This window comes from Staurois parvus, unplaced genomic scaffold, assembly GCF_062004578.1.
Source record: "Staurois parvus isolate SC_StPar_1 unplaced genomic scaffold, SC_StPar_1.0 ptg000335l, whole genome shotgun sequence".
Lineage (NCBI taxonomy): Eukaryota > Metazoa > Chordata > Amphibia > Anura > Ranidae > Staurois > Staurois parvus.
The window spans coordinates 1,368,033-1,440,121 of record NW_028318131.1 but is presented as its reverse complement, the minus strand read 5'-3'; the positions used below and the strand labels follow the sequence as shown (position 1 = coordinate 1,440,121).

At 45.0% G+C, this 72,089-nt stretch overlaps 1 protein-coding gene across 1 annotated transcript; it reads right to left on the bottom strand.

Moving 5' to 3' along the window:
* Positions 1-32,447: 32,447 nt before the first annotated feature.
* On the bottom strand, positions 32,448-65,097 carry UQCRC1 (ubiquinol-cytochrome c reductase core protein 1). The gene is made up of 13 exons (XM_089684076.1): positions 64,965-65,097; positions 62,132-62,272; positions 58,342-58,428; positions 55,071-55,200; positions 52,875-53,073; positions 50,994-51,073; positions 49,349-49,464; positions 46,373-46,516; positions 42,922-43,082; positions 39,231-39,316; positions 39,062-39,150; positions 36,966-37,041; positions 32,448-32,712 (listed from the first exon to the last, which is right to left on the bottom strand). The coding sequence occupies exons 1-13, from the start codon at positions 65,028-65,030 to the stop codon at positions 32,648-32,650; spliced, it is 1,440 nt and encodes a 479-aa protein (XP_089540202.1). The 5' UTR covers positions 65,031-65,097; the 3' UTR covers positions 32,448-32,647.
* Positions 65,098-72,089: the final 6,992 nt, after the last annotated feature.

The following is a 72,089-nucleotide window of genomic DNA, read 5'->3' as shown; positions in this document are numbered from 1 at the left end:
ACAAAGAATATTACATCACAGGCACAATCTGTATTAGGATGACATCTACTCAATACAATAAACCACAACTGAATGAGATGCAGCCACAGTACAACTGTTCTGTTTCATAAGTCTGAGTAGTCAGAGTCAGTACAACCTCCGAAGACAGTTACATGAAACATCTTCCCAACCGCTGATGAAAGCCGGCTGAATGGTAATAGCTTGTGGCGAAGACACCAGGGTGAGCCGCTAATGTCATGGCTTTGTTGATGCCGTGTGTGGCGGAAAAGCCTCTGGACATTAAATAGATGGACAAGACCCAGCTCGTCCAGGATCCAGCGGATATCCCAGTGCAGAATTACATCCAGGAAAAAAAGAATGTATATTCAGTCTCCCATTTCACATCTCAGGGTAGATTTACTGAAGCAGCAGAGAATGCAGACTTAGAAAAATTGAAACTTTTGAAATGACAATTAACATGTTTAAAAGTTGTTACGAGCATTTTGTGATTGGGTTTACGTCTACTTTAACATTTGGAAAGGTCATGATGCTGCTCAGAGGAACATTTTGCTTAGTGGTGAGTCTACCTTGTATTGGTTACATGGTGGAAATATAAAGTATTCCAGAATAATAAACTTTCTCACAGTTGCATTAAAAAATGTTCACATGACAAAATGTAAAGGGCAGTCATGTGGTTAGTATGGGTTCTGGAGAGGTGATCACTCCCATATGGAAGAAAAATATATTTGAAATATATTTTAAAAACATTCTTCCCAAATATATTACCATTAATTTGAAATGCTACAAATTTGGCCATATTCAATATATTTTAAAAAAAAAAGTATGAGAGGTCTCCACTGTCGGTCCAGCCCACATGGAAGAAAAATATATTTGAAGTATATTTTAAAAATATTCTTCCCAAATATATTGCCATATATTTGAAATGCCGTTTGAAATTTTGCCCATATTCAATTTATTTCAAAATATAGTTCAATAAATATATATATATATATATATATATATATATATATATATACTGCATGTTGAAATGCATTTTTATTACAAAATATATGAAAAAATATTTTTAAAAATATAGTTCAATAAATATATATAAATATAAATAAATAAATAAAAAAAAAATAAAATAAAATAAAAAAAAAAATATATATATATATATATATACACTGTATATATATATGTATATATATATATATATATGTGTATATATATGTATATGTATATATATATATATATATATACTGCATGTTGAAATGCATTTTTAATACAAAAAAATATATTGTATGTCTTTAAAAATACAAATCTACATTTTTGGAGTGCATTTACAAATATATGAAGAAATATATGTTTAAATGACTTTTTTATATGTTAAAAAAAATCTGAAGAATTTATTTAAAAAAATATATTTTTAAAAATATATTTTTTTAAAAATATATTCTTCAGGGTTTTTTTAACATATAAAAAAAAGTCATTTTAACATATATTTGTTAAAAAAAATATGAAGAATATATTTTAAAAAAAGTATTTTTAAAAATATAGATTTTTTTAAAATATATTCTTCAGGGTTTTTTTTTAACATATAAAAAAGTAATTTTAACATATAGTTTTACATATATTTGTAAATGAATTCCAAAAATGTAGATTTGTATTTTTAAAGACAAACAGTATATTTGAAATGTATTTTTAAAAATATTTTTCATATATTTTGTTACAAAAACACATTTTCACATGCAGTATATATATACTTGTATGTATACATTCCTTCTGTACTGAAATGTATTGTAATTGTATTGTCTCCCTTATATTGTAAAGCGCTGTGCAAACTGTTGGCACTATATAAATCCTGTATAATTATATATATATATATATATATATATATATTTTTTTTTTATTGAACTATATTTTGAAATATATTGAATATGGCCAAAATTGTAGCATTTCAAATATATGGCAATATATTTGGGAGGAATATTTTTTAAATATATTTCGAATATATTTTTCTTCCATGTGGGCTGGACCGACAGTGGAGATCTCTCATTCTTCGATAGACGCCGGACCCGATGGAACTTGTATGGAGCTCTGCAGATGTGTTAGGCTCGGCTTGTCCAGTCTTGTCTAGAAGAAGCTTCACTCCTGTCCCTATGACTCTTATCGCCTCTAACGGTCTCATTTATTAACTCTTACATAATGTGATAAAACCTCAAAGCATATGGAAAGTCAATCACTAAACCTTTATAAATCTAAATCTTTAACATTGTTTCAACTTCTTTTTTAAATTGTTATTAAAAGAATCCCTGGGCAATCAAATGTTTACATAGTCTTAACAATGTGCTTTAAAACAAGCCTGCACTGACCTCTCTAGCTGCAGGTAATATGGAGCACTTCACAAGAAAAGCAATGAAGTTGTTCAAGTCAGGACTCGCTGCTCTCTCCAATCTTCCTGTGCTCTGTGTTTACAAACGAGACCTTAGCTGTGTTGCCCACCCCACAGCTGCACATATATAAGGGGCTCATTTCTTATATTCCATAAGAGATTAAAGTGTTACTAAACCCACAACAGTACAATCAGTCTGTAGATGCAGTAAAGCATGCTTGTTATACTCACTGTGGAACCTAAGGGGTTAATCCTCTGCATTGTGTAAAAAGGCTGTTTCGTCCTGTCTTCTCTGTTCCTCCCCTTCTTCCAGCAACCATCTCTTATCTTCTGATAGGGCAGACTGAACAGTAGGCATTTGCACATGCTTAGTTTGGTGTGTATTGCTAGAGAGGTTTTTTTTTTTCTCGGGAGAGTGCATGTGATCAGCACAGGGCCAATCAGCACTGTCCAGACAGAGGGTCAGGGGTTTTGCATCTTGCTAGAGCAGAAAGAAAACTTCCTGCAAGCTTTGGTCCGTGCTCTGCGGGGCACTGATAGAACTCACAAGACTGCTATATACTGCTGATGAGAAAAGGTATTTAGCAGTTTATATTTACTAAAATAATTGCATTTCCATGTTGTGTGTACTATGGGAGACCAGATAATAATATACCAGACAATCTAGGGTGTAGGGTCCTGGGAGACCAGATATAGTGAATGCGGGGTCCGGGGAGACCAGATATAGTGAATGCAGGGTCCGGGGAGACCGGATATAGTGGATGCAGGGTCCTGGGAGACCAGATATAGTGAATGCAGGGTCCGGGGAGAACAGATATAGTGACTGCAGGGTCCTGGGAGACCAGATATAGTGAATGCATGGTCTGGGGAGAACGGATATAGTGAATGCAAGGTCCGGGGAGACCAGATATAGTGAATGCAGGGTCCGGAGAGACCAGATATAGTGAATGCAGGGTCCGGGGAGACCGGATATAGTGAATGCAGGGTCCGGGGAGACCGGATATAGTGAATGCAGGGTCCGGGGAGAGCGGATATAGTGAATGCAGGGTCCGGGGAGATCGGATATAGTGAATGCAGGGTTCGGGGAGATCGGATATAGTGAATGCAGGGTCCGGGGAGACCAGATATAGTGAATGAAGGGTCTGGGGAGACAGGATATAGTGAATGCAGGGTCCGGGGAGACCAGATATAGTGAATGCAGGGTCTGGGGAGAACGGATATAGTGAATGCAGGGTCCGGAAACACCAGATACAGTGAATGCAGGGTCCAGAGAGAGCGGATATAGTGAATACGGGGTCCGGGGAGAACAGATATAGTGAATGCAGGGTCCTGGGAGACCAGATATAGTGAATGCAGGGTCCGGGGAGACAGGATATAGTGAATGCGGGGTCCGGGGAGATCAGATATAGTGAATCCAGGGTCCGGGGAGACCGGATATAGTGAATGCAGGGTCCGGAGAGAGCGGATATAGTGAATGCAGGGTCCGGGGAGACCGGATATAGTGAATGCAGGGTCCGGGGAGACAGGATATAGTGAATGCAGGGTCCGGGGAGACCAGATATAGTGAATGCAGGGTCCGGGGAGACCGGATATAGTGAATGCAGGGTCCGGGGAGACCAGATATAGTGAATGCAGGGTACAGGGTTTAGTAACACTTTAAGTTGACAGACTAACATGTCACTACTGGGAGAGTGGAGTAAAAGGTGCTGCTGAGGGCAAATGAGAGTGAAAGTGTTTTTTCTGCATACTTTTAGGATGAATTACTCCACAGTACTTGCAGCTACATAGGTCGATAAAGGTCTGTTCTAACGCACTGGAACTGCAAGCACTGACGTTAACTATGACATTGACAATCATATCACCTACTTTCTGTGCGTTTTTGATGCAGAAAGAAAGCAACTGAAATGCATGTAGTGTGAACTGGCCCGAAATCTTCAAACGGCTGAAGGACTGCCAAGTGCACTTGTCACGATTTTTGTCATTTCTGCCTTTTCTTCAGAAATAACTGAAAACTCATCAAGAAATAGTGAGCAGAAAGACTTAGATCTTTGTGGCTTGTTGCGTCTTGTCAAACAGATGGGAGATGATTCCTTTAATGGGCACTGTAGATGTCTACATGGAACCTTCAACATTTTACGTAACCCTTGAAGACAGCTGTCATCATCCAGGCAAGTGATGTATCCTCTCCGTTGCCTTTGAAGAGCGGTACTGATCTGTTATGTCTGTAAAAAGACATAGCTAAAAGAGTGTAGGATCATTTACTAATGTGTCTACCTGAATAGCTCCAGGGGATTCACTATTACCTAAAATTAGAGGTGATTTCAAGGCCGGGATATCCCCCACTACACAAAACCCATCCCCTTAAATAATCTCACCTAAATGTGGACACATACTGGTAGGTTAACTGGGTCAAATGATTGTTCCCGAAATGGCTGCCTCACCTAAGCGCTTTGAACCCCAGGAATAAAATAGCTTTAGAAATACAAATTATTATTATTATTATTATTATTATTATTATACAGTATTTATAAAGCGCCAATAGTTCGCTCAGCGCTGTACATTACAAAGGGAGACAGAACATGTGACAGAACAATACCAATACAATGCAAAACATGAGGGGATCGAGGGACCTGCTCCTTCGAGCTTACAATCTAGGAGGGAGGGGATGGTGGCACAGGAGGAGATAGCTGTGGGGGATGGGGTGGTAGGCAGAGTGGAGGAGGTCGACAAGTTAGCAGGGGGTGGGGTAAGCTTCCCTGAAGAGATGGGTTTTCAGGGTGCACCTAAAGGAGAGGAGAGTAGGTGATAATCTGATGGGTTGGGGCAGGGAGTTCCAGAGGATGGGTGACACCCTGGAGAAGTCCTGGAGGCGGGCATGGGAGGAGGAGACCAGGGAACTAGAGAGAAGGAGGTCTTGTGAGGAGCGGAGTGTGTGTGCTGGGTGGTACTTGGATATTAGGTCAGTGATGTAGTTCGGGGCAGTATGGTGGACGGCTTTGTACGTCAGTGTTAGGATTTTGAATTTGATCAGTTGCGCAATCGAAAGCCAGTGGAGGGATTGGCAGAGGGGGGTGGCAGAAACGGAGCGGTTGGTAAGGTGAATGAGTCTGGCAGCCGTATTCAGGATGGACTGAAGCGGGGATAGCCAGCGGCGAGGCAGGCCAGTGAGGAGGGAGTTGCAGTAGTCGAGTCGTGATATGATGAGGGAGTGGATGAGCTGTTTAGTGGTTTCTGGAGTTAGGAACGTGCGGATTTTGGAGATGTTGTGGAGGTGGAGTCTGCACGAGTTTGTGTGTCAAATTAAATTCAATTAAAAAATAACACACCATGTTTCAACTCTGCTTTCTTCTGCACTGCAGAAAATGAGAGTACTTCTTCAAATGCCCACATACCTACAAAATGGCAATGTCACTTTCTATTGGCTGGAAAGTCCATCAGTGGGGTTTTCATAGGGTTCTGAAGAGTCCATTGATAGTGTGATGATATGTGACACCCCGACTACCAAATTCCCATTTCCCTACACAGTGGCAAGGTTGCTTTCCATTGATTAAAGGAAAAGTAAAAACAGTAGGGTTCTCACAGGGTTCTGAAGGCTCCATTGGCGGTGAGATTTGACACTTGAAACACAAAGTCCTGAATCTCCTTTCTTCTGCGCTACAGAGAAGGAAGGCACATATTCAAATGCCCTCATCCCTACACATTGGCAAGGACGCTTCTCATTGGATGAAGAAAAAGTCCATCAGTGGTGTTCTTACTCCTTCAAATGCCACTGTCCCTACACAGTGGCAAGATCAATTCCTTTTGGCTGAAGGAAAAGGCCATCAGTGGGGTTTTCATAGGTTCTAAAGACTCCATTGGTGGCTTGATGATATGTGACATACTGACTCTCATTTCTTCTGCACTCCTTTCTTCTTTAATTTTCTACGTATGTCCCTACTCAGTGGCAAGGTTTATTTCTGCTGACTAAAGGAAAAGTATATCAGTAAGGTTCCCACAGGGTTCTGAAGACTCCATTAGCGGTGAGCTTTACCACTTGACACACAAAGTCCTGAATTTCCTTTCTTCTGCGCTACAGAGAAGGAAGGCACATCTTCAAACACCCTCATCCCTGCTAACTTGCCGACCTCCTCCACTCTTCCTACCACTCCATCCCCCACAGCTATCTCCTCCTGTGCCACTATCCCCTCCCTCCTAGATTGTAAGCTCAAAAGAGCAGGGCCCTCGATCCCCTCATGTTTTGCATTGTATTGGCATTGTTCTGTCACATGTTCTGTCCCCCTTTGTAATGTACAGCGCTGAGCGAACCATTGGCGCTTTATAAATACTGTATAATAATAATAATCCCTATACATTGGCAAGGACGCTTCTCACTGGATGAAGAACAATTCCATCAGTGGGGTTCTTACAGGGTATTCCTTCAAATGCCACTATCCCTACACAGTGGCAAGACCACTTCCTTTTGGCTGAAGGAAAAGGCCATCAGTGGGTTTTTCATAGGGTCCTGAAGACTCCATTAGTGGTTTGATGATATGTGACATACGGATTCTCATATCTTCTGCACTCTTTTCTTCTTTAATTTTCTATGTCCCTACACAGTGACAAGGTTGATTTCCACTGACTAAAGTAAAGTATATCAGTAGGGTTCTCAAAGGGTTCTGAAGGCTTCATTGACGGTGTGATTTGACACACCAAGTCCCTAGTCTTCTTTCTTCTGTACTGCAGAGAAGGGTACTTCTTCAAATATCCACACCCCTACATAATTGAAAGGTCGCTTCCCATTGGCTGAAGGAAAAGTCCATCAGTAGGGTGCTCATAGGGTTCTGAAGACTCCATTGATAGTGTGATGATATGTGAGACCCGACTCCCAAATTCCCATTTCCCTACACAGTGGCAAGGTTGCTTTCCATTGATTAAAGGAAAAGTTCATACAGTAGGGTTCTCACAGGGTTCTGAAGGCTCCATTGGCGGTGAGATTTGACACTTGAAACACAAAGTCCTGAATCTCCTTTCTTCTGCGCTACAGAGAAGGAAGGCACATATTCAAATGCCCTCATCCCTACACATTGGCAAGGACGCTTCTCATTGGATGAAGAAAAAGTCCATCAGTGGTGTTCTTACTCCTTCAAATGCCACTGTCCCTACACAGTGGCAAGATCAATTCCTTTTGGCTGAAGGAAAAGGCCATCAGTGGGGTTTTCATAGGTTCTAAAGACTCCATTGGTGGCTTGATGATATGTGACATACTGACTCTCATTTCTTCTGCACTCCTTTCTTCTTTAATTTTCTACGTATGTCCCTACTCAGTGGCAAGGTTTATTTCTGCTGACTAAAGGAAAAGTATATCAGTAGGGTTCTCACAGGGTTCTGAAGGCTCCATTAGCAGTGAGCTTTGCCACTTGACACACAAAGTCCTGAATCTCCTTTCTTATGCGCTACAGAGAAGGAAGGCACATCTTCAAACGCCCTCATCCCTACACATTGGCAAGGACGCTTCTCACTGGATGAAGAAAAAGTCCATCAGTGGGGTTCTTACAGGGTATTCCTTCAAATGCCACTGTCCCTACACAGTGGCAAGACCACTTCCTTTTGGCTGAAGGAAAAGGCCATCAGTGGGGTTTTCATAGGGTCCTGAAGACTCCATTAGTGGCTTGATGATATGTGACATACTGATTCTAATTTCTTCTGCACTCTTTTGTTCTTTAATTTTCTATGTCCCTACACAATGACAAGGTTGATTTCCACTGACTAAAGTAAAAGTATATCTGTAGGGTTCTCACAGGGTTCTGAAGGCTTCATTGACAGTGTGATTTGACACACCAAGTCCCTTGTCTTCTTTCTTCTGTACTGCAGAGAAGGGTACTTCTTCAAATATCCACACCCCTACATAATTGAAAGGTCGCTTCCCATTGGCTAAAGGAAAAGTCCATCAGTAGAGTGCTCATAGGGTTCTGAAGTCTCCATTGGTGATGTGATGATGCACTGAAAAGAAGGAAGGTCCTTCTTCAAATACCCACATCCCTGCACAGTGGCAAGGATGCTTTCCATTGGCTGAAGAAAAAGTCCTTTAGTGTATTGCTCACGTGGTCCTGAAGGCCCCATTGATGACGTTCTGACTCTCCTTTCTTCTCACTGCAGATAAGAATCCTTCTTCAAATGCAAACATCCCTACAGAGTGCCAAGGATGCTTCCCATAAGCCAGGTTCCAAAGATTCTATTGGCGGCATGATGACATGTGACACATCGTGTCCCAAGACTCCTTTTTTTCTGTGCTGCGGATAAAGAGGGTCTTTCTTCAAATGTCCATGGCCCTACACAGTGGGGTGCTCAAAGGGTTCTGAAGACTCCATAGGTGCTGTGATGACATATGAGACATCGAGTCCCAAGTCTCCTTTCTTCTGAACTGCAGAGAAGTAAGCTACTTTTTCAAATGGCCACATCCCTACTAAGTGGTAAGGATGCTTCCCATTGCCTAAGAAAGTCCATCAGTTGGGTCTTCACAGGGTTCTAAAGACTTCATTGGGGGGAATGATGATTTTGTGACAAATGACAACAAGACCGATGGGTGGGGCCTTTGGGGATCACCAGTCTTCACTCACTTCACATCAGAGAAGGTCATGGGACAGCAGGTCAGGTGAGTTAAAAAATGATATTAGAAGGTTTAAAAAAGTGAGGATGGGTGGAAGGGATTGGGATGGGGGATATTTATGCCCAGAAAAGGCATAAAACCTATATGTAGGCTGCCACATCTGACCGCTCCTCCTGGAAATACCAGTCCCCTGGATGTCATCCTAATCGAACGGCTTCAGTACAGGGGCGGACTGACCATTCGAGCACTTGGGCACTGCCCGAGGGCCTGGGGTCAGTAGGGGGCCCCATGAAATGCCCCTGGTACCTATTATGGGTTTTTTTGGGTGTGCTTTGAGTGTGGGCAAGGACACAGGGGCTCCATGATCCCCTATTGCTCGGGGGCCCCATGAGTTGTCAGTCCACCCCTGCTCCAGTACATTCTGAGTCACTAAACTGGAAAATGTTCTGATATCCATGTTTATACAGCTTTTCTTTAAAATAATATTTTGACAGGTTGATCCTTAAACCAACATCTCAAGTCTTAAAGTAGATGTAATCTAATTGAACGACATTCAGTTTGCTAACTATTTTTAACAAAATACTTGTCTCTATTTTTTCCATCCTTTGTTGCATCTCAGTTTTGCTGATCTCCAGCAGCCTCTTTACAGTCACTTTCTATCTATAGCCACTCCAGTGATGGCTATGGGGCATTTCTAGTGTCTAATTTGTGGATGGGGTGATGGTGTGAATCATGCCTGTGTTGAAATGGCCACTTGCAGTCTCCATCAGAAGCCCATGTTAAAGGGTGACAACGCACAGGTGCAATTGGGAGATAGAGACAAAGGGTTGTCACCTTCTAAAAAAAAGTGACTGAAGAAGGACCGTAATGGCAGGATCACCAGGGGTTGTTTTAAAGAAAGCTACAGATTGAAAACAGCTAAAATCACGTTAGCAAGTTAAATTTTATATGAGATTTTAGTGAGTGTGTTTACATCTAATTCTAAACCTGAACTCTGGGATAGCCAAATATTGCCTGTCTGCATTCTTCATGTGTATTTTATCTTCACTGTTAGGCAGGCCATAGACGGGCCATTTATCGGCCAAATTGTCAGCCAATAAACGAAAAATCGGTTGGCGCCGTGCGGACGAAAAATCGCCCAATAAATGACCCGTCTATGGCCTGCATTAGTGTGCTTTGTGTAATTCTTCCAGATCTGTGCAGTAGTGTGAGACTTTGACTTCCTGTAATAAAGACCGCTCACTGCTGCTCTCTCTCCTTGTGCGGGGGGACTAGTCTTGTCTCCGCCCCCCACCTGTAGTATTCTGTAGTGGGTGGGGCCTGCTGGGCCCCTCTAACAGCTCCGCTCTCTCTCCTGGTGCGGGGGGAACTAGTCTTTTCTCCACCCCCTCCTGTAGTATTCTGTAGTGGGTGGGGCCTGCTGGGCCCCTCCAACAGCTCTGCTCTCTCTCTCCTTGTGCGGGGGGACTAGTCTTGTCTCCGCCCCCTCCTGTAGTATTCTGTAGTGGGTGGGTCCTGCTGGGCCCCTGCAACAGCTCCGCTCTCTCTCCTTGTGCGGGGGGACCAGTCTTGTCTCCGCCCCCTCCTGTAGCATTCTGTAGTGGGTGGGTCCTGCTGGGCCCCTTCAACAGCTCCGCTCTCTCTCCTGGTGCGGGGGGGCTAGTCTTGTCTCCGCCCCCTCCTGTAGTATTCTGTAGTGGGTGGGTCCTGCTGGGCCCCTCCAACAGCTCCGCTCTCTCTCCTGGTGCGGGGGGACTAGTCTTGTCTCCGCCCCCTCCTGTAGTATTCTGTAGTGGGTGGGTCCTGCTGGGCCCCTCCAACAGCTCAGCTCTCTCTCCTGGTGCGGGGGGACTAGTCTTGTCTCCGCCCCCTCCTGTAGCATTCTGTAGTGGGTGGGTCCTGCTGGGCCCCTCCAACAGCTCCGCTCTCTCTCCTGGTGCGGGGGGACTAGTCTTGTCTCTGCCCCCTCCTGTAGTATTCTGTAGTGGGTGGGTCCTGCTGGGCCCCTCCAACAGCTCAGCTCTCTCCTTTTGGGGGGTGGACTAGTCTTGTCTCCACCCCCCCTGTAGTATTCTGTAGTGCGTGGGGCCTGCTGGGCCCCTCTAACAGCTCCGCTCTCTCTCCTGGTGCGGGGGGACTAGTCTTGTCTCCGCCCCCTCCTGTAGCATTCTGTAGTGGGTGGGTCCTGCTGGGCCCCTCCAACAGCTCCGCTCTCTCTCCTGGTGCGGGGGGACTAGTCTTGTCTCCGCCCCCTCCTGTAGCATTCTGTAGTGGGTGGGTCCTGCTGGGCCCCTCCAACAGCTCTGCGCTCTCTCTCCTGGTGCGGGGGGACTAGTCTTGTCTCCGCCCCCTCCTGTAGCATTCTGTAGTGGGTGGGTCCTGCTGGGCCCCTCCAACAGCTCTGCGCTCTCTCTCCTGGTGCGGGGGGACTAGTCTTGTCTCCGCCCCCTCCTGTAGCATTCTGTAGTGGGTGGGTCCTGCTGGGCCCCTGCAACAGCTCCGCTCTCTCTCCTGATGCGGGGGGACTAGTCTTGTCTCCGCCCCCTTCTGTAGTATTCTGTAGTGGGTGGGTCCTGCTGGGCCCCTCCAACAGCTCTGCTCTTTCTCTCCTTGTGCGGGGGGCTAGTCTTGTCTCCGCCCCCCTCCTGTAGTTTTCTGCAGGCAGACTTTAGTGGGTGGAGTCTGCTTGGGCCCTCCCACAGTGCAGCGTTCTGCACAGGCTGTGTACTGTGATGTATGTACAGTAATATCACTGCTGCTTTTACAAGGTAATATCTGGGTTTGCTAAGGCTTTTGGTGCACACAAAGTGGATTCCCATCCTTTTGCGGAATATATTTAAATACAATTCTTGTACTTTAAAGAGAAAAAAGTCTCCCCATTTGCAAAAGGGCTTCATTCCGCCTTCGGGGCTGTAATCAGTTGTAGAAACAATCCCGCATTTCACATCCATTCTCCATAATGACCTTCTTGATGGTTTTCACGCCAATTACACTTACGGCTGAATCCTGTTGATCCTCTGCCGCTTCCACAGAGCCCCCCGGAGTGGATGGATTCCGTCCGATGATTGGGGGATCTGTAGGAGAATATTTCTGGCATCTGATGGAGAAAGCAGCTGGACGTTTGGCCTCATTTTGCTGACATTCCTGGAGGTTGGAAGTCGAAGGAAAAGGCAGCAAAAATGTTCCGTTTTGGGGATATCTGGCGGGATTAGTTCTAAATATTTATTTGTGGAGGTTTCCTCCTCTGTTCCTGTGTGCTGAGTCACGGATCTGCTTCCATAGTCAGCACTGGGAGATGCTGCACCCCGCAGGGTTCCAGGAAGGGGGTCAGTCACCACTGTGCAGCTGATTGATTAAACAAACTTACAATCGGTGTTATGGCCAAGATCGACCAACTAGAACTTCTATTACAGTTTTTCAGGAATGGTGATATCCAGGGCTTTTTTTTTTCAGCAGGATGCATGTAGTGGTGAGGGCTGCTAGGGTGTACTGGAAGGTCTATTGTTGCTGGCTGCTGGGGGATCTACTGTTGTTGCTGGGGGTCTTATGTTGCTGGGAGATCTACTGTTGTTCCTGGGGAGTCTTATGTTGCTGGGGAGCAGTTGTTGCTTGGAGGGATCTACTGTTGAGGGAGAGATCTATTGTTGCTTGCCGCTGGAGGTTCTGTTGATGCTGACTGCTGGGAGATCTATTGTTGTTGCTGGGAGGTCTTATGTTGCTGGGGAGCAGTTGTTGCTTGGAGGGATCTACTGTTGAGGGTGAGATCTATTGTTGCTCGCCGCTGGAGGGTCTGTTGATGCTGGCTGCTGGGAGATCTATTGTTGTTGCTGGGGGGTTTTATGTTGCTGGGGAGCCGTTGTTGATTGGAGGGATCTACTGTTGAGGGTGAGATCTATTGTTGCTCGCCACTGGAGGGTCTGTTGATGCTGGCTGCTGGGAGATCTATTGTTGTTGCTGGGAGGTCTTATGTTGCTGGGGGTGGGGAATTGTTGCTTGGAGGGATCTACTGTTGAGGGTGAGGTCTATTGTTGCTTGCCGCCGGAGGGTCTTTTGATGCTGGCTGCTGGGAGATCTATTGTTGCTGATTGGGAGTCTATTGTTATTGTTGGGGGTATTTTGTTTAGAGGAGGGTCTATTGTTGCTGGGGGGATCTATTGTTACTAGCTGCAAGGGATCTATTTTACTGCTTTTCCTTTTTAGCAAATTCCATACACATTATTTAGCACCACAACATGATACTTGGCTCTGTATTCTCTGAAAGGGGCGGTGCTGGGAGGTGGGTAGGGGGTGGAACCAAAGGACGGTGCTTGGAGGTGGGTAGGGGGTGGAACCAAAGGATGGTGCTCGGAGGTGGGTAGGGGGTGGAACCAAAGGACGGTGCTCGGAGGTGGGTAGGGGGTGGAACCAAAGGACGATGGTCGGAGGTGGGTAGGGGTGGAACCAAAGGACGGTGCTCGGAGGTGGGTAGGGGGTGAAACCAAAGGACGGTGCTCAGAGGTGGAACCAAAGGATGGTGCTCGGAGGTGGGTAGGGGGTGGAACCAAAGGACGGTGCTCGGAGGTGGGTAGGGGGTGGAACCAAAGGACAGTGCTCGGAGGTGGGTAGGGGGTGGAACCAAAAGACGGTGCTCGGAGGTGGGTGGGGGTGTTACCAAAGGACGGTGCTCAGAGGTGGGTAGGAGGTGGAACCAAAGGATGGTGCTCAGAGGTGGGTAGGGGGTGGAACCAAAGGACGGTGCTCGGAGGTGGGTAGGGGGTGGAACCAAAGGACGGTGCTCGGAGGTGGAACCAAAGGATGGTGCTCGGAGGTGGGTAGGGGGTGGAACCAAAGGACGGTGCTCGGAGGTGGGTAGGGGGTGGAACCAAAAGACGGTGCTCGGAGGTGGGTGGGGGTGTTACCAAAGGACGGTGCTCAGAGGTGGGTAGGGGGTGGAACCAAAGGACGGTGCTTGGAGGTGGGTAGGGGGTGGAACCAAAGGACGGTGCTCGGAGGTGGGTAGGGGGTGGAACCAAAGGATGGTGCTCGGAGGTGGGTAGGGGGTGGAACCAAAGGACGGTGCACGGAGGTGGGTGGGGGTGGAACCAAAGGACGGTGCTCAGAGGTGGGTGGGGGTGGCACCAAAGGACGGTTCTCGGAGGTGGGTGGGGGTGGAACCAAAGGACGGTGCTCGGAGGTGGGTAGGGGGTGATTTGCATTCTCAGGGTTAAACTCCAGGAAAATATAAAACACACAAATGAATGCAGCTCTGTAATCAGTAAATGTATGTTGTAAATGCCAGCACTGTATGTTCCAGAAATAGACCTGGTGTCCGCCCCTAGCAGTCCCTGAACAGTGGAGCTCAGACTGAGGGAAAGAGAAGGCAAGTACAGGGAGCCATTCAGATGAGCTCATTGGCTGACAAGCAGCATCCTGATAGGAGAAGAAAGGTGAGCCACTATTAGAAATCATAGGACTCTGTACAGCATACCCAACAGGGACCTCCACAGGGGTATACACATTAGGAGACACCTTTGGGCACCAGGAGGAAAAATATGAGGCAAACTGTGGATGTGGCTATATTGCAGTAACAGTAGGAAGGTCTTAAAACGTAAGCCCAGAGTCCAGGAGTCAGACATATGTAATGCATAGAGTACAGGGGTCAGGAGTATGTAATCTACAGAGTGCAGGGGTCAGAAGTATTTAATGTACAGCGTGCAGGGTCAGAATTATGTACTGTTCAGTGTGCAGGGGTCAGGATTATGTGCTGTTCAGCATACAGGGGTCAGTAATATGTAAGGTACAGAGTACAGGGATCAGGAGTATGTAATGTACAGAGTGTAGGGGTCAGGAGTATGTAAGGTACAGAGTGTAGGGGTCAGGAGTATGTAAGGTACAGAGTGTAGGGGTCAGGAGTATGTAAGGTACACAGTGCAGGGGGTCAGGAGTATGTAATGTACAGAGTGTAGGGGTCAGAATTATGTACTGTTCAGCATGCAGGGGTTAGGAGTATGTAATGTTCAGTGTACAGGGGCAAGGAGTATGTACTGTACAGAGTGCAGGGTTCAGGAGTATGTAATGTACAGGGTGCAGGGGTCAGGAATATGAAATATACAGAGTGCATAGGGTCAGGAGTATGTAATGTTCAGTGTGCAGTAAAAGTACATTTAAAGTGTTACTAAACCCAGGACCCTGCATTCACTATATCCGGTCTCCCCGGACCCTGCATTCACTATATCCGGTCTCCCCGGACCCTGCATTCACTATATCTGGTCTCCCCGGACCCTGCATTCACTATATCCGGTCTCCCTGGACCCTGCATTCACTATATCCGCTCTCCCCGGACCCTGCATTCACTATATCTGGTCTCCCCGGACCCTGCATTCACTATATCTGGTCTCACCGGACCCTGCATTCACTATATCCGGTCTCCCCGGACCCTGCATTCACTATATCTGGTCCCCCCTGGACCCTGCATTCACTATATCTACTCTCCCTGGACCCTGCATTCACTATATCCGGTCTCCCCGGACCCTGCATTCACTATATCCGGTCTCCCAAAGTACATAGAACATAGAAATACTATTTTGTTTAGTAAATATAAACTGATAAATACCTTTTCTCATCAGCAGTTTATAGCAGTCTTGTGACTTCTGTCAGTGTCCAGCAGAGCACTGGTTAAAGCTTGTAGGAGTTTTCATTCTGCTTTAGGAAGATGAAGGACCCCTGACCCTCTGTCTGGACAGTGCTGACTGGCCCTGTGCTGGTCACATGCACACCAAGAAAAAAAGAAACCTCTCTAGCAATACACACCAAACTGAGCATGTGCAGAGTGACTCCATACTATCAGGAGATATTTAGGGGACAGAAAAAGAAGGGGAGGATCAGAGAAAACAGGATCAAACAGCCTTTTTGCACAATGGATTAACCTCTTAGGTTCCACAGTGAGTATAACAAGCATGCTTTACTGCATCTACAGACTGATTGTACTGTTGTGGGTTTAGTAAAACTTTAATGATATAATATTGATTCCGGAGCTGCATTCATTTGCGTTTCGAAATTTGGACTCAGGTTCAGCTTTAAGGTAGTACCATCCCCCAAAATGTGGAAAATACTGGAGGGATCTGTGGGACACGCTATCAGGTAAAGTTTCCAGGTATCTCAGCTTACACAGGGTAACCTACAGAGAACACATGTACGCCAAGGACGCCTACAAGGGGTGAAGTCAGGCCATTGGTCAGTAGGGTAGAGATTGTCGTTCAGTCGAATAACAGCTGTACAGGGGAATGGAAAAGTGAGATGCATCTTCCTGCCAGACAATTGTTTTCTTTTATCGATGAGCTCATTAGACGCTGGAATGATTCACCTCCACCGAGGGACCTCCTACGTGTCTCCTTACATTCGGGATGACCCCCCCACCCCCGTGCTGTCATTTGTACAACTCCAGGCAGCAATTCAGTTATATTCAGGAAGATTTGTGTCTCTGCTAAAGTAAAAAAATTGACTCCATTTATCGTATTTACCGATCAGCCATAACATTATGACCACCCACCATAACCCATCAATGCTTGGGCACCACTGGACCTCTGAGGGTACGCTGTGATATCTGGTACCAAGCTGTCAGTAGCGGATTCTTTCATCCTGGAAGTTGTGAGGTTGGGCATCCATGAATTAAACTTGTTTTTCTAGCACATCCCATAGATGCTCAATAGGATAGAAATCTGGAGAATTTGAAGGCCAAGTCAACAACTCGAACTTGTTGTGTTCCTCAAACCGTTCTTGAATTCATCAGACCAGGCCACCGTCTTCCATTGCTCCATGGTCCAGTTCTGATGCTCACATTTCCATTGTAGATGCTTTTGGCTGTGGGCAAGGGTCAGCATGGTCACCCTGACCGGTCTGTGGCTACACAACAAACTCAATGCTCTGTGTGTTCTGACACCTTTCCACAGGAACTGGCATTAACATTTTCAGCATTATGACCACCCGCCATAACCCATCAAGGCTTGGGCACCACTGGACCTCTGAGGGTACGCAGTGATACCAAGCTGTCAGTAGCGGATCCTTTGATCCTGGAAGTTGTGAGGTGGGGCCTCCATGGATTGAACTTGTTTTTCTAGCACAGTAGCTCCTCTATTGGACCTACTTGGGACAGTTGTTGCTGGATAGAGTAAAGGAGGGCCATAACCTCTGTCAGTTTTATTTTCCATATGTGTTCCATTGGAAGATCCCTCACTTCCTGTCCCAAAACCAAAAGAGGAAGTGAGAGGAAATTCCAGGTAGTCACCAGATCTAGTGCCCCCATTGGAAGATTTTCCTTCTGTTCCTGTTCTGGTGACAACCAAAAGAATTTGGGCAGCACAGTGGTCTTTTATACAGGTAACAAAATTAGATTAGCAGCACTCCCTTTAAGAGACTGCTTCTAATCTCAGCTTGTTACCTGTATGAAAGACACCTGGTAGCCAGAAAAGAAGAAAAGAGAGGAGAGGGAGAGGACAAGGAAAAAGAAAGGAAAGGAAAAGGGAAGGAGAAGAGAGGCAAATAAAAGGAAAAAGAAACGAAAAGGAAAGAAGAGGAAAAGAGAGGAGAGGGAGAGGAAAAGGAAAAAGAAAGGAAAGCAAAAGGGAAAGAGAAAGAGAGGAGAGGCAAATGAAAGGAAAAAGAAATGAAGGGAGAAGAGAGAAGAAGGAGAAGGAGAGTAGCTCCTCTATTGGACCGGCCTACATAGGACAGTTGGATAGAGTAAAGGAGGGCCATAGCCTCTGTCAGTTTTATTTTCCATATGTGTTCCATTGGAAGATCCCTCACTTCCTGTCCCAAAACCAAAAGAGGAAGTGAGAGGAAATTCCAGGTAGTCACCAGATCTAGTGCCCCCATTGGAAGATTTCCCCTCTGTTCCTGTTCTGGTGACAACCAAAATAATTTTGGCAGCACAGTGGCTAAATGGTTAGCACTTCCACCATACACATACTAGGGCCAATTTAGACAGGATCCAATTAACCTACCAGCATGTCTTTGGAGTGTGGAAGGAAACCTTCTCACCAAGCTGCTTGGCGATAGTTTGGTAGCCCAGTCCAGCCTTGTGTAGGTCTACAATCTTGTCCCCGACATCCTTGGACAGCTCTTCGGTCTTTGCCATGGTGGAGAGTTTGGAATCTGATTGTTTGATTGCTACTGTGGACAGGTGTCTTTTATACAGGTAACAAAATGAGATTAGCAGCACTCCCTTTAAGAGACTGCTTCTAATCTCAGCTTGTTACCTGTATGAAAGACACCTGGTAGCCAGAAATCCTGCTGAATGATAGGGGATCAAATACTTATTTCCCTCATGAACATACAAATCAGTCATCATTTGTTAGACAAGCGTTTCTGCTGAATTTGTTGTTGCTATTCTGTCTCTCAGTGTTACAATACACCGAACATTCAATTTTTAGACCGATCATTTCTTTGTGAGTGGGCAAACATTCCAAATCAGCAGGGGATCAAATACTTATTTCCTTCACTGTAAGTAGATTAAACTTCAGCTTTAGGCCCAAAGTGCGCACAGCTTCAACCTAAGACAAGCCTAAGTCAGTGGGAGCAATTTGCGGTTTCTGGCTTTTACAAGAGTTTACAGAGTAATAGCTGAGAGTATAAAGCCTAACAATACAGGGCCCCAGGTGACTGTCTGCAATGTACTTATGCTAAACAGTGTATTATGTGCAATGGGGTGGAAGCGAGTCTGGCCATACCTGGAGTAATTATAGAGTAGGGAACTTTCATTTCCAGGAAGGGGATGATAAAAAAAGTATCTTCTCTGGAGTTTGTATTGAAGATCTTGGGCTTGTGCGTGATAATAATGGCTCAGGAATGCCGATAGCCTGCAGGGTTCCGATTGCTTGGGACTCTGAGATTCGTGATCAGACGGGCTTGGTTTGAGTTTGGATCCCTGTGGGCTTAGCTTTTTTTCCCCTCTTTAATAAAGACTAATTCCAGCTAAACAGATACTTACACAGAGAAATAAAATATAGGTTTTACCTGCTGAAACATACCCTACTAATAGAGACATCTCTGCTGTGCTACAATGGTGGGAACAAAATGAAAGAAGAGAGAAAGCAGCAGAGATGAATCAAGGGGAGGAAGGAGGAAAGAGGATTAGTGGGGAGTGGAGAGAAAAGAGAGAATACTAGAAAATAATAGAAAAGAAGACATACGGGAAAAAAGGAGAGTGGAGAGGAAAGGAGAGGGAAAGGAAAGAAAAGGAAGGGAAAGGAAAGGAAAAGCAAAGGAAGGGAAAGGAAATAAAGAGAAATGATAAGAAAGGAAAAGAAAAGAAAGAAGAGGGAAAGGAAAGGAAAGAAAAAAGGAAAGGAAAGAAAAAAGGAAAGGAAAGGCAAGAAAAAAAAGGAAGGAAAGGAAAGAAAATGAAAGAAAAAAAGAAAGGAAAGAAAAAAGATAGGAAAGGTAGGAGAGAAGAGGAAATGAAAGGGAAGGGAGAGGAGAGAAAAAGGAGTGAAAAAAAAGAAGGGAAGAAAAGGAGAGAGAAAAGAAAGGACAGTGGGGAGAGGGAAAGAAAAGGAAAGGGGAGGGAATGAAAAGGAAAAGAGAGGGAAAGAAAAAGAAAGAAGAGGGAAAGAATAAGAAAGAAGGGGAAAAGAAAAGGAAAGAAGGGGGAAAGAAAAAGAAAGAAGGGGAAAGAAAAAGAAAGAAGAGGGGAAGAAATGGAAAGAAGAGGGAAAGAAAAAGAAAGGAGAGGGAGAGGAAAGGATAGGGAGAGGAAATGATAGAGAGAAGAAAGAAAAGGAAAGGAAAGGAAAGTAGAGGGAAAGAAAGGGAAAAGAGAGGGAAAGAAAAGGTAAGAAAAGGTAAGGAGAGGGAAAGAAAAGGAAAGGAGATGGAAAGAAAAGGAAAGGAGAGGGAAAGGAGAAGAGAGGAGAGGGAGAGGAAAAGAGAGGAGAGGGAGAGGAAAAGAGAGGAAAGGAAGAGGAAAAGAGAGGAGAGGAAGAGGAAAAGAGAGGAGAGGGAGAGGAAAAGGAAAAAGAAAGGAAAGGAAAAGGGAAGGATAGGAGAGGCAAATGAAAGGAAAATGAAATTAAAAGGAAGTGAAAGAAAAGGAGAGGAAAGGAAAGAAGAGACAGAGAGATGGATAAGAGGAGAAAAGAAGAAGAGGGAAAATAGAGGGGTGAAGAGGAAATGAAAGAAAAGAAGAGGAGTGAAGAGAAACGAGTAAAGAAAAGACAAGAAGAGGGAATGGCAGAGAGGAATGGGGAAAAAGAAAGGGGTGGCAAGGGAATGGCAGAGAAGGAGAGAAAGGAGCAAAGAAGAGACAATGAGTAGGAAGAGAGGAGCGTACTGAATGGAAAAGAGAGAAAGGAAAACAGAAAAGATATAAGGAGAGAAAAGAGTGGAGTGGAGAGGATAGGGCAGAAAGGAGCAGGGAAGAGACAAGGAGAAGGGAGAAGGATATGGAGGAATGGAAAGAAAAGACTGCAGATAAAACAGAAGAGGAGATATGAAGTGAGGAGAGAAAATAGAGAAGTGGAAAGGAGGAGAGTTGAAAGGAATGGATAGAACAAGGAGAAGGAGGATGGGAGATGAATGGAGGAGAGAGAAGAGAAAACAGAAGAGAAAATATGAGGAGAGAAAAAAATGAGTTCAAAGGAAAGGAGAGAAAAGAAGGGAGTAAAGAAGAGACAAGGCAAGGGAGGAAGGGCGGAGGAATGGAGAGGGATAGAGAGAAAGGAACAGAAGAGAAGATATGAGGAAAGTGGAGATAGTGGAGAGCAGAAGAGAGAGAAAGGATCAGAGAAGAGAGAAGGAGAGGGAGGAGGGAAGAAGAATAGGGAGGAAAGAATGAAGAGAAAACAGGAGAGAAAAGAATTGAAAGAAGAGAATGAAGAGAGAAAAGGGAGAATATCAATGGGAAGGAGAGAGAAAAGGAAAGGGATGTGAGAAAAGAAAGCAGAGGGGTGAAGAGCAGTTGAATGAAAAGGAGAGAAGATAATAGGAAAAAAAGGAGGAAGGAAGAGACAAGGAGCTCCCAGAGCGGGGAGGAAGAGAGTAAAGAGAAAAGAAATGAGAGGAGAAAAGTGAAGATTGGAAGTGAGAAAAGGGAGACACGAAGAGGAAAAAACACAAGAGGAGAGAAAGGCTAAAACAGACACAGAGATGGAGGTAGGAAGAGGAATGGATAGAAAAGAGAGGGGAGAAAACAGAAGAGAAGAAATGAGCAGAGAAAAAGGTGGAGTGGAGAAGACAGAAGAGATGGGAGGATGGGAGAGGTGTGCAGAAAAAAATCAGAAGAGAAGGTATGAGTAAAGAAGAAAAGGAGTAGATGGGAAAAGAGATGAAAAGACAGGAGTGAAAAAGCAAGCAAAAAGAGGAGAGAAACCAGAAGAGAACAGATGTCCCCAGAAATTAATTTGCTGTATATGTTAGGATGAATTTTTCCACAGTGCCTTCAGCTACAGAGGTCAAGTGTCTTGTTTTTGTAGCATATTTACTACTTAAGAATACAATGTATGTAAATAACTTGATGTTACTGGATCTGAAGATTAGCATGACAGTCAGGAAATGATCATTTTCATGGAAACCAACATATTCCTCTTACAGCGGTTTGCTTCAATGTTTTGCAAAGTAAATGTCGCGTAGCGCTGCCCACCCCTCCTTGCGGTACAACATACAGTCTGCTGTTTTGACTTGCACTTCAAACCTTTGAAAAAATATTTTTCCAAGTCAGATTCTTCATACAGCCCAGAGGGTGCAGCCAGGGAGGAATGAACGTCCAGGATATACAAACTGTCCCATTTTTCTTATCAATCTTTCAAAATGAATATTGAACCATAATAATTAGGAGGGGCGCTTCCGACAGGCGGAGGATAGATGTGGTGGATGAACTGCTCTGTGCCTTGTTCATAACCCCAGATGATGCTGTAATGGCCCCATAGGACATATAATAAATGACATGAAGTCTAGCACATGTCGATCTTAAGGCAGATGTAAACCCAACGACTAACATCTCATAGAATATTAAACATTTACATGTGAGCCAATAAGGTGTATAATAAACAGCTTCTATCAATAAGATCGCAGGCTATCTTGCTCACCCTCATAAATGTGAGTTATCAGTGCATACAAATGAAAAAATTATAGATGCCGCGCTCTATCAAGACCTATTACCTGTATATAGTATAAAAACTGTATTTACATTAAATCTCTAATAGCTGCATGATCTCTTATGTGTAACCATACATGATTGTAATGCCAATCAATACCCAAACATGTGTTAATAGTGAATAAATGAATTAGGAAAATATATATCAAAATTGGTGATATAAAAGAAGAAAAAAAAAAAATAAAAAAAATAAATAATAAAAGTCTGTACAAAATTATTCAAATTTGTGTCCTTCAAAGATTAAATAAATAATCCAATTAATAAATTGAAAAATATGAAAAATGAATAAAAGGTGAGATTCAATAAATATTGTGCAAAAACACAAAACAAACTTGGTGCAGAGTTCAGCAAGGATGAAGTATCTGTGTGCTCCCCTTCCAATCAGCCTGAGGTGATGCAGGTGAAGGTTGCAGATAGAGGATGCAGATTTATTATTTATTTTTTACATTTTTTTTTTCTTTTATATCACCAATTTTGATATATATTTTCCTAATTCATTTATTCACTATTAACACGTTTGGGTATTGATTGGCATTACAATCATGTATGGTTACACATAAGAGATCATGCAGCTATTAGAGATTTAATGTAAATACAGTTTTTATACTATATACAGGTAATAGGTCTTGATAGAGCGCGGCATCTATATTTTCTTCATTTGTAACATCTCATAGAAGCTTTAGCAATCAGTGTCATTTTCGAAAATGAATTCTGAATATTTTTAAATCTGCAGCTTTCATTAGAATTAAGCAGTCCATACATGGGTCGAATTCTGAATGATTTTTCGATCGAAAATCGAAAACATCGTTCGTTCTGTAATCCGATGGTACCAGCAATGTCCCCCTTTCTTTAGATTGTAAGCTCCATGAGCCGGGCCCTCACATTCCTTCTGTACTGAAAGTATTGTAATTGTATTATCTCCCGTTATATTGTAAAGCGCTGAGCAAACTGTTGGCGCCATATAAATCCTGTATAATAATAATAATATATATAAATCCTGTATAATAATAATAATATATATAAATCCTATATAATAATAATATATAGAAATCCTGTATAATAATAATATATATAAATCCTGTATAATAATAATATATAAATCCTGTATAATAATATATATAAATCCTGTATAATAATAATAATATATAAATCCTGTATAATAATAATATATAAATCCTGTATAATAATAATAATATATAAATCCTGTATAATAATAATATATAAATCCTGTATAATAATAATAATATATATAAATCCTGTATAATAATAATATATATAAATCCTGTATAATAATAATAATATATAAATCCTGTATAATAATAATATATAAATCCTGTATAATAATAATATATATAAATCCTGTATAATAATAATATATAAATCCTGTATAATAATAATATATAAATCCTGTATAATAATAATAATATATATAAATCCTGTATAATAATAATATATATAAATCCTGTATAATAATAATAATATATAAATCCTGTATAATAATAATAATAATAAAAATGATTTAGAAAATCGCTAGTTTTTTGTGGATTTTCCAGCATGCTCGATAAACGAAATGGGGAGGAAACCACAAAAATCATCCGGTGCCATTGCCCCACTAACAGAGCGAAAATCGTCCGATTATTCTTAGGTCCGATTTTCAGACGAAAAATCGTTTGAAAATCGACCCACGTATGGCCGGCCTTATACTTGTTGGCCCTGCCATGTTCCTGTCAAAGTGTGACAACACTTTGCTCTTGGCCCCAACAGTGCTCCTACGTTGTCACCCTGCCCCATGGGATTCAGAGGTAGATATTTCAACACACATTATGCAGGAATGGTCCACCGTTGTCTCCATCAGGAAGCCCGCCCTGCGAAATGCCATGCAGCCATCGCTGGAGAATATGTAGATAGGAAGCGGCTGCAAGGAAGCAAAGGGAGATCAGCAGCCTTGCGATGCAACAAAGGATGAAAAAAAAGTGAAAAAAAGGATTTTATTTATAAAAACACTGCCTGTTGTTTATGACACACTGCTTTGGAAAACTACATTTATTTATTTCAGGTACTTATATAACACCGTCAATTTACACAGCACTTTACATATATATTGTACATTCACATCAGTCCCTAACCCTCAAGGGGTGTACAATCTAAGGTCCCTAACTCACATTCATACAGGGGCGGACTGACAACTCATGGGGCCCCCGGGCAATAGGGGATCATGGGGCCCCTGTGTCCTTGCCCAAACTAAAAAAAGCCTATGAAAAAGGTACCAGGGGCATCTCATGGGGCCCCTTACTGACCCCGGGCCCTCGGGCAGTGCCCGAGTTTCCAAATGGTCAGTCCGCCCCTGCATTCATACATACACATACTAGGGACAATTTAGACAGGAGCCAATTCACCTACTGGCATGTGTTTGGAGTGTGGGAGGAAACCCACACAGGAACAGAGAGAACTCCAGGCAGGTGCTGCTGTGGTTGGGATTTGAACCAGTGATCCTAGTACTGCCAGGTGGAAGTGCCAACCATTTAGCCACCGTGCTGCCCATTTCATTCAGTTAGGATTCACTTGAAGTTTTGCTTATATGTTGAAATCATTTGTACGTGTTGTCAGAGTATTTTCCTTTTAATACAGCAAATATAAAGTTTATTATATACTCTGCCCCAAATTATTATTATTATTATACAGGATTTATACGGCGCCAACAGTTTGCTCAGCACTTTACAATATAAGTTACATCACCGATCTTGTCTCCAAATACCACCCAAACCGCCCTCTCCGCTCTTCGCAAGACCTTCTACTCTCTAGCTCCCTTGTCTCCTTCCCCCATGCTCATCTCCAGGACTTCTCCAGAGCTTCCCCCATCTTCTGGAACTCTCTACCCCAATTTATCCGACTATCGCCTACTCTGCTCACGATCTCTGAAAAGCTATCTCTTCAGGGAAGCCTATCCTGCCCTCAGCTAATAATGGAATCTTCTACTCTTCCAACCAGTCCATCCCCCACAGTTACTACCTTTTTTACCACTAGCCCCTCCCTCCTAGATTATAAGCTCCCAGGATCAGAACCCTCCTATCCCTCTTGTATTGAACTGTATTGTTGCTGTATTGTCTCCCATTATATTGTAAAGGGCTGAGCACACTGTTGTCGCTATATAAATCCTGTATAATAATAATAATAATTATACAGTCTGATAAATAGTGTTTAGCTTACTTACAAGGTGGTATCAAAAAGTTTCAAGACTAGTTTTGTAACACACCAACAGATGGCAGCACAAGGCTGCAGCACAGTCACAGGGAGCACCAACCTTCATATGTCAGTGTGCCAAAAGACACTGTCCTGTGTACATTGGGAGCCGTACAACTGGTGCTATTCTGATCACATGTGTTACCACGTCTGTTATTTTTTCATGGACAGCTAGTTAGAACAAAGAGCAAATGTGAAATTCTGCGTGAAACCAGTACACCCACGTTTCGTCATGGGTAATGATCCGAGAAATGAAGGACAGGTCATCCACGGCACGCTGACGGAGTCCTTGGCAGACTTCAACTTTACCTGTCGGTTGTCATGAAATTATGAATGATTGGTGTAGAAATCAAGCAGTTTGGATTGCCCAGTGTGCTGGCCTTGCCACCCATTGATCAGCTGTTGTGGACAGCCTTCCTGCTGGTTTAAATGTTACTAAACCCACAAAAAAATCAGTCTGTATATGCAGTAAAGCATGCTTGTTATATTCACTGTTGACCCTAAGGGGTTAATCCTCCGCATTGTGTTAAAAGGCTGTTTGATCCTGTCTTCTCTGATCCTCCCCTTCTTCTACTGTCCCCAATCCATCTACTGATAGAACAAAGCCCTGAGGGCAAGCTGTACATGGTCAGTTTGGTGTGTATTGTTAGAGTTGTTTTTTTATTTTTTTTTTGGGGGGGGGGGAGACAGCGCATGCGATCAGCACAGGGCCAATCAGCACTGTCCAGACAGAGGGTCAGGGATCATGCAGACTCATAGGACAGTCAGGGGAGAATGAAAACTCCTCCTACAAGCTTTAACCAGTGCTCTGCTGGACAATGATAGAAGTCACAAGACTGCTATATACTGCTGATGAGAAAAGGTATTTACTAGTTTATATTTACTAAAATAATTGCATTTCCATGTTCTGTGTTCTGTGGGAGACCGGATATAGTGAATGCAGGATACGGGGAGACTAGATATAGTGAATGCAGGGTCCAGGGAGAATGGATATAGTGAATGCAGGGTCCGGGGAGACCAGATATAGTGAATGCAGGGTCCGGGGAGACCAGATATAGTGAATGTAGGGTCCAGGGAGACCAAATATAATGAATGCGGGGTCCGGGGAGACCAAATATAATGAATGCAGGGTCCGGGGAGACCAGATATAATGAATGCAGGGTCCGGGGAGAGTGGATATAGTGAATACGTGGTCTGGGGAGACCAGATACAGTGAATGTAGGGTCCAGGGAGACCAGATATACTGAATGCAGGGTCCAGGGAGACCAGATATAGTGAATGCAGGGTCCGGGGAGACCAGATATAATGAATGCAGGGTGCGGGGAGACTGGATATAGTGACTGCAGGGTCCGGGGAGACCAGATATAGTGAATGCAGGGTCCGGGGAGACCAGATGTAGTGAATGCAGGGTGCGGGGAGACCAGATATAGTGAATGCAAGGTGTGGGGAGACTGGATATAGTGACTGCAGGGTCCGAGGAGACCAGATATAGTGACTGCAGGATCCGGGGAGACCAGATATAGTGACTGCAGGGTCTGGGGTTTAGGAACACTTTAGACGCTTTCAGCAGCTGATTTAGTAATTTACCAAGTATGCGATTTGTTTATCTTTTAATCCTTGCCTATGTTGCAGTTTAAGCTGGTGCCATGACCATTTCTCCAGGTTTCCTGTTTCTGGGTGGCTCCTTTCTCTTTTAGCATCCTATGGAGTCACTCTAGCATGCAGAGACTAAAGTTGTCTTCTTATACAGTGCATATCAGTAGAAACACGCAGCCAGTAGCCAGGGATGGCAACCCACTCCCATGCTCCTTTCTCCCTTCTCCAAGCTAACAGACATCACTGTCAAATATGACCTCTTTCCTTGTAAATATCAGAAGCTCAGGGAAGCAGCACTGAGCAAACAGGAGCCAGAAGCTTTTAAAACTGCAATCTGCAAGTGCTGTGGAGAAAATGGTACCAAATAGCTTACTGGGGAATTTATTTGATTGTGCTCAATGCTTTAGGTGCATGGATTTTCACTTTTGATTGGAGTGTATCCTAGGCAGGGGCGGACTGACCATTTGGAAACTCGGGCACTGCCCGAGGGCCCGGGGTCAGTAGGGGGCCCCATGAGATGCCCCTGGTACCTTTTTCATAGGCTTTTTTGAGTTTGGGCAAGGACATAGGGGCCCCATGAGTTGTCAGTCCGCCCCTGATCCTAGGGATAATTCACTCTTAATGTAAAGTTCAGATTCAGTTTTCAGGTAGCTGTAGATCATCCAGTCCCTGGTGTGTGGAGAGGGGATTTCTCCGGCAGCGTGATAAGGCTTGCCTCTGCATCATTAAATACACAGACACTTGGAATTTCTGGAAATGTTCCATCATTTTATTCCCCACTTAAAGCTTGTGGGTAACAAGGCAAAATCCACCCAGCCCTGTCGGCCCCGGAGCCGCAGTCTGTGTCTGTAGCCTTGGGAACACCTGAGGACCAGTGACAGTTAGCTATTATGGCTCAGTGAGCACAGTCTGGTACAATGCCAGGGGCTTGCTTGGTGCTTCAATAAAGGGCGTTGTTCCTACAAGGAGGTGTGTGGACTGTGTGTTGTAGAAAAAAGCACTCTTTCGCTGCCAACACTAGGATGTCATCTGCATGGAGTCTGTATATTCTCTGTGTGCTTTGGCAGCAGATACTCAACTACCCAGCAATGCCACACAGTATGTCAGTGACATCTTCACTTCCTTTCCTTGCAGATTTGGGGGGGGGGGGGGGGTTGCAGTTGCAGGGCAATACCTGGTGTAATAGAATGCCATGCAACAGCCAGAGAGGGATCCTAAGTGCTAGTTGGTAAAAGGAGCAGTCTAGATGTAGCTGGTGGGCTCTTGCACAATGAACAGAGCCACAAATACTTGATGGATACTGGAAAAACCTTTGATGCAGGCTTGAAGTGTTACTGAACCCAGGACCCTGCATTCACTATATCCGGTCTCCATAGGCCCTGCATTCACTATATCTGGTCTCCCCGGACCCTGCATTCACTATATCCGGTCTCCTCGGACCCTGCATTCACTATATCTGGTCTCCCCGGACCCTGCATTCACTATATCTGGTCTCCCCGGACCCTGCATTCACTATATCCGGTCTCCCCAGACCCTGCATTAACTATATCCGGTCTTCCCAGGCCCCGCATTCACTATATCCGGTCTTCCCGGGCCCCGCATTCACTATATCCGGTCTGCCCGAGTCCCGCATTCACTATATCCGGTCTGCCCGGACCCCGCATTCACTATATCCGGTCTCCTCAGACCCCGCATTCACTATATCCGGTCTCCACGGACCCCGCATTCACTATATCCGGTCTTCCCGGACCCCGCATTCACTATATCCGGTCTCCCCGGACCCTGCATTCACTATATCCGCTCTCCCCGGACCCCGCATTCACTATATCCGGTCTTCCCGGGCCCCGCATTCACTATATCCGGTCTGCCCGGGTCCCGCATTCACTATATCCGGTCTGCCCGGACCCCGCATTCACTATATCCGGTCTCCTCGGACCCCGCATTCACTATATCCGGTCTCCACGGACCCTGCATTCACTATATCCGGTCTCCCCGGACCCTGCAGTCACTCTATCCGCTCTCCCCGGACCCTGCATTCACTATATCCAGTCTCCCCAGACCCTGCATTCACTATATCCACTCTCCCCAGACCCTGCATTCACTATATCCGGTCTCTCCAGGCCCTGCGTTCACTATATCCGGTCTCCCCGGACCCTGCATTCACTATATCCACTCTCCCCGGACCCTGCATTCACTATATCCACTCTCCCCGGACCCTGCATTCACTATATCCGGTCTCCCCGGACCCTGCATTCACTATATCCGGTCTCCCCGGACCCTGCATTCACTATATCCGGTCTCCCCGGACCCTGCATTCACTATATCCGGTCTCCCCGGACCCTGCATTCACTATATCCACTCTCCCCGGACCCTGCATTCACTATATCCACTCTCCCCGGACCCTGCATTCACTATATCCGGGCAAAATTCCAGGCTGCCAGTGTCAGGCCTTTTGAGGCTACACCTGGGACAGCAGGGCTGCTCCCCATGTGTCTGGGACTTGACATATTGCACCACAAAGTGGGGAAAGCTCAGCTCATGGCACAAGGCAAGGGCTTGACAAAATCACAAATCTAACTTCTGGTAACAGAAGTTTAGGCATCCCCCTGGATTTTACAGATTCAGCTGTTTACGGCTGAGAGTCTGCTTGCCAACTTTCCACACTGGTGCACAGTGGAGAGGGCTGGAATGCTAAGTCCTGTCCAACATCAGGTCCACTTCTTCCTGAGCAGTGCAACTTCTTGATGGTTCTTGACTGTTGATGTATGCCACAATCATGGTATTGTCTGACTGTACCCTGATGGGAGATGCCAATGGTGGACCAATTTAAAGAGATCTAGCCAAATTACCAAAGTTCCAAGATGTTGATTGTCAACTTCCGCTCCTCTCACAGCCATGTTTGTTTTGTTTTTTGTTTTTAAATCCAGAGGTTCTCCAGACACTTCCCTAGCTCGGTCTCACATTCATTGTCAAAACCTCCAATTCTTTAGGATTTCCAAGTATCCAGTATCTGTGTGAAAATCCACCATTCCAGAGCTGCCCTGGTCTTGAGGGAGAGAAGCATGGGTTGATCCAAGGTCTTCTGAAGTCTGTCCCATACCAGCAGCATACTGAGCTTCAGAGCTCTGGAGTGAAACAGAGCATAGGGAATTGCATTGAGGGCTAACCTCCTTTCCTAGCACTTTCATGCATGCGCTGATCAAGAAATTTTCCCAAATGACTTCAAGTACTCCACCTGGGCTCAGAGAGACAGGCGGTTCTCCTGAAGGGGCTGTACCTTTGCCCGTGCTGCGTCAAATACAAAGGTTAAGTATTGCAGGCATTGTGTCGGATCCATGGACTTAAGGTTCAGCATCCAGCTGAACCTCTCCAGGACTTGTACCATCTGCTCCATATTTAATGTCAGCTTCTTAGCCACTTACACCCCAAGAAACTGGTCTTCACAAGACCTATTGATGAGGTCTAAAAATCAAGATGTGTAGTGAGGAATCCTTGACATCCACTTATGAAAGGAATTCCCTATGGTGAAGCAAAGCAATCACTGACCGGGTGTACCTTAATCAACTCAAAACGTTGGAGGCCCAGAATAGGCTGGATGTCTCCATTTGGCTTGGGAAGTGTTAACAGGTTGGAATAGAAGCCGTGAGACCTATCCCATTCTAGGGACAGGTGTGAGGACCCCTTGGGACAGTTTTTCCAGGGCTTCAAAGAAAACCACTCTTAGTGGTTCCAAAGATAACCTTGCGCACATAAAGTGTGGAAAGGGACAGAAGTGGATCTCCAGCTTGAAGCCTCTGGACACCACGCTGTGAAAAGGAACCTCTGACTCTCAGATTGGTTTCCGAGTCATCACCTTCTTAAATGAAGAGAGCGAATTCTTCCCTAGTCATTCTCTGGGTGCAGGCAGCCAAGGGTGGTCCAAACATGCATTTGTGCTCAAAGGACAGTCTCTCCATTTGGTTCTTGCACAGAAGTTCCACCCATCAACACTTAAAGCCCTAGGTTACTTCTCATGTGGATAGACACGGTGCCCATACGTGAAATTTGCCTTATAAAATTCTTTTAAAAAGGTATCCGCCGAGAAACTCAAGGCTCTCAGAAAATCTTCCAGGGACTGCAAAATGGCAGGATCTTCTGTATCCGATTTGTTGTTTGTCACTGCTGTATGTTGCAGCAATGCAAACTGGGCAGTCTCTTGGCCAATTGGCCTTCGTGACCATCCCTGGATAAGGCCAACCTCTGCCCCATCAGGGGTAAGAACAGGCAAGGAGTAATGGGAACAGATATCTATTTAAAAAAAAAAAAAAAAAAAAAAAGTCTTCACAGGGACCCAGGGAAGCACGTCCGTCACTTTCAGACACTAGCACAAAACGTAGGTCTTCAATTAGTTGGAAGGGGTTATACCTGGATGGGAATTCCTTCCATTTTTGGCCAGTATCCATTCACCTGAATATGGCAGCATAGTCCAAGTAGTGATGACTGTTTTAGTCGTCCGATGTAAAAATTAGCCACTTGGCACCCACCTGCAGTAGTGTTACTGCGAGCGAGCGGCACAGGCAGGGCAGTCAGCGTAACCAAGTCGCCCCTGGCTTCCAGGTTTTGGGGAGCTCATGTTGCCCGCCAACCCGTGCCATGATTGGACACAGCATGAGTTAGTCAACAAGTTTTAGCCAATGATTTGGGATGAAGCCTGCTGATCGATTGTATCCAATTACAGAACAGAATTCCATGTTTACAAATACACAGGATTCTTTACAGAGCAGCGATGTGGCTGGTTTTTTTTCTTCTGGCTTTGCAGGGAGAAAAACAGCCACATCTAAGCATAAGCAGCACATATTACACTTGTTAGACACACATTTTACCCTTTGATGTTAACCCCTTCCCAGCCAGTGTCATTAATACAGTGTACAATATTATATCTCATCACTGTGTCAGTTTCACTAGTGACATCAGTGTCCCTCCCACAGAGTATCTGTTAGCGCCTGATTGCCTGCCACACTATTACAGTCCTACTATAAAGTCACTGATCATCGCCATTACCAGTATAGCTTCTATAGCTGCAGAAATTCCAGTATACACATACACCATAGTTTGTAGAAGTATAAAAAAAACTCACACACACCTATTAATATACACTTATTGGAATTTTTTTTAACCAGACATAATACATTTTGTCCTAAGTTTATGAAGAAATTACATTTTTTTATTGGAGAGATTTTATAACAAAGTAGATTTTTTTTTTTTTAATTTTTGATCCTCTGATTTATATAACAAACAATAACCCCAGCGGTGATCAAATACCACAAAGAAATCTCTATTTGTGCGAAAAAATATGTAATTTGAGTACAGTTTTGCATGACTGCGCACTTGCCAGTCATAAATTAGTGCAGTGCTGAATAGCAAAAAAGTGCCCAGGTCATGAAAGGCCAGAAATTAGAGTTTTGAGAAACACTTAACACTAGCCAACCAATAAAAATCGAGAGAAATCTCAGAACTGATAGTCTTGGCAACAAAAGGAAACTTCATCCATTTAAATTACATTTTATTCAGTGATGTCTCAAGCTGGTCACATGCCAAAAAAATAAACAAACGGATGTTCCTGGCTGCCGAAAAGGGGGCCGAGACATTCAATGTTATCTGGAAGATAACCATTTCTTCAAGTTTCTCCTAAAAGACGAGATCTCCTCGATTCTTCCAAAGAAAGCCTCCCCGAATTGGATGGAGATTAGAAACGGAGCCAGTACATAGCGCTGCGGATACGGTTGTAGTCCGGAAGTTGCTCTACTGGACCTAATAATGAAAAGATTTACAAATTGGATTAGTATTAGTAGAATGTTACTGGAAATAGCCTGTGTTGATATCAGGTTATTAACACATTTGTAGCCTTTTTTTATTTTTTTTTTAGTTTTAGACAAAGTGGATGTAAAAGAGAATTTCCTACATTTTCTTATGCTGCATGCCTTCGCTGGCAAGGAAGACCCTCTCTATTGTGAGCATTATTGCAGAGAAGAGAACAGGAAATCCCAAATGTGACAGTTGTCATAACAGGTATGAGGGTAAATCTTCCTTTGAGGATGCCTGTATGACGGGAGTGACTTTGGGTGGGGGGCCCATGGAACACAGCCCCCTTTGGAGAGGTGGGGAGACCCCTGTCTCAGCTCCCCATATCACTATTATGTGTAAGTCACCCTGTGTCTGTTAGGGGTACAGGGTGAAATGTCCTGCTATTGTGTAGACATGTATAGGTGGGGTGTGAGGGGTTGTTCATTGTTTACTGCCATGTGGTCCAATTGTTCTATTGTGTCTTGCTTGTGAACAAACTATTATGGGATGTATGTGTTTATGTGTATTGGCTTGGTGGGAGGTGTCTGCTGTGTGTCTCGTTACTAAATGTATTTCCCGGCCCTGTGTATATATCTTGTGTCTGTGATAAAATAAAGCAGTCTATTTCCTGTCTATATACAAGTCTGGTGCTGTCTCGTCCTATATGGTCAGCGGTGGTGTCCGTGGATCTGTGTTCAGACAGGGGAGCGGGAGTCTAACGTAAATACCCTAGTGCAGTGTCCGGTTCCGTTACAGCCTGCACCGGTGACAACTGTAGGAAGAGATTTTTAGTTTTCTGTCTGCGCTGGAGACTTACCCCTTGGTTCACATATATTATTATTATACAGTATTTATATAGCGCCAAAGGGTATGCTCAGCGCTGTACAGTAGCAAGGGGGACATAACATGAGACAAGACAGTAACAATACACTACACAAGAGGTTCGAGGGCCCTGCTCTTTCGAGCTTACAATCTAGGAGGGAGGGGAAGGTGGCACAGGAGGAGATGGCTGTGGGGGATGGAGTGGTGGGAGGAGTGGAGGTGGTTAGTTGTTAGGTGAGGTCGGGTGTTAGGTGAGGTTGGGGTAGGCTTCCCTGAAGAGGAGGGTTTTCAGGGTGCGCCTGAAGGTGAGGAGGGTAGGTGACAGTCTAATGGATTGGGGTAGGGAGTTCCAGAGGATGGGGAAGTCCTGGAGAAGTCCTGCAATCGGGTGTGGGAGGAGGAGACCAGGGAGCTAGAGAGCAGGAGGTCCTGTGAGGAGCGGAGGGCATGGGTAGGGTAGTATCTGGGTATCAGGTCAGTTATGTAGTTCGGGGCGGCATTGTGAATGGCCTTGTAGGTCTGGGTTAGCAGCTTGAACTTGATGCGTTGGGCCAGAGATTGCTTATAAGACACTTGTTAACTTCAAATCCATCTGTAGCCCACTTTTTATTTTATATGCGGCTGTACGGGCACAAGAGCCCATTCATTTGAATGGACTCCCGTGCCCGTGACACGCAGAGAAGTCACTGCACTTCTGAAAACGCAGCCCGCATGAGAACCTCGGTTCCCAGTACATCTGCGTTTTCCAGTGCGGGCGGCGTGCCGTTAGAACTAATGGCACCCGCCCGCGGGTCCGCATTCCTCTGTGCAGGTGGTGCGGCTGTACGGATTTTTGTGCGGATCCGCAGTGGCACCACCCACATAGATGTGAACCTAGCCTTACTACCCAGGATAGACTATAGGAAAAATAAAAAGTGGGCTACAGATGAATTTGAAGTTAGTGTCTTATAAGCAATCTCTGGAGATGTCATGTCTAAAAAAGGCTTCAACAGTACTACAGTGGGGGAACAAGTCAGCCATTTTTAATTTCAAATTTAAAAAATGCAGCATCCAAACCACCTGAGTAACATCAAGCACAGGGGGTTACTGTACATGGAGTTTATTGTATCATTGGTGTACTTTAACTCATACAGATTATGGCTGTTTCTGAATGCAGTGCAATGCTGGTATATAAAATGAATGCTTTGCAACTGGAACAATGGCAGTTTGCAGTGAATGTTATGAGGTGCCGATAGGTGAACCACTAGATAGCAATGGTCTGCTCTGCCTGCACTAAGAGCAATTTGTCAGCTTGGTGTCCCTGGCAAGCCACGCACACGAATGACAAAATTTGATCAACGATCCTAAACAGTATAAGATTAGAGAAAGTGATTTTCTTCCATGTATAAATCACTAATTGATAGTTCCCATGGTAATCAACTCCAAGGCAGGGAAGGATATTGCTGGCTTAGATGGAGAGGTATGGCAAGCTGTGTTGGAACTACTTGTATCCCTTTCACCAACACAATGGCTATCTCAACTTTTTGTCGTACACAGGGCTTATAGAACGCCACAGAAACTACATCAATGGTACCATAGAGAGAGTCCGGACTGTCCCAAAGGTGAAGGATCCCCTGCGGATCTGAAGCACATGCTCTGGAAATGCACTAAATTGGTGCACTATTGGCAAAGTGTTACTACTAGTGGTGCACCGAAATGAAAATTCTGGTGCCGAAACCGAAAATTCAAAATGCACTTGGCCGAAAACCGAAATGCGTAGTTTTGAAAAATTAATAAATATTTTTTGGAAAAAAAAATACATGGATAGAAAAAAAAAAAAAACACAACAACCAACAATATATATTCCATTTTTTTTTGTAAAATTGGAAAGAGGATGCTACGGTGAGTAAATAGATACCCACCATGTCATGCTTTAAAATTGCGCACGCTCGCGGAATGTGGCAAACTACGGTGTATTCAAATTATCCATAGGCATTTACAGGTTAAAATTATCGCTCTGAAATTTGCAGCGATAGCTCACGTGTGATGCGGTCACCATTTACCAATGTGTGTATGTTCCCATTTGCACATGAGCACTTACATTTAAATAATATTTTTTAAAACACTTTTTTTGCTCAACTTTATTGCCATTACAAGGGACAAACAATGTCCCTTGTGATAGCATGGGCCGTGACAGATTCCTTTTAACCTCCCTGGCGGTCTGATTATGTCCATATTTCTGTGCTCAAAGCGGTACATTTTTTTGCATGGAAATATGTATTTTTTTTATTGCAGGCCTGTAATTCTTAGGAATAACTCACTGAAATCTGTCCGAACAAGAGTCTAGTAAACATCCCGGGTATGCTAAAATTTGAAACACGAAATCATAAATTATAAGATGATAAATAATCATAAAAAATAATAATAATATAATAAATTTAATTCAATAATATAATCAAACCAAAAACACTGAAATGTGAAATAGAGCGCCAAGTTCGCACATCGCTGAGCAAAGTCGCAGAATAGTTTTCAGTGTCTGATGAGGAATTTCCCCCACGAATCATTATCACTCAATTCTGCAAGTGGTTCTGATTTACTATCGCTGTTCTCTAGCCGGTCTAAAACCGCGTCTGACCTAAAGGGACGCTTTTTGGACGCCATGGACGTTTCTCAGTTTCCAGGCAGAAAGAACAGTAAAAATGCAGGCAGGGCGCCGGACAAAGCACTCGGGACAAAATGTATGTGGAATGGTTTGATACAGGAATGTTATACTATGTGATTTTAGTGTATTTAGTGAATGTCACTTTTACAACTTTAAAATCTCCCGCCAGTTCCGTCCCCCGTACGTCCCGACGTCACAGGGAACGGAAGACAGATGCTGGCATCGGCCGGAGGACATTGCCGGGGACACTGCAGGAGGGACATCGCGGGAGCGCAGGACAAGGTAAGTGAAGAAGAGATCCCGGAGCAACGCTGCAGTGTATTCCCGAGTGTAGCTCAGGGTTACCGCTTGTGGTGCTGAAACTTTACCCCGAGCTACACCCGGGAATACCGCCAGGGAGGTTAAGGAGAGATCTGGGGTCTATATGGGCTCCCCTTTCCACTGCCTGTAAAAGGGATCCAGAGGCTAGGAATAGGATCGCTTGATCAGCTGACAATGGATCAACCATGATCCTGGTATAACTACCTCAATACAACCCTGTATATATGGTGGTAATGAACTGGGTAAATTTCACATTATAAAAAAGTAACACCACCACTTTAACCACCCAAACTAAAGTTTGAATGGACTGACCTTTGAGACGAAAGTCCTAACACACAGGCAGTCCCAACCCCGAGAACCATTTTGCTTAAAAAAAAAAATAAATAAAAAAAAAAGGAGAAGAAAGAAAAAAAGCTTGAACTTAAAAAGCACCTACCAACTGCAGCTACGGCAGGACACTTGTCATATATGTACTTTGAGAAGACATCCCTCAATGTTTTAGCATTGATGGCCTGTCAAGAGAAAAAACAAAAAAGTTCAGCATTACACACAGACAGACCAAAAAAAACAAAAAAAAAAACAATTTTTTTTTCTTAGTACACACAGGCAGTGGAAGAGGGACACAGGTAATGCTTTTGTCACATCTGTCCTAAGCCTGGTAATTTTATTTTTTTCAAAGCATTTAAAGCAGGGGTGCTCAACCCTTTGAAGAGAGAGGGCCACAATGAAATTAAATGGTTAAGAAATTCACATTTATTTTGAACAGCGTAATGAACATTTTTCTTCTGCAGGAGGGAGAGGAGGAGGAGAAGCTGGCTTTCAGCAGTTGCAAGAGGAAAATGGAGAGGATCAGTTCCAGTATATGTCCCCCAACCCCCCACCCCTGCTGTCCAAGTGTAAAACAGAATGTGATACGACAGAGGCCACAGAGGCCCCCTGGAGCATGGGGGGCAGGGTCGCCATTGCAACCCCTGACGCTACACCTGTGGTTGGGGAGGTAAACACGTCAACTATGGGGTTTTACAGCCCCCCCATCCCTCCCTACAAGGCCGCTTTCACACTCAAGCAGTGCGGTTTACCCGAACTGCAGGTGCAGCACAGCACATCTGCGGTTTTCCAGCAGGTTAGTGGCGCTTTGCCATAGACTTCCATTATATCTTGTTGGTGTGGTGCACTTTCTGAAAGCACACCAAAACGCCTACATTCAAGAGATTTGGTGTGCCTTCAGAAATCGCACCAAAACGGCAGAATATAATAGAAGTCTTTGGCTCAGTGCAGCTAGCCCGCAGGAATACTGCAGGTACACTATGCTGCACCCGCGGATCAGCGTGAAAGCATCCTAATAGTTGTTAGCCCCTTTTATAAGTGCTAATATGTCCATTGCAAAAGCATAGTGTATGTGTTGTTTAATACACAGACTTTTTTTTCAAGCGTCTGATGGTATAGCTTTTCAGGCTGCTAGAAAGGTCCCAGATAAAGTGCACTTGAGATCACTACACCTGGGACAGGAGATGGCGCTACAAAGGAAGCATCAGCATATGCAGCTCCTGCTTTCTCCATTGCCGCCTGCTGTCTCCGCTGCTGGCTCAATGCACTCTGATGCTCTAGGATGGTGGATCAGCAAGCCCATATTGCGATCAATGTGTTGCCCACCCCAGGCATGTGCTTCCCTGGTTTGAGATTGAGGGCCCCATCAGACGGCTCCGAGGGCCCCATCAGAGGGCTCCAAAGGCCCCATCAGAGGGCTCCAAAGGCCCCATAGGCCACATCAGAGGGCTCCAAAGGCCCCATCAGAGGGCTCCAAAGGCCCCATCAGAGGGCTCCAAAGGCCCCATCAGAGGGCTCCAAAGGCCCCATCAGAGGGCTCCAAAGGCCCCATCAGAGGGCTCCAAAGGCCCCATCAGAGGGCTCCAAAGGCCCCATCAGAGGGCTCCAAAGGCCCCATCAGAGGGCTCCAAAGGCCCCATCAGAGGGCTCCAAAGGCCCCATCAGAGGGCTCCAAAGGCCCCATCAGAGGGCTCCAAAGGCCCCATCAGAGGGCTCCAAAGGCCACATCAGAGGGCTCCAAAGGCCACATCAGAGGGCTCCAAAGGCCACATCAGAGGGCTCCAAAGGCCACATCAGAGGGCTCCAAAGGCCACATCAGAGGGCTCCAAAGGCCACATCAGAGGGCTCCAAAGGCCACATCAGAGGGCTCCAAAGGCCACATCAGAGGGCTCCAAAGGCCACATCAGAGGGCTCCAAAGGCCACATCAGAGGGCTCCAAAGGCCACATCAGAGGGCTCCAAAGGCCACATCAGAGGGCTCCAAAGGCCACATCAGAGGGCTCCAAAGGCCACATCAGAGGGCTCCAAAGGCCACATCAGAGGGCTCCAAAGGCCACATCAGAGGGCTCCAAAGGCCACATCAGAGGGCTCCAAAAGCCACATCAGAGGGCTCCGAGGGCTGCAAGTTGACCACCCCGATTTAAAGTGTAACAGGCTGTTTCATGAACCTCTACCAGAAAATAGGACTGCAAACATGATGGCTTACATCGATCCTGGCACTCCATTCCTCCAGAGAAACGCGCTGGCCTAAAGCCAAGACTTGGCGCCCGATATCGTCACACACAGGGGTCGTGCCTTAGAAAGAAAAATCAGAACACTTATAACGCGGTTCTTTTGTTGTGCATATTTCTCTCCACCCATCATATCTTACATACCATCTAGTTGGGCCACTAGAGCATGTTTCAGTGCCTTCTTCGCCCGGGCCACTTCACCGTCGGTTGTGCTAGTGCAAAGACGCATCCTGCAAATTTAAAGTTCGAATAATCTTTAGTATGACAGAGGACACAGCCCTTGTTCATGTATGCAGATATTCGGGATAAACGGTCACGGTCATAAGGAATGCATTTAGAAAAATTTACAGCAGGAATTATTGAAAGCAAAAAAATAACCAAAAAAGTGAATCTTCTTTTAAGGTCTCATTCACATGGGTGCAGGGGCGGACTGACAACTCGTGGGGCCCCCGGACAATAGGGGATCATGGGGCCCCTGTGTCCTTGCCCAAACTCAAAAAAGCCTATGAAAAAAGGTACCAGGGGCATCTCATGGGGCCCCCTACTGACCCCGGGCCCTCGGACAGTGCCCGAGTTTCCAAATGGTCAGTCCGCCCCTGCATGGGTGTATTTAAGCATGTGAGGGTAGTAGTTGTGTAATGTGCAATCACGTGCAGGAAGTCCCATTCACGTCAACTGGGATGCAGTGGCTGCAGGGACACAAACGTGACTCCTAATTTGACATCTGTGTGGGTGTGTCCCCCCCAAACTGTGTTCGGGGACAAACCCAGACCCAAATGGATGTAAAATTGGGAACAGTGGCTGTGCCTGTGCAACTGCTGCATCTCAATGGACATGAATGGGACTGCCTGCGTGCAGATGCACTTTATACCTCTACATCCTGTGCAGGCAAAAACACGACCTCCATTCCATGGGGGTACACTTAAAGTGACAGTAATGTCTGCTTCTTCATTTACAGCTACAGGTCAGCCTATAATAAAGCTGACCTGCAGCTACAGTAAGCAGCTGGTGATGTCACCGGCGCATGCGCACTGTGCTCTGATTGGATAGTGCTGTCCAGGTGTGCTGCAGGCTGTGACTCCCATGTACTAGAATTATTGCTCTTATTCTGGTGTGTGCGGCGATATGTGATGTGTATTGCAATCGACGTTTTCATGCATAGGTGCCCCAGCTTGTGCTTTATGTTCGTACGTGCGTGCGTGCGTATATGTGGGGGTGGGGTGGTATGTGCTTGGGTATAACTCATTTTTTACAATAAAAAAAAACTTTTTCATCACATAGGGGACAAAGTCCCCTCAACCTCTGGAACATTTCCAAAATCTGCCCCTTCCTGACCAATGACACCACAAATCAACTTATTAATGCCTTGGTTATATCCCGCCTCGATTACTGCAACTCCCTCCTCACTGGTCTACCGTTACACAGGCTATCCCCCCTTCAATTTATTATGAATGCTGCTGCTAGACTCATCCACCTTACCGACCGATCAGCGACTGCTGCTAGACTCATCCACCTTACCGACCGATCAGCGACTGCTGCTAGACTCATCCACCTTACCGACCGATCAGCGACTGCTGCTAGACTCATCCACCTTACCGACCGATCAGCGACTGCTGCTAGACTCATCCACCTTACCGACCGATCAGCGACTGCTGCTAGACTCATCCACCTTACCGACCGATCAGCGACTGCTGCTAGACTCATCCACCTTACCGACCGATCAGCGACTGCTGCTAGACCCATCCACCTTACAAACCGATCAGCGACTGCTGCTAGACCCATCCACCTTACCGACCGATCAGCGACTGCTGCTAGACTCATCCACCTTACCGACCGATCAGCGACTGCTGCTAGACTCATCCACCTTACCGACCGATCAGCGACTGCTGCTAGACTCATCCACCTTACCGACCGATCAGCGACTGCTGCTAGACTCATCCACCTTACCAACTGATCAGCGGCTGCTGCTAGACTCATCCACCTTACCGACCGATCAGCGACTGCTGCTAGACTCATCCACCTTACCGACCGATCAGCGACTGCTGCCCCTCTCTGCCAATCCCGCCACTGGCTTCCACTAACCCAACGTATAAAATTCAAAATACTAACCACAGCTTACAAAGCCATCCACAACACTACCCCCAGCTACATCACCAATCTCATCCGCAGATACCGCCCAAATCGCCCACTCCGCTCCTCCCATGATATCCTCCTCTCTAGCTCCCTCATCACCTCCTCCCACGCTTGCCTCCAGGACTTCTCCAGAGCCTCTCCCATCCTCTGGAACTCCCTACCACAGCATGTCCGGTCAGCCCCCACCCTGTCTGCCTTTAGGAGATCTTTGAAAACTCACTTCTTCAGGGAAGCCTACCCCACCTCCACCTAAGAACTGTACTTGAATCACCTCCGCCAGATCATCCCCCGCAGCTAAAACCTTTTGTATCACCTCCCCCTTCCTTTAGATTGTAAGCTCCACGAGCCGGGCCCTCCTATTCCTTCTGTACTGAAATGTACTGTAATTGTACTGTCTCCCTTATATTGTAAAGCGCTGAGCAAACTGTTGGCGCTATATAAATCCTGTATAATAGTAATATTAATAAATGTGATGATTTTTTGGTGACAGGTTCTCTTTATTGAGGCATCCAGGGTCTAAAAGACCCTGCATGTCTCCCCTGTACTACACTGAATGTAATGCAGTGCACATCATTCTTTCCCAGCTTCCATGGCCATGAAACTCTCAAGGTTGACCCGGAAGTGAGATAACGTTCTTCCAGATCAGGACAAGAAGGGGAGCGGAAGTGAACGGTCTCCTCCCTCCCCTCTGACGGCGGCGAGCCGGTCCCAGGCCTGGCCAGAGCCCGGGAGACCTCACGTCGGGCGATAGGAATCGAACATCCCTGTGTTGACATTGTTTTACCAGACAGGAGACGGGGGGCAAAGCTCCAATGGCAACACAGACAGAAATAGAAATGGCTTTTTTTTAGTAGCATAGGGGAACCCGTCATTTTTATTCTCGTTTGTCCCACAAGATTGCAAGTTGCAGCTTTCCCCTCACTTCCTATCTGATGAAAGCATTATCAAGACAGGAAGAAGGGGGACATTATTTAATGGACCAGACAGTTCTCATCCTTCTCCATACTATCCAGAAGTATAAAGAAAGGTTTTTTGGTTTACATACACTAACATCTGAGTTAAAGCAGAGCTCCACCCAATAGGGGAAGTTTCCGCTTTAAGCCTTTGCCCCCCGCTCCCCATTAAGGATTGGTACCTTTGGGGACGGGTACTCAAATTTGACAGGTACCCCCTCCCACTTCCGCTGCAATCGCCTAAGGCGATCGGAAGCGGAAGTTGTCCTCCCCCTATAGTCTTCTGGGACACGTGACAGGTCCCAGAAGACTACAGGCTCATTCGCAAAGCGCAGCGCGTCTCGCACATGCGCAGTGTGCAACTGGCTATGAATCCATAAGCTGTCACAGCCGGGTGCCCACACTAAAGATGCCGGTGCCAGGGAGAGAAGACGGCCGGTGAAACCAGCCATGATGAGGACACCGCTGGACCGAGGGACAGGTAAGTGGCTGCATTTTAAAAGTCAGTAGGTACAGTTTTTGTAGCTGCTGACTTTTTTTTCAGCTGGAACTCCGTTTTAAAGACCATGCCAGCCAGCTCTAGAATGTAGAAAGTTGACGTCAAGTTGGTAGCTTTGGCCAGCACACATGAAGCCTTACCATCTCTGCTAGGAGTTTTTGGAGGAAGTGTTCTGTATGACTGAGGAAGGCTTCACCATTTGAATTCTGCAGTGCAGTATTTGCAAGAAGGAGGGAACCTGCTTACATACCATTCTGCCTGAGCAATGTGCAGCATGTCCTCGATATTGTTTTTATCGGTTACCAAGTACATCCCCAGAAGCCCGGTGTCTGAGTAGCAGATATTGAATGGCTGGAAACTCTGGCAAAGTTTGAACTCTGCTGCAGCCCGACCCACATTGCTGGACAGGTTCTAAAAATGTGAAGAGAATTTAGTGTAGAAAGGAAAACAAACCTCAGATCATAAAACTTACACACTGGCTCTAAAATCTTAACCTGGAATGCTTTGTTAGCCTAACTTGGGCAGTCACAGGCAGTCTAAAAGCTGAACTGCAGCCTTCCCTTTAGTCTTGCACAGTTCAGGCTCGTCTTCTGCATTGAAATGGCTTACGCAAAATTCACTGAACGTCTCACAGTGTGCATTAGAAGCTGCAGCATGTCAGATACAGCCTGCTTCATTTCCTGATTGCCGGACATCCAACATCTAAGCCAGGGGTGTCAAACTGCAGCCCTCCAGCTGTTGTGAAACTACAAGTCCCATGAGGCATTGCAAGGCTGACAGTTACAAGCATGACTCCCAAAGGATGAGGCATGATGGGATTTGTAGTTCAACAGCAGCCTCTCTCAGATCCCACCTGGTCCCAGTGCCACGTGTCCCTTCTTCAGTCTCTTTTTCCAGATCGGGGGGCGTTGCTGCCCCCCTGAAAAATGCCGCCCTAGGCAAATGCCTTGTGGTAAATACTCCCCTGGTCTAATTGTCATTACAAGATACTATAATTGTTGAATTTTTTGTTTGCATTCGGAGTCAGATTGTATTACGCATTGCAGACTGATCAACTATGTTAATTACAATTATTATTATTATACAGTATTTATAAAGCGCCAATAGTTCGCTCAGCGCTGTACATTACAAAGGGGGACAGAACATGTGACAGAACAATACCAATACAATGCAAAACATGAGGGGATTGAGGGATTGAGGGCCCTGCTCTTTGGAGCTTACAATCTAGGAACAATTGTTTGGATATTAATGGCACATTAAGTTGCAGTTGTCTCCCATGCAGGAGGACATGTACCCTGGATATAGTTTCGCATGGCAGTACACTTTGAACCCAATGCATTGTGCTGTACATTACATAATGGGGTTTGCTGCTCCCTTTTTATGTTGTGCTGTACACTACACACTCCGGGTCACTGCACTTCTTCAGGGGTGTCAAACTGGCGGCCCTCCACCTGTTGTAAAACTACAAGTCCCATGAGGCACTGCAAGGCTGACAATTATAAGCATGACTGCCAAAGCCTGAGGCATGATGGGACCTGTAGTTCAACAGCTAGAGGGCCGCAGTTTGACACCTGTAATCCAAGCTCCCCCCCACCACAACATGACTGTCCCAGGCCCACCTCTTTCATTCACTGGATTTAAGTTTTAACAGTTGGAGGCTCAGCATCACTTAGGTAGGTTCGCATGCAAAAGCAGTCTGCCTAGAATGCCTACGCCTTCAGATTTCCATACACCAATCAATGCGTTTTCATAACTCCTCCCAAGAGCCAGCACACTGCTTATATCAGGGCCAATGGCTCTTGAGAGCTGTACTGAGACAAAAGATTTCAACTAAGACAACAGCCACTAGAACAAGGGACACTTTGCATTCAAAGTGCTGTTGCATGTGCAGACTAAAATCCAATTTCCACACGATTACAACGCATTTTCACTGAGTGAGCAGCATGGTCACCCCATTACAGAAGTGGAACAACAGATCTACTGACAGGATCAACAGGTAATAAAACTATACTATTCCCTCAGCTCAGTGGTTTATTTCAAAAGAGTCCTGGATTGTTTCTTAGATACACAGAATATAACTGGATATAACATTTATAGGGAAAGTTGATCCAGGGAATATCTGATTGCCTCTCGGGGGATCAGGAAGGAATTTTTTTTCCCTGCAGGAGCACATTGGATCGTGCTTTGCTGTTTTTTTTTGCCTTCCTCTGGATCAACTGTGGGTATAGGATTATAACTTTTTTTTTTTTTTAAAGGTTGAACTGGATGGACTTTTGTCTTTTTTCAGCCAGACTAACTATGTAACTATTGGGGGTCTCCGAAAAAAACAAAAAAACACTGCTCTGTTTATTATAGTAGCAGACTGCAGCATTTGTCCTTTCCCCATAGTTCTGCTTCAAAGTAGACTTTAAATATGAATCCCTTTAGATATACCGAGGATCAGGGCCCTCCTATCCCTCTTGTATTGAACTGTATTGTTGCTGTATTGTCTCCTGTTATATTTTAAAGCGCTGAGCAAACTGTTGGCGCCATATAAATCCTGTATAATAATAATATATAAATCCTGTATAATAATAATAATATATATATATATATATAAAAATCCTGTATAATAATATATAAATCCTGTATAATAATAATAATATATAAATCCTGTATAATAATAATAATAATAATATATATATAAATCCTGTATAATAATAATAATAATAATAATATATATATAAATCCTGTATAATAATAATAATAATATATATATATATATATATATATAAATCCTGTATAATATATATATATAAATCCTGTATAATAATAATAATATATAAATCCTGTATAATAATAATAATATATAAATCCTGTATAATAATAATAATAATAATATATAAATCCTGTATAATAATAATAATATATAAATCCTGTATAATAATAATAATATATAAATCCTGTATAATAATAATATATAAATCCTGTTTAATAATAATAATATATATATAAATCCTGTATAATAATAATATATAAATCCTGTATAATAATAATAATAATAATAAAAAATAAATCCTGTATAATAATAATAAATAAATCATGTATAATAATAATAATAATATATAAATCCTGTATAATAATAATATATAAATCCTGTATAATAATAATAATAATAATAATAAATAAATCATGTATAATAATAATAATAATAATATATAAATCCTGTATAATAATAATATATAAATCCTGTATAATAAATAAATCCTGTATAATATATATATATATATATATATATATATATATATATATATATAAATCCTGTATAATAATAATATATATAAATCCTGTATAATAATAATAATATATATATATATATATATATATAAATCCTGTATAATTATATATATATATATATATATATATATATATATATATAAATCCTGTATAATAATAATAATATATAAATCCTGTATAATAATAATAATAATATATAAATTCTGTATAATAATAATATATATATACAAATCCTGTATAATAATAATAATATATATATACAAATCCTGTATAATAATAATAATATATAAATCCTGTATAATACTGCCAAAAACAGTTTGGGTAAGTCATACAGTTCTTCTAGGCGATATTCCATCGCTAATCAATTAAATAAAAAAGGAAAAAAACATTACAGCTTATTATAAAACCGGTATGTTGAGTCTTACCTTGCCTCCGCCATAAGTAACATCGTAGCTGCTAATAATAGTATTGGCCAAAGCCAAAGCCACGTTATCCTTGCTGTTCCACCCAGGCCCTTCTACAGCAAGAGTAATGTGAGCCAGAGGTAGGTCGTCATTGCGGGCAGAGAGCTGGAAGGAGAAGAAAATGTTAAAAGGATATGACCAGACATTACCCTAGCCTTCATTATACACATGCAGATCTCTATATTGACTATCAACAGCTGGAAAGTCAAACACTTGGGGCCCAGACTAGGTGCTTTGTTACCACGTTACACAAGGCCGCCCTGCAGTATCAAAACAACAGCGGCTGCGCACCAGAGATGTTCATAACCCAACAGTGCCCACCCTCAGGCCCACCCCACTGACACATTTTACCCTGATTGGGCTTAACCAAGTGAGACCCCATCCAGCACCTGTTAAACCCCTGACTGAGGGAGGGCATAGCAGGGACCTGGAGCAGAGCTTAATTATACAAGTTAAAAATGGAACTAAACCCACCGATTAACCGTTTAAAAAAAAATGGGTACAGGCATATTGGGAATGGCAACAGTCACAGTTGCTTGCGTGTGCAACCAAAAATGATCAAACTATCAAATGTCTAGTGTCATGACTGATCACATGTGCAGTACTTTGACAGTTGAAGATCAAACAGAGGTTAAGATGGCAGCTCCCTTGGCTGAGAAGGAGGTTTAGTTCTGCTTTGAAGGCAGCTGGCTCATTTTGAATAATGAACTTTAATGCATTGGTAAAAAAAAAAAAAAAAAAAAAAAAAACACACCACACACAACACAACCATTTTCACTGTGCAACTCTAGGCTGCCATGAAAAAAAAAACAACAAAACAAACAGGAAAAAAAACAAAAAACACACAAAAAAAAAACAAATAAAACAGAAAAAAAAAAAGTGCATTAACCTAACCCACCCTTCATACACCTACCTTGATCTGACAGCCATGGTTGCACGGTCTGATTACATTCAGTGGTACTGTCCTGATAATGCATTTATTTCAGGTACTTATATAGCGCCGTCAGTCTACGCAGCACTTTACATATATATTGTACATCCACATCAGTCCCTAACCCTCAAGGGGTGTACAATCTAAGGTCCCTAACCCTCAAGGGGCGTACAATCTAAGGTCCCTAACCCTCAAGGGGCGTACAATCTAAGGTCCCTAACTTACATTCATACACATATTAGGGCCAATTTAGACAGGATCCAAATAACCTACCAGCATGTCTTTGGAGTGTGGGAGGAAACCGGAGTACCGGAGGAAACCCACACAGGCACAGGGAGAACATGCAAACTCCAGGCAGGAGGTGCCGTGGCTGGGATTCGAACCAACGACCCTAGTGCTGCCAGGCGGAAGTGCTAACCATTTAGCCACTGTGCTGCACATTGAAGCGCCCCGATATTCTATGGAGCGGTGTCTGGTGGCCAAACACCATCAGAGAGGGTCCCAAAGAAGTCCCTGAGATTGTAATGCACAGGCACAACCAGGACAGAAAAGACTTGGTCAAGAGATATAAAATACAGCTATCAGATTGAGGCAAGTATGCACTTGTAGAGGGGAAGGGTGGGTTAGATTAGATCAGGGAAAAAAAAAAAAAAAAAAAAAAAAAAAAAAGAGGCAAAAAAGGATAGGTGCGTGCACCTATCCAAGTGAGAATGGTCCCTAAGAAGCCTATTCAAAGAGGTGACCCAAAGCAAGCCAAGTGTCACACACATTTGTAAAGGTAAAAAAAAAAATAAAAATCGCTTTTACTAAGTCAACAAACTTGTATAGGAATGCAAAATTCGCTTAAAGCAAACAAGTCTGCATAACTCACTTTCAACAGTTCAAAATGCAGGTCAGGATGTCAAGTGCACTTGTTAAAATTCTGAATAATCTGAGAAGCATCTCAAACTGATGCCAAAAGCACATGCCCTCGATGTCAATGTGCTGGTAGGTTTTCTTTTTTTTTTTTTTTAACCACCTCCCGTCCAGCTGTTGTATATAAACAGCTGGACAGTGGCAGTGCAGGGTCGGCCTCCCTGCCCCCTGCTTGTGTACGCTCCCTGGGAGCGCGCAGCTCCGCGATCCAGTGCCCGTTGTGTTGTGACCACCGATCGTCGTATGGGACCTCTGTGCGAAGTCCCGATCATGTGATCACTGATTGGCCAATCAGTGATTACATGCAGAGAAGTAAGCAAGATGTCACTTCCTAACATCATTGCTTACTACCTGTGAATGATCACAGAGGTCACATGGTACAAGGCTATTCACAACAGCCTTGTACCATGTGACAAGCTGTGACCAATCACAGCTCACACAGTAGTTCTCAATGGCTGCAAGAATGCAGTCAGAGAGAAGGAGAAATGATTGCTTTTACAGCTTTTATGGGTGTAAAAGCAATCAGTGTAAAAAAAAAAAAAAAAAAAATCTTCATCACCCCCACAAGTAGTACAGTCTCACCATAAACATAAATAATAATATAAAAAATATATAAAAAAGTTTAAAAATTATAAATTTTTGGTTATAAACTAATTTGGGTCTTTTTTTTTTACTAAAGATAACGGAATAAATTTTGGCCAAGATTTATGATGAAATATTATTTATTTGCAAAATGTTATAAAGAAAAACACTTTTTTTCCAAATATTTGGACTATTTCATTTACATAGCAAAAAAATAAAAATCCCAGTGGTGAATAAATACCAGCAAAATAAAGCTTTATCTGTCTCAAAAAAATGCTAAACAATTCATATGGGTACAGTGTTGCATGACCGCGCAATTGTCATTCAAAGTGTGATAGCACTGAAAGCTGAAAATTGGACTGGAAGGGGGTGAAAGTGTCCGGACTGCAAGGGGGTGAAAGTGTCCGGACTTGAAATGGTTAAATCACAGTAAAGGAATAAGGCTTCTCTAGAAATTGGGCCCCAAGTGTTGGAGTGTGAAGGATTCTGTATGACAATGTTTTACTTACTACGCTTCCAGTAAACCTGCATGGGGCCAGCACTGGAATAGCGTCCTTCTCATACTCTGCGGATAAACCGCCGAAGTGTCGCTGAGCGAGCTCACACAACTCCTTGTGGTTAATTCCTGATAGGAAAGAGTAAGATTTTAGAAGCAGTTTGGCCGCCATCTCTAGATGATCACATTGCAGGTCTACAGTGACAACCTTGATTCTAGTTCTGCTTTGTGTAACGGTTAGGCTTTGTTCACACAATACGTGCAGAAAAACATGCGGATTTCACTTCCAGGGACAACCGTTTACATGCGTTTCAGTGAGTTTTGTACACGGTGCAGATTCCTGCACAGAAAAATTCTGCAAGTGATACTAGTGTTGTGGAGTGAACAGAGCACACAGAACGGTTTTCTTTGTGCCCTTGCAGAACACATGCAGGAAAAAAACTCAGGTCTCTGCACCATGGTGTGAACCGGCCTCACTGGTCCTTCACTCAGCCTTTAACTGGACAGTGAAAAGAGAAGCAGAAGACTGAGAAGATCATCAACGTCATTCTGCTCCTATCGGCATGCCCTTTGGTGACACATGAGCACCGCAGCACAACTGGCCTTGTTCTGCATCTCCTATCAATCTAAGCACTGCTCAACACAAGCTGCAAGATGCTGATAAGCCAAAATTCTGGTACTGCTTGCATTAACCTCCCTAGCAGTCTGATTATGTCCATATTTCTGTGCTCAAAGCGGTACATTTTTTTTGCATGGAAATATGTATTTTTTTATTGTAGGCCTGTAATTTGTAGGAATAACTCACTGAAATCTGTCCGAACGAGAGTCTAGTAAACATCCCGGGTATGATAAAATTTGAAACAGGAAATCATAAATTATAATTTAATAAATACTCATAAAAAATAATAAAATAATAAATTCAAATCAAAAACACTGAAATGTGAAAGAGCGCCAAGTTCGCACATCGCTGAGCAAAGTCGCAGAATCGTTTTCAGTGTCTGATGAGGAATTTCCCCCACGAATCATTATCACTCAATTCTGCAAGTGGTTCTGATTTACTATCGCTGTTCTCTAGCCGGTCTAAAACCGACTTTGACCTAAAGGGACGCTTTTTGGACGCCATGGACGTTTCTCAGTTTCCAGGCAGAAAGAACAGTAACAATGCAGGCAGGGCGCCGGACAAAGCACTCGGGACACAATGTATGTGAAATGGTTTGATACAGGAATGTTATACTATGTGATTTTAGTGTATTTAGTGAATGTCACTTTTTGTCATTTTTAAATTTCTCGCCGTTCCGTCCCCCGTACATCCCAATGTCGCAGGGGACGGAACCCAGAAGACAGATGCCGGCATCCGCTGGAGGACATTGCCGGGGACACTGCAGGGGGGACATCGCGGGAGCGCAGGACAAGGTAAGTGAAGAACAGATCCCGGAGCAGTGCCGCATGGTAAGCCCGAGTGTAGCTCAGGGTTACCGCTTTTGGTACTGAAACTTTACCCCGAGCTGCACTCGGGAATACCGCCAGGGAGGCTACAAAAAAAAAAAAAAAAAAAAATTTAAATGATTTATTATCGAGTACAGAGCTGCATTACATTGGTGCTTTTTACATTTGCCTGAAGATTAGCTACAATATGTAGTGTGATTGCAAGACATTACCTCCAGCTGCTGCCAGCACCATGCGCGGTCCTTTGTAATGCAGGTTGACGTATTCAAGCAGATCAGCCCGTGTAAGCCTCCTATAAAATATTTAACATTTGTTATATATCAAAATACATAAAATATCAAAATATTTGATATCGCAATATGATTTATGGTAACCAGATGTGCTTTAAAGTGGAGTTCCACTTGACCTATCAAAAAAATAAAGTCAGCAGCTGCAAAAACTGTAGCTGCTGACTTTTAAAAAACAGCCACTTACCTGTCCCTCGGTCCCGTGGTGTGTCACCCGCAGCCCGTTTCACCAGCCGTCCTGTATTCCAGGAGACCGACATCTTCAGTGTGGGCACCCGGCTGTGACAGCTTGCGGCTTCATAGCCGGGTACCCACTGCGCATGCGCGAGTAGCGCTGCGCTTCGTGAACGGTCCTGTAGTCTTCTGGGACCTGTCACGTGTCCCACAAAACTACAGGGAGGGAGGACACTTTCCGCTTCCGATCACCTAAATTGCGGGAGGGGCGAAACGCATTGACGCAATTTCCAGTCCACACATCCGACGTCTGACGTCACTTCCGGTGAGTGTAGCGCACGCCAGGTGGTGCGTTCCAGCAGCCATTTTTGAGGGATTTATACTGGTCTTCTGCTGTTCCTCTGCTCTTACTGGCTTGTATTGATGTGAGAATCCTGGATTTTGTGGCTGTTTGCTGGTTCTTAATATCAGGCTGGCGTTGGCCTAAATAAATGCGCCTTTTACAAGTTGGAAAAATGTGAGTGGCCTGGATTCTGTCTTCTGTTATAATATCTATCTGGCAATATTACACTATATAAGTTTTTTCCTCCGATATGGTGGAGTAAACAAGGATACCACGGTGAGGACCTGGGAGAAGATACATACCTGGTGGGGCAGGCTACTATTCATCTGATGCAAAGAGGGTTTAGGATTCCCCAAAAATCCTTAAAGGATTTTCATTCACCAAAATCTGGTGAGTGTATTTGATGTTGGTGTGCACGGGTGATAGGTGGAAGTTTCCTAAAAGCATTTGGAATCCTCAGCTTTCATCACAAGTGGTTTTGGGGTGTCTTTCCTGAAGACTTTTTGACAGAGATATGCGCCAATGATTATTCGACATTTATGTTTTGTGATTCACTAAATTTGTATGAAGGTCTATTTTGCGCTGTTTCATTTATAAATATTATTTGTGTTTTCACATTTTCTGCACAGCAGCAATTTAGAAGAGGAATACACATATTTTGTACATGGCACTTTTTTGTTGGCGCAGAAATATTATATTTTTTGTTATGATTGGTCACAGCTTGTCACATGGCACAAGGCTGTTGTGAATGGGCTTGTACCATGTAACCTCTGTGATCATTCACAGATTTCACACGTAGTAAGCAATAATGTCACAAGTGACATCTTGCTTACTACTCTGCATGTGATCACTGACTGGCCAATCAGTGATCACATGATCGGGACCTCGCACAGAGGTCCCCTATGACGATAGGTGTTACACTGTGTCTGGAGGACACAGCGGGCACCGGATCGCAGTGCTGCGCGCTCCCAGGAAGCGCACAAGCAGGGGGCAGGGAGGACGTTTATAAATGGCCACCCGCCCCTGCACTGCCACCATCTGGCCGTTTATATACACACGGGGACGGGGCACTTTAAACTTTTTTTTTTACATTGTCCCTTTAAAAAAAAAAAAAAAAAAAAATGTATTAACTTTTTTTCCTATCACAAGGAATGCAATCTTCTGATTGCTGGTGAAATGCTTTCCAGGCTCAAAAACAACAAGAAAAAAAAAAAAAAGGGGCATTTATATATTTATTAAGTGAACTTATCCTTTAATATGGAAAGACAGAAGATTGCTCAGCCACTCACTTGGCATTTTCTGAAGTTCCCAGAACACTTTTGCTGAGAGGAGTTCCCTGATAGCTTGTCGCATGCAGGTAATCAAAAGTCACATCTTGCAAGTTATTCTCAATTTCCAGCATCTCCTGCATCAAGACTTGTCTGGCCTTCTCCACCTGAGCATCCTCCAAACTGTTATTCTGAACCACATCAGCCAGGATCTCCACCGCTGAAAGCCAAAAATAAAAAAATTAAAAAAAAATTACATAAATATTACACACACTAAGGCCGGCCATACATTATACAATTTTCTTGAGATTTTTACTTTAGATTTACCAAAAACCATATAATAGGAGGTTAAACGTGAACAACACTTTCAGTTGTATCCAATCAGGCCGGCCCTTGCGCTACACAGTTGAAAGGAAATTGGGCAGAAAATTGTATAGTGTATGGCCAGCCTTAGCTCAATTACTTAAAGTGCGATTGATCTTTGTAAGCCTATTACAATGAATGGGTTTTTCTTTAGTTATGGAAGGGTTAAAACCGCTATACATTTATTGTTTGCTATTAGTGTCCTGCTGAGGAGACTTAATTTCCTGCTCTGCAGACACGACAGAAGTCAGAATATGGGTGGAACATGTAGCATGGAAACTACTAAGCAACTTATCCCCTCCCTGGTTAGATCTCGCCCTGACTATTGTAACTCCCTCCTCATTGGCCGACCTCATTGCAGGTTATCCCCTCTTCAGTCATGAATGCTGCTGCCAGACTCATCCCCCTTACTAACCGTTCTGTATCTGCCACCCCTCTCTGCCAATCCCTCCACTGGCCTCCACCCCTGTGCCAATTCCTCCACTGGCCTCCACCCCTCTCTGCCAATCCCTCCACTGGCCTCCACTCAGTGTCCTCCATCCCTCTCTGCCAATCCCTCCACTGGCCTCCATTCCGTGTCCTCCACCCCTCTCTGCCAATCCCTCCACTGGTCTCTACTCAGTGTCCTCCATCCCTCTCTGCCAATCCCTCCACTGGCCTCCACTCAGTGTCCTCCATCCCTCTCTGCCAATCCCTCCACTGGCCTCCACTCAGTGTCCTCCACCCCTCTCTGCCAATCCCTCCACTGGCCTCCATTCCGTGTCCTCCACCCCTCTCTGCCAATCCCTCCACTGGCCTCCACTCAGTGTCCTCCACCCCTCTCTGCCAATCCCTCCACTGGCTTCCCATTGCCCAACGGATAAAATTCAAAACAATAACGTATAAAGCAATTTATAACTCCGCCCCAAATTACTTCACCAATCTGGTCTCCAAATATCACCCAAACCGTCCTCTCTGCTCCTCCCATGACCTCCCTCCTGTTCTCTAGCTCCCTTGTCTCCTCCTCCCATGCTCATCTCCAGGACTCTCCACCCCAATTTATCAGACTATCGCCTACTCTGCTCACTTTTAGGCGATTTCAGAAAACCTCTCTCTTCAGGGAAGCCTATCCTGCCCTCAGCTAATAACGGAATCTTCTATTCCTCCTACCAGTCCATCCCCCACAGTTACTACCTTTTGTACCACTAGCCCCTCCCTCTTAGATTGTAAGCTCCCAGGATCAGGGCCCTCCTATCCCTCTTGTATTGAACTGTATTGTTGCTGTATTGTCTCCCGTTATATTGTAAAGTGCTGAGCAAACTGTTGGCGCCACAAATCCTGTATAATAATAATATAATAATGTTCCAAAAAGGTGAACTTCAACCACATCCTAAGCCAGACAGGTGATGCATGTAATTCCTGATTATGTATAAAAGCTTAGACAGAATCAGCAGCATCACCTCTGATGTGGGAAAAAGCAATGATAATTCAGGCTTCTGTCCCTTGCAGAGAGCGCTGCTATTATATTTGACATGAAAAAGTCTTGTGGTTGCAACAATGTATCCATTTCAGATACAGATGTTTTTATTTGGATACATTGTTGCAACCGCAAGACTTTTCATATCAAATATAATAGGGGACAGGAATTCTTTTTCTTCTTGCAGGTCACGGCTCATGTGCAGATTTTTTATTGGTAAAACGATCGGCCGATTTGCCTATCATTGCAGGGAAAATCGGCCGATTTTTTTCCAACTTTACCGATAAAAAAAAAAATGTGCCAAAACCCGAAAAACGGACGACCAATTAACCCACTAACGGAGCGAACATCGGCCAATTTTCGACCTGTCTATGGCCTGCATAACACGCAGTTCTCACCTTTAGGAAGATCTTTGGACTGGGCTTTAATGTAGATGGCAGTCTGCTCACGTGTGGTGTACGTGCTTAAATGGGCACCCATACTCTCCACCTCCTGCTCCAATGCAGCTTGGGGACGCTTCTTGGTACCCTGAGGGAGGAAGAAAAATGGTGAAAAAAAAAAAAGGATGCAATTTTCAACAGAGTAAACAGCTCATGTACTGCACTTTTACTCACAGAAAATTGAGAGAACTATAAAGTCTGCCAATGATAACCTTCAAAAAAATATCTAACTGGCTGACTCTGGCCTCGCCATCTAACTGGCTGACTCTGGCCTCGCCATCTAACTGGCTGACTCTGGCCTCGCCATCTAACTGGCTGACTCTGGCCTCGCCATCTAACTGGCTGACTCTGGCCTCGCCATCTTTTTGGCCAGTGAAGTCCAGGTGGAGGGGACACCCCCCAAGTACAGATTTGCTTCAGCCCCAGGCCATTTCTGGTACAGTTTAAATTTTAAAATCTGTACTTTTTGCTAGAACCCCCCAAAACATTTTTTTTTAAGAGCAGAAGCCCTAGAGAATAAATTGGTGGTTTTTGCATATATTTTTTTTTAATGTCACACAGTATTTGCACAGCGGTTTTTCAAACAATATCTTTGGGGAAAAAAAAAATACAAAAAAAAAAACACTTTGACAAACTAATTTTACTATTCATAGGTGAGGTTTTAAAAGCCTTTGCAGACTACCACTTTAGATTTACAGTGGAGGTCTGGGGATAGGATTACTGCCCATGATCTGACGTTTGCGGTGATACCTCATGTGTGGGATGATTGTCGCTTGTGTGCATGTGGGACGAATGCGTGCATTTGCCTTGTCGCACAATCATGGGGGCACATTTAATTTTTTTTAATTATATTACGCTGTTGCTTTAATTTTTTTATTATATTTTTACACTGTCGCTTTAATTTTATTATATTTTACACTGTCGCTTTAATATTTTTATTATATTTTTACACTGTCGCTTTAATTTTATTATATTTTACACTGTCGCTTTAATTTTTTTATTATATTTTTACATTGTCGCTTTAATTTTTTCATTTTTATTATATTTTTAAACTGTCGCTTTATTTTTTATTATATGTTTACACTGTCGCTTTAATTTTAATATTTTTATTATATTTTTACACTGTTGCTTTAATTTTTTTATTTTTATTATATTTTTAAACTGTCGCTTTATTTTTATTATATTTTTACACTGTCGCTTTAATTTTATTTTTATTATATTTTTACACTGTAATTTTATTTTTATTATATTTTTACACGGTCGCTTTAATTTTTTTTTTTTTTAAAAAACATCCCCAGTGACAGCAATAGGTATGTAACAAGTACTCCTTTATGGAGGGATCTGGCGTCTATAAGACCCCAAATCCCTTCTCTGCACTTGAAAGCATTCCAGACACCAAGATGGGTGCTTAATGCTTTCAGATTTTTTATAACTGTGCCGAAAATTTCTGAGTAACCCAAAAGTGATGTCAGGTCACCACTTCAGGTTTACAATAAGGGAGAGAAGATCAAAGCGGATTCCGACTTTGTTCAGCTGGTGGGACGTGTCAGCTGGTTGCTCAGGACTCCAGGTGGGATGGGAGATCCCAAGAGAGCAGCAGAAGGTGGAGAAACATCCCCTCCCATTGCAATCAATCAAAACAAAAAGACAAAAAAAAGACAAAAAAGACAAAAAGAAAAAAAAAAGCAAAAAAAAAAACCTAAAAAACACAAAAAACAAAACTAAGAAACAAAATAACCACCAAAAAAAAAAAAACCCCAAAAAAACAAACAAAAAACCTACAAAAACTAAAAACACAAAAAACAAAACAAAAAAAAAAAGAAGGAGCATACCACACACAAGGTACCAGGGTGGTGCCTGCAGCTATCACTCTGGTATAACCACCAAAAGTCCAGTGATGTATGGGGACATCACTGGTCTGGAAGTGGTTAAAGGCCTATGCAGTCAAAGGGCCTCAGTCAAAGGGGCTGCAGTGTATAAAAAAAAAAAAAAAAAAAAAAATAGAATATGTTTACTTATATAAAAATTGTCATACCCTGTAGGCCATTTGCACCCCCATAAATGCCTAATCACAAGGCTCCCAGACAGCAGTTCCCGATCCTGTCAAGAACCTCCAGCTGTTGGGACAGGAGCGCTCCCATTCAGATCCTCATGCATGCACAGTAAGACTGGCCATACATTATACAATTTTCTTTAGAAAATTGCTTTAGATTTACCAAAAACCAGATAATAGGAGGTCAAACCTAAACAACACTTTCAATTGTATCCAATCAGGCGGGTCCTTGCACTACATAGCTGAAGGTAAATCTAAAGGAAATCGGGCAGAAATTGAACAGAAAATTGTATAGTGTATGGCCAGCCTAAGGCTGTGTCTTCACAGCAGAGATTCTCTAGTCTCACATCCACACCAGGATATTCACACTGCTGTAGCCCCCTTCTAGCTCTGGGATACAACAAAATGGCTACAAGCCTCCTTCGCGGAGGACAACTAGATAATCATTTTCTCTGTACCTGAAGGGGGTTTGGAGGCCATTTTGGTGGAAGTGTGGGACGGGAGATTCTTTGCTGCAACGTGGGAGAGCACACTGTACATGAATGGGAATTTGGACAAGGAGGAGCACTTGCGTTCAAAGGCTGGAGTGTTCTAGCAACAGCCATGGCGAGCTATCCATGGGATCTTTTCAGCCAGGCTTCTTGGAGAGGTGCAAATGGTCTAAAGGTATGATATTTACATTCGAAAATATTTGTAAAAGCGGCAGTTTTATATCATCTCCTGTGGCCTCACTGCTGCATAGTCTATTTTCTTCAAAAGGGGAACCCTTGTCTTTAACCCCTTCGCGCCGGCGCCTCCCGGCCCTTTAAGAGTTTCAGAAGCCGGGGCGGGGTTTAGGGTCATGTGACCACCGTGATTCGCCGTCACGGCAGTCACATAATCGGGAGAGGTCCTAATCGAAAGAGGAGATTGGGACCTTCCCATGAGTACCAGACGTGTGCTGGGAGTGCGCAGGGCGTGCGCGCTCAACACGTTCTTTTTTAATAGAACGCAATTGCGCGGCCGCTTGGCGTCTAGGCACAGACGCCGGGAGGCCGGACAATTGCGTTCGGCCGGCGTGAAGAGGTTAATAACATTGGACCTACAAATAATAAAACACGCAGCAAACAGAATATAAATTCCTAATTCTAACAGTTTTAAAGTCATGTTGTGTTCATACCGCGCAGATTATCTCACCTTAAATGCCAAATGTTCGAGAAAGTATGCAGCACCGTTATTTTTTGGATATTCATAGCGGCTGCCAGCATTGATCCATACACCAACCTAAAGACATTATGGAAGAAGCAGTATTAAGGAAATATTCTTTGTTGTATAACTTATATCATCTTAGGCAGATATTACAGTATTAGTAACCTAAAATATGAGTAAGGTTTCAGATAGGGAAAGACAAAAAAAGGAAAGGAGGAAGAGAGAGAAAAGAGAGGGAAGCGAGGAGAGAGAGAGGGAAGCGAGGAGAGAAGAGGGGAGAGAGAGGGAAGCGAGGAGAGAAGAGGGGAGAGAGAGAGAAGCGAGGAGAGAAGAGGGGAGAGAAGCGAGGAGAGAAGAGGGGAGGGAGAGAGAAGCGAGGAGAGAAGAGGGGAGGGGGAGGGGGAGAGAGAGAAGCGAGGAGAGAAGAGGGGAGGGGGGAGGGAGAGAGAGAGAGAGAGAGAGAAGAAAGAAAAAGAAAAGAAAGAGAAAAGAAAAAAAAAAAGAAAAAAAAGAGAAAGAAAGAAAAATAAAGAAAAAGGAAAGGAAAAGAAGAGGAAAATAAAGAAAAAGGAAAGGAAAAGAAAAAGGAAAGGAAAAGAAAAAGGAAAGGAAAAGAAAAAGGAAAGGAAAAGAAAAAGGAAAGGAAAAGAAAAAGGAAAGGAAAAGAAAAAGGAAAGGAAAAGAAAAAGGAAAGGAAAAGAAAAAGGAAAGGAAAAGAAAAAGGAAAGGAAAAGAAAAAGGAAAGGAAAAGAAAAAGGAAAGGAAAAGAAAAAGGAAAGGAAAAGAAAAAGGAAAGGAAAGGAAAGGAAAAGAAAGGAAAGGAAAAGAAAGGAAAGGAAAAGAAAGGAAAAGAAAGGAAAAGGAAAAGAAAGGAAAGGAAAAGGAAAAGAAAAAGAAGAAAAAGAAAGAAAAAGAAAAGGAAAGGAAAAGGAAAAGAAAGAAAAAGAAAAAGAAAGGAAAAGAAAAAAGGAAAAGAAAAGAAAGAAAAAGAAAAGAAAGAAAAAGAAAGGAAAAGAAAAAAGGAAAAGAAAAGAAAAAAAAACAAACCAAAAAACGAGAATGAAAAAAAGGAAAAAAGGAAAAAAACCCAGGACTAGTGGGTTTCTAGAGTTTTTTTTAGCTGTAAAAATGCTCTAACGCTGAATAACGTAGCAAAACGCCGCAAACTGAAAATGCAGAAAAATGTGGGAAAATACTGTTAATCGTGGCTAAACGCTAATACAAAAACACTACAATAAAGCTAAAAAAAAGCTTTTCTGGATGGGATTTTTTTTGGCTGGAAAAAAAACAAAAAAAAAAAAACAGGACTAGTGGGTTTCTAGAGGAGTTTTTTTAGCTGTAAAAACGCTCTGCAGCTGAAAAAAGCGGGAAAATGATGCTAATCGCGGCAAAACACCGCTAAACGCTAATGCAAAAACACTAAAAAAAGCTGAAAAACTCACGTTTTTAAATGTGACTTTACAAAGTTAACGTTACCAGCGTTCCGTGTGCATGAAGCCTTACAGACACTTTAAATGCAACAGTATGCATCAGGGTAGACACTAAAGCCTGTCAGACCACTAGAGACTAGTGAAGTGAACATAAAGAAGACACATTAACCACCTCCCGTCCGGCCCATGTATATAAACAGCCGGATGGTGGCAGTGCAGGGTCTGGTGGCCATTTATAAACGTCCTCCCTGCTCCCTGTTTGTGTGCGCTCCTTGGGAGTGCACAGCACCGCGATCCGGTGCCCACTGTGTCCGTTGTACAGGACCTCTGTGTGAGGTCCCGATCAAGTGATCACTGATTGGCCAATCAGTGATCACATGAATAGTAAGCAAGATGTCACTTCTGATATCATTGCTTACGTGTGAAATCTCTGAATGATCACAGAGGTCACATGGTACAAGGCTATTCACAACAGCTTTGTACCATGTGACAAGCTGTGACCAATCACAGCTCTCACAGTAGTTCTCAATGTCTGCAAGAATGCAGCCAGAGAGAAGGAGAAATGATTACTTGTACAGCCTTTATGGGTGTAAAAGCAATCAGTGTAAAAAAAAATTTTCATCATCCCCCACAAGTAGTACAGTGTCATCATGGTGTCACTATTACAGTATGTAAAAATAAAAAACAAATGATAATATAAAAAAAAAAAAAAAAATTAAAAAAAAAATAAAACTAGAAAGATTATAATTTTGGTTATAAACTAATTTGGGTTTGTTTTACTAAAAAGATAACTGAATAAATTTTGGCCAAGATTTATGAGGAAAGATTACTTATTTGCAAAATTTTATAAGAAAAACAAGAAAATTGGCCTGGACAGGAAGGGGGGGGGAAGTGTCCGGACTGGAGGGGGGGGGGAGAAAGTGTCCGGACCGGAAAGGGGGGGGGGGGGGGGGGAGAAAGTGTCCGGACCGGAAAGGGGGGGGGGGGGAAAGTGTCCGGACCGGAAGGGGGGGGAAAGTGTCCGGACCGGAAGGGGGGGGAAAGTGTCCGGACCGGAAGGGGGGGGAAAGTGTCCGGACCGGAAGGGGGGGGAAAGTGTCCGGACCGGAAGGGGGGGGAAAGTGTCCGGACCGGAAGGGGGGGGAAAGTGTCCGGACCGGAAGGGGGGGGGAAGTGTCCGGACCGGAAGGGGGGGGGAAGTGTCCGGACCGGAAGGGGGGGGGAAGTGTCCGGACCGGAAGGGGGGGGGGAAGTGTCCGGACCGGAAGGGGGGGGAAAGTGTCCGGACCGGAAGGGGGGGGAAAGTGTCCGGACCGGAAGGGGGGGGGAAGTGTCCGGACCGGAAGGGGGGGGGAAGTGTCCGGACCGGAAGGGGGGGGGAAGTGTCCGGACTGGAAGGGGGGGGGAAGTGTCCGGACTGGAAGGGGGGGGGAAGTGTCCGGACTGGAAGGGGGGGGAAAGTGTCCGGACTGGAAGGGGGGGGAAAGTGTCCGGACTGGAAGGGGGGGGGAAAGTGTCCGGACTGGAAGGGGGGGGAAAGTGTCCGGACTGGAAGGGGGGGGGAAGTGTCCGGACTGGAAGGGGGGGGAAAGTGTCCGGACTGGAAGGGGGGGAAAGTGTCCGGACTGGAAGGGGGGGGAAAGTGTCCGGACTGGAAGGGGGGGGAAAGTGTCCGGACTGGAAGGGGGGGGAAAGTGTCCGGACTGGAAGGGGGGGGGAAGTGTCCGGACTGGAAGGGGGGGGGAAGTGTCCGGACTGGAAGGGGGGGGGAAGTGTCCGGACTGGAAGGGGGGGGAAAGTGTCCGGACTGGAAGGGGGGGGGGAAGTGTCCGGACTGGAAGGGGGGGGAAAGTGTCCGGACTGGAAGGGGGGGGAAAGTGTCCGGACTGGAAGGGGGGGGAAAGTGTCCGGACTGGAAGGGGGGGGAAAGTGTCCGGACTGGAAGGGGGGGGAAAGTGTCCGGACTGGAAGGGGGGGGAAAGTGTCCGGACTGGAAGGGGGGGGAAAGTGTCCGGACTGGAAGGGGGGGGAAAGTGTCCGGACTGGAAGGGGGGGGGAAGTGTCCGGACTGGAAGGGGGGGGGAAGTGTCCGGACTGGAAGGGGGGGGGAAGTGTCCGGACTGGAAGGGGGGGGGGGGGGAAGTGTCCGGACTGGAAGGGGGGGGGGGGGGAAGTGTCCGGACTGGAAGGGGGGGGGAAAGTGTCCGGACTGGAAGGGGGGGGGAAAGTGTCCGGACTGGAAGGGGGGGAAAGTGTCCGGACTGGAAGTGGTTAAATTGCACAGCACCTAGTTATCCCGATTGGAGCTCAGCCTTCTGTATAACTGACAGGTGCCCTTTGCTACTTACTGTGCAGGTTGGCTGGCCGGACTCTTCAGAGGCGACACGCAGTCCATTGTCCAGGGAGGTGATCTGAGTATCGGGAATGTTACTTAAAGCCTGTGCATAGGACACGACACTTCGGCTGCCCTTCACACCCAACACGGAGGGCTGTAGAAAACATACAAGGAACAAGTGAAAACAAATACAAACCAAAGCAAATATCTCCCAGGAACTATATTCGCTGTTCTCCACAAATGTAAAGACGTATGTAGGGTCTGGGGTACAACTCCAGGAAGAAAACATTATCCTCGTCTTGGATAAAGTGGGGAAGGGTTGGAACCGCGAGTTTATTCCTGTTGTGTCCTTGTTGGGGAGATTTCTATTCCCTGTCCTGGTAATCACATGGTGAGGAGAAATTTCCACACCAGCAAGATGGCGACAAAAAACTGACCCTGCCCAAGACAAGAAAAAGACAAGTGTTGGTAGGCTCAACTACCAACTCCATTTTGGGTGAAAGAAATGTGGACTGGCCTATGTGAACCCAAGACACCATCAGCCAAGAACATACCACCGGTCCTGAGTGCCCGGATAGCACAGGAACCTCTTCACAGGAGCCACATTCCAAGCAACAGACACTACTTCTGATCTTTGGGCACCCCAAGGGCTGAATATGTTCTGCTGGTCCCAGTCCAACTGTTCAGCCTTTGTGGTGCATAGCTGTGGGACTGGTGCCAACAGTACCTACTCAGCTTTTCAGGTGCACAGGGGCTGGCAGTAGCGCCTTGGTTGTTGCATCTGGGCCAGCAGTAGCTAGACAGCCTTTGGGGTACACAGGGGCCAGTGGTAGTGCCTCAGCTGTTGGATTGGGGTCACCAGTGACTGTTCAGTGGTAGGGACAGTGGAAGTTCCTCTGCTACCATTCCACAGACTGGGGTCACCAGTGACTGTTCAGTGGTCGGGACAGTGGAAGCTCCTCTGCTACCATTCCACAGACTGGGGCCACCAGTGACTGTTCAGTGGTCGGGACATTGGAAGTTCCTCTGCTACCATTCCACAGACTGGGGTCACCAGTGACTGTTCAGTGGTCGGGACAGTGGAAGCTCCTCTGCTACCATTCCACAGACTGGGGTCACCAGTGACTGTTCAGTGGTCGGGACAGTGGAAGCTCCTCTGCTACCATTCCACAGACTGGGGTCACCAGTGACTGTTCAGTGGTCGGGACAGTGGAAGTTCCTCTACTACCATTCCACAGCCTGGGGTCACCAGTGACTGTTCAGTGGTCGGGACATTGGAAGCTCCTCTGCTACCATTCCACAGACTGGGGTCACCAGTGACTGTTCAGTGGTCGGGACATTGGAAGTTCCTCTGCTACCATTCCACAGACTGGGGTCACCAGTGACTGTTCAGTGGTCGGGACAGTGGAAGCTCCTCTGCTACCATTCCACAGACTGGGGTCACCAGTGACTGTTCAGTGGTCGGGACATTGGAAGCTCCTCTGCTACCATTCCACAGTCTGGGGTCACCAGTGACTGCTCAGTGGTCGGGACATTGGAAGTTCCTCTGCTACCATTCCACAGACTGGGGTCACCAGTGACTGTTCAGTGGTCGGGACAGTGGAAGCTCCTCTGCTACCATTCCACAGACTGGGGTCACCAGTGACTGTTCAGATTTTGGGTTCGCAGGGGCCAGTGATAGCTCCATGGTTGCTGCAGTGAGGCCAACAGTAGCTAGTCAGCCTTTGGGGTACACAGGGGCCAGTGGTAGCTCCTCAGTTGTTGGATTGGGGCCACCAGTAACCATTCAGTGGTTGGCACAGTGGAAGCTCCTCTGCTACCGCTCCACAGACTGGGGTCACCAGCGGTTCGCATGAACGGAGTGCGATTCTGATGCGGTGCGGAATTTAGAGCAGTTTCAGTGCACCTCATCAGAATCGCACCCCGTTCATGCGAACCGATGCGGGTGTGTATGTTAACACCCCGAAAGCGGTCTGCAAAAATGCGGTGCGATGTGCAGAATGGGATCACATAGGTGTGGCTACCCATGCGATGGGATTCTAGTGCGGACCCAAGAAAAAGGGTCCTGCATGTTTTTGGAGCAGATGTGGTGCCGTTAAGAGCTGTACAAATTATACGGCTCCAATGGCACCGCACACAAATCGTGTGGGATTTGCACAGGAATGCGGTGCGGTTGCTGAACGAATCACATGCGATGTACCGCATCACATGTATGTGAACCCAGGCTGAAGGGTTCCTGGTGGAGGAGCTAAGGCCGGCCCCCGAGGAACCCCAAAGCTTCTTACAGGTGGTACCAATCCAACACATGAAGGGCTACCCCCACGCCAAAGGCTGATGAGGTCCTGTCCGCCCCCCGACAACAATCATGTAGATGCCCCCAGGCACCCCAAAACATGGATTATTGGTGGCCCCCAGTGTGGCCCCTGTGCTCCTCCACAACCAATGGGTGACCACAGCCCCCCCCCCCACCCCATCTGAGGAGACACCCCCCCCCCCGACATCTGAGGAGGCCCCCCCCGACCTAATCCAACACCCAGGAAACTACAGATATGAGAGAAGAACTACAAGTCCCAGCCCACCATACTCACCACCAGGACACTCAGCATTCCTCCATGCGTTACATGTCTCCTCATCCGGGAACATTTCCTGTCATGCCATCACACACTGGGGCCCTCACCTCCACTCCGTAGGGGCCCCAGCCGCCCTCCAGTGTCCCCGCACCGGGTGACCTTCACACCTCCCCGGCCTCCCGCCTCCTCCGCACCTCACCGCCCGAACCCGCACTTCCCGCTATTTCCTTTCCTCCCCCACCCCCGTGTTTTCCCGTACCCGGCCTCTCCACTCACCGCCCGCCCGCTCAGCAGGGCTCTGGCCGCCGCTGCTCCCCCGGCTCTGCACACGGACGCCGCCATCTTCCAGGTGACAGTGAGACGGACAGACGCATGCGCGGACGGATGACGGGATGGCGCGCAGCTAAGAGAAGAGTGAACAGCGGCGCTTAGAGGCTGGAGGGGGGACTGCAGCTGACCTTGTGTGGAGGGGAAATAGCTCCTCCTGTGGATTGGGGTCCAGTGACACCAGAGGTCTCTGGGTGCATTCCAACTGCAGAGGGAAGGGGGTCTCCAGACTTTCTAAGCAAAGAGCCACTTTATTATCCTTCAGACTTTAGAGGGGCCGGTGGGAGCAGAAAATACCCAGGTGTTGGTGACAATGCCCCATCATTGGTGTCAGTGGGATGAGTAGTGCCCCGTCGTTGGTGTCAGTGGGATGAGTAGTGCCCCGTCGTTGGTGTCAGTGGGATGAGTAGTGTCCCGTCCTTGGTGTCAGTGGGATGAGTAGTGTCCCGTCGTTGGTGTCAGTGGGATGAGTAGTTTCCGTCGTTGGTGTCAGTGGGATGAGTAGTGTCCCGTCGTTGGTGTCAGTGGGATGAGTAGTGTCCCGTCGTTGGTGTCAGTGGGATGAGTTGTGTCCCGTCGTTGGTGTCAGTGGGATGAGTAGTTTCCCGTCGTTGGTGTCAGTGGGATGAGTAGTATCCCGTCGTTGGTGTCAGTGGGATGAGTAGTTTCCCGTCGTTGGTGTCAGTGGGATGAGTAGTATCCCGTCGTTGGTGTCAGTGGGATGAGTAGTTTCCGTCGTTGGTGTCAGTGGGATGAGTAGTGTCCCATCATTGGTGTCAGTGGGATGAGTAATGTCCCATCATTGGTGTCAGTGGGATAATTAGTGTCCCGTCATTGGTGTCAGTGGGATAATTAGTGTCCCGTCATTGGTGTCAGTGGGATGAGTAGTGTCCCGTCATTGGTGTCAGACAGGGGGAGCCAGCATCCAAAGCAAAGCGTGGCGGCGGGCATCATGATTGACGTTGGATCTACTTTGGGGGACTTTTTTTAATTTTTGTTTTTAATAAAGGACTTGTCAAAGACTGTATACTGTCATTTTTTAACGACTTCAAGTCTGGACACTTTCACCCCCTCCCTGTCCAGGCCAATTTTCAGCTTTCAGCGCTATCACACATTCAATGACAATTGCGCGGTCATGCAACACTGTACCCATATGAATTTATTTAGCATTTTTTGAGACAGATAAAGCTTTATTTTGGTGGTATTTATTCACCACTGGGATTTTTATTTTGCTATGTAAATGAAAAAGTCCAAAAATTTTGAAAAAAAGTGTTTTTCTTATAAAATTTTGCAAATAAAAAATATTTCATCATAAATCTTGGCCAAAATTTATTCCATTATCTTTTTAGTAAAAAAAAAATAACTCAAGTAAGTTTATAACCAAAAATTATAACATTTATATAAATTTTTTTTTTTTACACTGATTGCTTTTACACCCATAAAGGATGTAAAAGCAATCATTTCTCCTTCTCTCTGGCTGCATTCTTGCAGCAATTGAGAAATACTGTGTGAGCTGTGATTGGTCACAGCTTGTCACATGGTACAAGGTTGTTGTGAATAGCCCTGTACCATGTGATCTCTGTGATCATTCACAGATTTCACACATAGTAAGCAATGATGTCAGAAGTAACATCTTGCTTACTACTCTGCATGTGATCACTGATTGGCCAATCAGTGAACACATGATCGGGACCTCGTACAGTGGTCCCGTCCAATGATCGGTGTTCCACTGTGTCCGGAGCTGCGCGCTCCCAGGGATATAAACGGCCACCCGCCCCTGCACTGCCACCGTCCGGTCGTTTATATACAATGGCCGGACAGGATGTGGTTAAACTACACTTTTTTGTTTTTTGTGAATGAGTACCATGTACTCCATACTCATTCATATGAGGGGGTGGCAGGATCTGGGGGCCCCTTGTTAAAGGGGGCTTCCAAATTCCGATAAGCCCCACACCCGCAGACCCCCACAACTACCGGCCACGAATATGGTGAAGAGGTCCTTGTCCCCATCAACATGGGGACAATGTACTTTGGAGGGGGGAGGTGTCCTCCTGCCCCGAAGCACCCCCTCCATGTTGAGGGCAAGTAGCCTGGTATGGTTCAGGAGAGAGGAGGGGGCACTCACTTGTCCCCCCTTTTCCTGTCCTGCCAGGCTGCGTGCTCGAATAAGGGTCTGGTATAGATTTTGGGAGGACCCCCATGCCATTTTTAAAAAAATGTTGGTGTGGCGGTTCCTCTCAAAATCTATACCAGAACCAAAGGGCTCGGTACGGATGGGGGGGGGCCCGATCGTTTTTTTTTTTTTTCTTTTTTAACCATTTGCCGCACGGCCAATGGCCGTTTGGCAGCCGCAAAAATGCACTAGATTTCCGGGGTGGACGCCATTTGGCGTCCTCCCGCACATGCGCAGTTTTCGTGCTTGCAGAGCCGCGCAGCGGCGTGATCTGTCACCGGCTGTGTACCTAGGACACGGCCGATGACAGATCTGAGTACTGGCCCCCGTTGCCGGTACCATGTGACCTGCTGTGACCAATCACAGCAGGTCACATGACAGTTGTATACAATGGATGGCTTCATTCATGTCATCCATTGTATACTAGTGTCTAGCTGTGAATGGTCACAGCTAATCACATGCACATGTCATGTGATTAGCTGTGGCCAAATCACAGCTAAGCACAAAAAAAAAAAAAAACCCTGAATGAATCGATGTCATTCAGGTAAATGCTTGCTTATAGCAAAGTAATTCTTTGCTATAAGCAAACTGTGTAAAAAAAAAAATACTGATCACTTCCCCAAAGTAGTACAATGGTACTATGGTAACATTGTACTACTTTGGTCATAGTGAAATATGAAAAAAAATCTTAAAAAAAAAAATGTAATAAAAAATTAAATTAATAAAAAAAAAATACATATTTTTTTTTCATACTGTCACCAGTCAGTGTCCCTGATCACCGCCATGCCAGTTATATGATGACGCTGTACTGCACTGGTGACAGTATGTAAAAAAAAAATTGTGAAAATAATTTTTTTCATTTTCTGAAAAATTCTGACAAAAAAATACAACTTCAAAAAACTCGCCATTCCTCTTATGAAGTACGTCGGACTGTCTACTTTACAAAAAGGGGTCATTTGGGGGATATCTGTACTGTCCCGACATTTGGGGGATATCTGTACTGTCCTGACATTTGGGGGATATCTGTACCGTCCTGACATTTGGGGTATATCTGTACTGTTCTGACATTTGGGGATATCTGTACCGTCGTGACATTTGGGGGATATCTGTACTGTTCTGACATTTGGGGATATCTGTACTGTCGTGACATTTGGGGGATATCTGTACCGTTCTGACATTTGGGGGATATCTGTACTGTTCTGACATTTGGGGTATATCTGTACCGTTCTGACATTTGGGGGATATCTGTACTATTCTGACATTTGGGGGATATCTGTACTGTCCTGACATTTGGGGATATCTGTCCTGTCCTGACATTTGGGGGATATCTGTACCGTTCTGACATTTGGGGATATCTGTCCTGTCCTGACATTTGGGGGATATCTGTACTGTCCTGACATTTGGGGATATCTGTCCTGTCCTGACATTTGGGGGATATCTGTACCGTTCTGACATTTGGGGGATATCTGTACTATTCTGACATTTGGGGGATATCTGTACTGTCCTGACATTTGGGGGATGCCTGTACTGTTCTGACATTTGGGGGATATCTGTACTGTTCTGACATTTGGGGGATATCTGTACTGTTCTGACATTCTTGGACCTCAAGAAATTAGATTGGCTGTCAGTACTTCAGGATTGATCAATATTCAGATCTATACCATAGTTTGTGAACTCTATAACTTTCCTACAAACTAAATAATACATCCTAATTTGGGTTATTTTCACCAAAGACATGTAGCAGAATACATCTCGGCCTAAATTTATGAAGAACAATTATTTATTTGTAAAATTTTATAACAGAAACAAAGAAAAACGTGTTTTTTCTTCAAAATTTTTGGTCTTTTTTTGTTAATTTAGCAAAAAATAAAAACCCCGGCGGTGATTAAATACCACCAAAAGAAAGCTCTAGTAGTGTGAAGAAAATGATAAAATTTTAGTTTGGGTACAGTGTTGTATGACCGCGCAATTGTCATTCAAATTGTGAGAGCGCTGAAACCTGAAAACTGGCCTGGGCAGGAAGGGGTAAAAGTGCCCGGTATTGAATTGGTTGATTGCTGGGCAATGCTGGCAATTCTTTTTATATTCAGCTGTCAGTGGGGGAACTCTGCTGACAGCTGAAACATTAAAGAATGTTTTTAGTAGTTGTGTGGTGTCTTACAACATATTCAGATGCGGTAAGATACAGCCAAGTGAATTTTCCCCTTGTGATCAAACTTTCGTAAGGTTTGAATGTTCAAAGCGAACCGAATGGGGGGGGGGGGTTGTCCCATCACTAATCATGACAAACAGCATCTGTCTCTCTGAGGTCCAGGCTTGCATTGGTAACACAGGTGAACAGCTGGAGGGATCCCAGGCTTGAGGACACAAGGAGGCCATCCCACTGGAACTAGAGAACTCTGATGGCAATTGTGGAGGGGCTTCCCACAGTATTTCATCCTTTTGGAGAAGCTGCATGCTTTTAGGTTCTGGCCCAGCTGCCCGCCCTCTGGTTCTGTAGTAAAACTGTAAATGGAATAGTCACACCACTCCTAAAAGGTCCAGATATGACTTTAATCCAGTAACAGTCAGGGGTCGATCCAAAGAGTGCCAACGCGTTTCAAGAGTCCAAAAACACTCTCTTAACCGCTTCTGCGCCGCCCTATAGCAGAAATGTTGCTACAGCACAGGTGTATTTACCACAAGGCAAACAAGGCATTTGCCTTGGGCAGCATTTTTCAGGGGGGGGGCAGCACTGCCTCCTGGAAGAAGAGACAGAAGAAGGGACGCACGTGGCATGGGGACCTGGTGGGATCCAAGAGAGGCTGTGGGCTCCTTGACAGTGTATGCAGAGCCCGACTCTCATTCCAGGGGATGTCTGGAGCTGTGAAGGTGAATGTTTTTCTCCCTCTTGCTGGGGGGTGGGGGTTGGGGTGGCTGGTGTATGGAGGGTGGTGGTAGTGGAAGGCTATCTTGGGTGGGGGGGTGGTGTTGGTTGGTGTCAGGCTCTCTCCGCAGGGGGGCATCCGATTTTTGTGTTGCCTAGGGCAGCACAAAACCTAAATACACCAGGGTGGCACGGGCGCGCAAAATCACATAAATTACGTGCGCCACCATTTGCGGCCTCAGCTGTCAGTCACTGGGTCCTGGCCGGTGATTCCCCGCCGGCACCCGAGGGGGAGAGACCTGTGTATAGCATTCTTGTGACTTCTATCAGTGTCCAACAGAGCACTAGCTAAAGCTTGTAGGAGGAATTTTCTTTCTGTTCTAGTAGGATGCAAAACCCCTGACCTCTGTCTGGACTGTGCTGATCGGCCCTGTGCTGATCACATGTGCTCTCCCAAGGAAAAAAAAACTCAATACACACCAAACTGAGCATGTGCAAAATGCCTCTGGTTCAGTCTGTCTTATTAGGAGATAAGAGGTGGCCGCTTGAAAATGGGGAGGAAGAGAGAAGAAAGGATCAAACAGCCATTTTACACAATGCAGAGGATTAACTCCTTACATTCCACAGTGAGTATAACAAGCATGCTACTGCATCTACAGACTGATTGTACTCTTGTGGGTTTAGTAACACTTTAAATACTGTGATGATGTCACAAGGTGGCGGGGTCACCCTTGTCCCTTGTGATGTCATCATGCGCTTTGATTTGTGGTCAGGTGCATTGCTCTGGCCAATCACAGTGCACTGTCAGGTCACAGTGCATTGTGGGGAGCTGTTCGAGTGCCCATCTCTAGCCATGATACGGGAAAGTAGCTGTTTCTGTTCCAAGGGCGGACTGACCATTTGGAAACTCGGGCACTGCCTAAGGGCCCGGGGTCAGTAGGGGGCCCCATGAGATGCCCCTGGTACCTTTTTCATAGGCTTTTTTGAGTTTGGGCAAGGACACAGGGGCCCCATGATCATCTATTGCCCGGGGGCCCCATGAGTTGTCAGTCCGCCCCTGTGCTGTTCTGAACTCTTTTACTGAATTAGTGATTCTAAGCTAGACTCTCTTTTACCTCTCTCTCTTTTAAGTCTGGAGGGGACTATGTTACCCTGATTGAGTCGGAGACATCGCCATGTTTGTGCAGCTTTCATAATCTGTTTCGTATTATTCTGCAGCGAATTCAAGCCCTTTGCCGAACCTGTTCTGCATTATTGATTTTAACTTTGCACCTGTTTAATGATCTGCACGTTACATTTCCTCTCTGTCTGATCATTTGGTTACCCATCCTGTTACAAGTGGTGTCACAGAGCAGAATCGGCCATGTCAGACGAGGGTGATGGGAGTGGCGGAACAGTGACACCAGGCGTTTTACTCCAGAAGAAAGTAGGCTCTGTCCTGTTGTATGTGACTTCTTTGATGGCCAATAGACCGAATGGTCACTGTCCTGCCAAAATCAATGTTCTGGAGATATTTTCCTGTAATAAAGCCAGGACATTCCATGGATCTCGTTGACAGCCACCAATAAACTCCCCATAGAAGTAAGGGCTCGTTCACACTTGGCTGTTTTGCCAACGCTTGCCAAACGCCCCTATAGCGTTTGGCAAGCGTTGGTCCGGCGTTTGCGGAGCGTTTTTTAACGCTCGGCTAGCGCTCTGCAAACGCCGCATGCACGGTTTAGCAGCGGTTGCTAGGCGTTTGCCGAGCCTTAATAACGCCCCACAAACGCCTATAATGCAGTTTGAGTGGTGTTACCGCTCCGCAAACGCCCCGCAACCGCGTCGCAACCGCACCGCAAACGCCGGCCGGGCATTTGCGGAGCGGCACCATAGACGAGAATAGGAGGCTTCAAAGCCTCCTGACTCGTCCAGAGGCGTCCGTTTTGCCGCGATGCGACGCAAACGCTCCCGTTAGAACAGCACCATGTGCTGTAATGTGCAGAATTGGCAGAGGCGTTTGGGAAGCGGTAAAAACGCTTCCCAAATGCCTCTCTGC

Coding starts and splice junctions, on each gene's coding strand:
- UQCRC1 (XM_089684076.1), bottom strand. CDS start 65,030: ATGGCGGCGTCCGTGTGCAGAGCCGGGGGAGCAGCGGCGGCCAGAGCC. Junction 53,074..55,070: donor GTCCAAAGATCTTCCTAAAG/GTGAGAACTGCG, acceptor TTTGGCTTTCAG/CGGTGGAGATCCTGGCTGAT. Junction 43,083..46,372: donor TTACTTATGGCGGAGGCAAG/GTAAGACTCAAC, acceptor TCACATTTTTAG/AACCTGTCCAGCAATGTGGG.